Source organism: Lepisma saccharinum, unplaced genomic scaffold, assembly GCF_977018435.1.
Source record: "Lepisma saccharinum unplaced genomic scaffold, izLepSacc3.1 HAP1_SCAFFOLD_938, whole genome shotgun sequence".
NCBI lineage: Eukaryota > Metazoa > Arthropoda > Insecta > Zygentoma > Lepismatidae > Lepisma > Lepisma saccharinum.
The window spans coordinates 1-66,000 of NW_028143591.1; the positions used below are offsets into that span (position 1 = coordinate 1).

At 39.4% G+C, this 66,000-nt stretch overlaps 2 protein-coding genes across 2 annotated transcripts; one reads left to right on the forward strand and one right to left on the reverse strand.

The window, feature by feature from the left end:
• Positions 1–14,917: 14,917 nt before the first annotated feature.
• LOC145983433 (uncharacterized) lies at positions 14,918–45,310 on the forward strand. Its single transcript, XM_083116543.1, has 4 exons — positions 14,918–14,971; positions 23,258–23,943; positions 40,758–40,810; positions 44,773–45,310. Exons 2-4 carry the CDS (start codon positions 23,399–23,401, stop codon positions 44,898–44,900), a joined length of 726 nt encoding a protein of 241 aa, XP_082972669.1. The 5' UTR covers positions 14,918–14,971; positions 23,258–23,398; the 3' UTR covers positions 44,901–45,310.
• A 10,677-nt stretch (positions 45,311–55,987) lies between these two features.
• Positions 55,988–65,807, reverse strand: LOC145983434 (substance-K receptor-like; the record flags this gene model as incomplete). Its single annotated transcript, XM_083116544.1, has 3 exons — positions 55,988–56,325; positions 63,623–63,750; positions 65,611–65,807. Coding segments are annotated over 3 exons (591 nt in total), but the record flags the coding sequence as incomplete, so codon positions are not given.
• Positions 65,808–66,000: the final 193 nt, after the last annotated feature.

The following is a 66,000-nucleotide window of genomic DNA, read 5'->3' on the forward strand; positions in this document are numbered from 1 at the left end:
GAAAGGCACAATGGTCATCCCCGAACTGGTCTTCAACGGTAGGCAGCCTGAAAGCTGTTAAAATGTCAACGTAAGCTTGTGCCGTGACATTGCCATGTAAAGCAACAAGTAACAAGTACCACACTGTAACCTCGCCACCTCCGAATTTCACTGTCGGCACTATACAGGCTGGTAGATGTCGATCACCAGGCATTCGCCACACCCACACCCTAGCATCGGATCGCCACATTGTGTACTGTGATTCATCACTCCACACACCGGTTTTCCACTGTTCTATGGTCCAGTTTCTACGCTCCTTGCACCACACGAGGCGGCGTTTGGCATTTGTCTGTGTGATCTTTGACTTATGGGCAGCTGCTCGGCCATGGAAAACCAAGTTGCCACACCTTGCGCCAAACAGTAATGGTGCTTGGCGTAGATCCTGATGCAGTTCGGAATTCCTGTGTGATGGTGGCGATGGATAATTGACGATAATGCTGTACGACCCTCTTCAACACTCGATGGTCTCTGGAGGTCAACATGGGAGGTTGGCCTGCACGAATTTGGGTTGTACACATCCCTTTACTATAACATCGGAAACAGTGGACAGAGGAATGTTTAGGAGGGTGGAAATCTCACACACAGACTTCCTACACAAGTGGCACCCAACCAACTGACCACGTTGCAAGTCTGAGAGTCCCTCAGACAATCCCATACTGCTGTCTCACACTGTCTGCAGACTACTGAGTTCGCTGACTATGTGTTCCATGCGGTAGATGGCAGTACTGTGTCGCCCTCTATGATAAACACACGTTTCGCGGTGTGTCCGGATACTTTTGATCACTTAGAGAGTGTGTGTGTGTGTGTGTGTGTGTATATATATATATATATATATATATATATATATATATATATATAAAATGTTTATTATAAACTTATCATAAGAAAGTATGTTAGCACACTAGTCTTTAACCTTTATCACTTAAGTGCATTTACATTTACCCTACACGTGCATTCACCGCTTCTGGTCTCAAAGGGGGACAGGGACCATTCAATTTATTCTCTCGCAGTGAGGCGCCAGGGGGAGTATAGCGTACAAACACCCGATTGTTTGGATTAAGGGATCGTAGATAGGCAATGTGAAGCCTGATATTCGAAGTTAATTGACTGCGAGAGGTGTATCGTAAGAGGGGGTATTGACCTGAAGAGCTACGTCTACACTTAACCAAGCAAGGGGGCTAGCCCCGTGAAATAAGAACAACACTCACGATTAACTTTAAACACTACAATTGACTGGTCTGGCAGAGGTGTGAGAGAATGATAGACAAGGATAGAGGAACGTTCGTTACCTGTAGATCTCGAAGTGACGATCGACTCGCTGGTTCTTTGATGAAACTCTGATGAACTCTCCTGAAATAAAGCTCCTTTCCGATAGCGTACTACTCCTTGCTGTAACTCCTTCTGTAACGCTCGGTAATCCGACTTTAAGTCGAAGGCAACAACTGTTCACGCCATAACTTTCTTAGTTCAATTGTTTGTATAATTCCGAGGCACCGACTGTGCACGAGATAGATTTCAGATACCGACTGTGCGGAGAAATATTCTCCCGAGCTTTTTAAACGAAATTCGAACTTCGGCCGTTGAGAGACAGCGTCTCTCAATAACGGTGCTTTCAGTGTAAAGCTGTGTTTGCAATATTTTCCTGCGATCCCAGAAGAATTCGTATCAGCGGATTTTTACACCCGCTGAAGATCGCAGGTGGCATTTGCTTGAAAGAAGCTCTTTCCAGCTTCTTTCATACTCGGGGCCTTTTTTATGAAATGATTAGGCTATCGGACTATGGCGCCCGGGGTCCCGGATTCGAGTCATGCCTTCGGCATGATACGGCAGGGACCTAACTTTATTTAGGGAGCTGTTCGCGGCCGACGTCACGGGCTCCCCTGCAAGAGAAAGTAGTATTTGCGTGGTACCCCCAACCACAGCTGGGAACTGGCAGTAGCCAGCCGGCATCTCCAACAAGCGGACGCTGGGTAAAGGATTAAAGGATACCGCGACACCCCCGGCGCTAGCCGGTGTCTCCTGTACAAGGACGGCAGGTTAGGAAGGAGGTCCTGGTGCTTCCACACAAGCCGGGCAAGTAGAACCTGGCACCTATCAGCCGAAGAGATTAGACCAGGTAGTTAGGTTGCTGCTAGGCTCTTCTTCTTCCTTCCTCCCTTCTGGGATGGCCAGTTTTTCACAGGATGTTTGCCAGTTGACATCCGGGAGCCAACTGAGCTCCGGTCTATCTGCGCTGGGTTTTATACACGCGGTGGCGAATGGGCAGTGAAAATCCTAACTACAACAGGGTGGCGACAGACCTGGAAAACCGGGAAAAGTCAGGGAATTTGAGGTGTCAAAAAAAGTCAGGGAATTTCGTCTACATTTACTTTATTTATTTATTTATTTATTTAAAGATATCGTTATGGAACTCTGCACGGGAACAGGAAACAGGAAATCTCGTTCGTAACTTTCGGCCTCAACTTTTAGGCCCCTTTTATGCGCAACTCAACCACGGCGCCAGAAACCAGTGATGGCAGGAGGAGAGAGATAGAGAAATTTTCCTCGCCCGGTCTTCTCGGCGGGAATTTTAAATTCGAACACTCTTTGGAGGAAAATTGTTATAACTCGGGTACTATGAGAGCAATCTACTTCGGATAAGTTTTGTTTTGCAGCTAAAACATCAGCGCATGCAACCGTGTACAATTCAGAACACTGGACCGAGGACGGGCGGCTTGGGTGGGGGGCACGTCCCCCGAATTTCAATGGAAAAAACATAAAAATATGGAGTTTGCCCCTCTTCTCCCGCTATTTTGGGGAGAAGGCGCGAACTTTAGTATTCTTTTCAAAGAATGGACATTTCTCAAGAGAACGAAACATGTTTCATGTTCTTGGGTGGCATACAAGTTGTATAATAAGCCAAAATGTGAAATTTTATTTTTACGTTAAATAGGTAATTTGCATTTTTGGAGGAAAATCGTTATAACTTGGGCACTATGGGAGCAATCTACTTCGGATCAGTTTTGTTTTTCAGCTAAAACATCATAGCATGCAACCGTGTACAATTCAGAACGCCGAACCGATCAAAGGGGGTTTGGGGTCGCGACCACCGAATTTCAATGAAAAAACAAACATAAAAATCTGGAGTTTGCCCCCTCTTCTCCCGCTATCTTGGAGAGAAGGCGCAAACCTTAGTATTCTCTTCAAAGAATGGACGTTTCCAAAGAGATTGAAACATGTTTCATGTTCTTGGGTGCCATACAAGTTGAATAATGAGCCCAAATGTGAAACTCTGTTCGGAAATGTGGCATAGATATGTTGTGGAAAAGGGGGGGGAGGTTGGTCATCAATATGAATTTCCCAGGCTTGCTCCAGACCTGTGTCAGAGTTTCCACCCAAACATAAGAGTATGAAGGTGCAAAAAGCACATTCATTTCGTAATCAGCACCATGATACCATATGGTATCATCGGGCCAGTACGACCTTACTCTGATGATACCATTTGGTATCATCGGGGGAGTAAAGGTTAAGCCTCTAAATATTACCTGGAAAATGATTTGAATTATCATTTTTTCTTCTCCGTATGGGAGTAGTAAGGGGACTTGTCAACAGATGGAGGGGATAAGAGCGGGTGGCTCCGTCCGATAGTTGTCGGACGTCGTAGTAACGCATTTTGTTGGGCAAACTGAAGGAACATGGAAACAACTATGTTCCATTGATACATACGATTTTTGTCGAATATCGCCACCCGACAAAGTATCTCACTACAACATGCGACATAAATTGCATGGACTGCAACATCCAACAAAAATCGCATTCATAAACAAGAAGAGCCTTAGACTGCAAATATGCTGCTGGAATTTTATTACTCTTCTGGCTCACTTCACCTTATTTAATGTAGCAGTGCTTACGAAGGTTTTCTTTCATCATCCTGACGTATTACTATTTTCGCACAAGTTAACATACGTTTACAATGACATTGCACTATTCTTAGATATCAAGAAGAATCCAACCAAACGGGATATATATTGAATACTATCACGAAAAAGTGAAACTTAAATTGGCATTGATGAACGAGAGCATGCTCCCAACCTCAAATTTACTGCAACACTAGTATTGCAATGAAATTAACTCCACACTCTGTCCTGTCTGTTTAAACTCGTGAGAGATGGTCATGAATCTCTCACTGAGTAAGGTTAATGTCCAATATTATGAAATAAAATACTAATAATAAATACGTAAATATTTTAATATCATATTTACTCGAATCATTCAATCATAAGAGCAAATAACTTTCTTCAAGAATTGACTCTTCTCTGCCAGCCCTGCTAAATTTTCACTTTCCATCTACTGATTTATACGAGGGGTGGCCAATGCATTAGTAGGGACATTGATTTTTCGCAAACGCGAAAACCGTGAAAAATGGTAATTGCTGCGAAGTTATGTTTAGGAATGTGCAGTGATGTCTGGACACATTTTTAGCCCGTTCGAAATATCGAAATAATGCGAATTTGGCATAAAATGAAAATTGTTGGCATTTTTACCGATTTTTTTAAAAAGAAATGTCCTAAAACAACGAAAAATTCCATGAAATCCAACATTCTTGTCTTTTCTAGGCCATGTTTGTGTACATAGAACATGCAAGTTTTCCAACATTTTACTCAAGTTATACGTACATGGAATAATTCCGACAGCCACATTAAATCATATATTTCCCACGATTTTTTCAACTTCTATCAAAACCATTTGCATCACAGAGCATAGTGGCAGGGTTCTATTATAACAGGAGATCGAGTGCGTATCTACCGTCACACGTGAGCCACATCTTCGTATTTGTCGCATGAGATATGTTTTGAATTACCAAGCTAAGTGCGCACCATCGGCATTTGTCGAGCGAGTAATAATGGAGCTCAGTCGTTAGAGCGTCTGACTACTATGCAAGAGACCCAGTGTCGATCCCCTGCGGGGGAGAACCGGGATGTTTTCCACCTATTCAAACTGCTCCGGCACTCACCCAGCATCATATGAAGCTGGTACCTTGAGGAAACTTTTGAGGGATAAAGGTAGTCAGGAGTGTGGCGCTGATCATATCACACCCACCTTCAGCCGTGATCAAGAAAGTGTGGGGCCCTAACTCACACCCCTACACACCTTCATGGAAAAGTGCAGGGGAGCGCTTTACTTTTACTTCCTCAAAAATCTGTTCCAACATATCAAACTGTCACGAAAATACGTATACCATGTGACCTACAATTTAAGATAATAGTTTAAAAGCACAATGGAGTATTAAGTTTCGGTATATTTGGCAGATAAATGTTCTAAAACAAAAACGCGAATTTTGGGAAACGTAACACTAACAAGTCAAAAAAAGATAATTCCAATTTTTGGTGCCATAATATATCGGTATCTGTCACGTGAGATTGATTGATTTTAATTGTTTGGGTGCGTCGCCACTTATGGTCATTATGCACCCTTCAGTATACCGGCTGGTCCATTTATAATGATAGTATGGAATATCGCATGCAGAATGCATCCAATCGAAAAATTGCACAAAAAAAGTTGATACTGTTGAGGGGGTAAGTCAATGCCGCAATGTGAAATTTCAAATGGAACACCCCCATTCGTTTTACATATTTGGATTCCATGTTGAAAAAGAAGTATTTTTTGTTCGTAAAAGTTTGTAAAAAAATTGCAACCTTCGAACATTTATAAACATTTGGTGGTTTCAGTTTCATTTTGTTCCCTTTATGTAATAACAGTTTTGGTTTCCGTTGAGAACATTGCAAAAACGAATTTTATTCATATTCATATTCTTTATTTTGTTCGATTCAATTGTTTCACTTATACGCAAGAGTTAAGTTGTTTGTTTTACAGAGAAGAGAGAAGTAGCTTTATGCATTGAAAAATGAGTCCGCACTCATGGTTCTTGCAAGCAGAGGGTTCCAAACCTCAGTGGAAATATCAACATATAATATCGAGAATGTATAAGTAGACTGATAAATTACAAATTGTATTTCTTAATCAATCACTCTTCACTCTTATCTCATTTAGTCGTAACTTTAAAAATATTCAAGTATTTTATTTTAAATTTACTGCGTATGACAAAATTCCGTAATCCTTCCCTAGCTTGTGAATTGTAATAATTTTCCAAATTCACTATTTTTCCGTTTGAATTCAAATCATAGAGAATAGAGAAATTAAGTCAATTTCATAGAAGATAATATTTGTACTTAAGAAAACCATACGTGGATCTGTATGAATTTATTGTTTCCATTTGCAAATACATCAATTTACTTTATTTTGCAATTGTCAGGGAAAAATGTAAATTTTGTCCTGGAAAACCTGGAAAAGTCAGGGAATTTCATTTCTGCTTGTTTGTAGCCACCCTGTACAAGTACGCGTTGCCAACTCATTTTTTTACATATTGCAAACTCCATACTGAGAATTATCGTGATTTGACATTGAGAAAACACTAGTGGAAAGATCACTAGATGCAAGTGCTACCATAACTAAAACTGTGTGTGCATCCAGACAATACAATTAATAATCAGTCACGCAGGACTCTGCAATACTAAACAGTTTAAATGACAATAATTGATAACATCTGTATTTACAGAATACAGCGACCACGCATGGTCTAATAATAAGTGAAGCTAATAAACTTAGAGGTGGATCCGTTAACGTTTACAGAATACATTTAAACTAAAAGCGTACGCCTCGCAGGGACATTCCGCTTAACTCCTTCATCCGATATTAAAAATAATATAGCGACCACGCAGGGTCTGATAATAATTGAATGGCGACCACGCAGGGTCGTTACATATTCACATTTTTAAAAGCCGATAACTATTGAACCGAGAGGGAAAAAGTTTCCTACGGTTTTGGGTGCAAATCAATAGCACTTCTTAATACATAATTTATAGCTCAAACAGTACACGTAGCTGTTTGAATTGTAAACAACGGGCCCTGGCTAATGGACAGAAATGTATTAATATATAGGTGCGGTTGGTGTTTACTTAATGTTACGCAACAAATGTGTAGTGTGTCGGCATGTTTACACGACATCTCATTAATTAAATAACAAATTTCTCTTTTAAATTACATCTCTTCCTCTTTAAGTTTATTAGTTATTAAATGATAACCCTATAACTCCTGTTATCTAATGTCTTCTGCACGATTCGCATCGCAATCGCATATTCTAACCGGGAGGTTTCATGGAATGTTTCCGTTTAAAGTATTGTCTGCTATAAAATGAAACTATAAGCATTTACATAGTATTTATGCTAGCAAAAATGTTAAAGAAAATATATTTCGTCAAAAGCAGGCGTTAATGTTAATGTAAGAAGTACTGGGCAGGTCTACATTCGGACCAGGTGCGCACGCAGCAGTGAAGTACATCACCCGTTAAGATTTCCGTTGAATTCTTGTGTGTTCTCCAGTGTGTACAATTGCCTGTTCTGTGTATTTTTTGTACCAAGTAGATGCTTAAATTCTCATGAGTGTTCCTCTTTCATATAATCATCTTTTCTCATAGTGGTGACTAGCCTTAAGGGGTATAAGAGGACCAGTTTTATGTTCAAAGTAGGTGATAGTAAGAAATTGACCGGGAAATCTCGAAGACACCGTGGATTGTTTTTTTGCGCTGCAATTTTCTCAGTCTCTGAACACTGCCCATTCCCAGGATTCTCTCAGTCAACTTCTTTTCTTTCTCGATAGTCTTGTAGGGTTCACTCTACTTTTTGTTTCATATCATTTAATTTGAGTTCTCAAATCGATAATTTTTTGTTTTGTAATTATCCACTTTTTTTCATTTGGTATTTACGTATTTATAACAACGTAATTCTTATGATTTTCTCGAGATGATTGTCATGAGTATTTACACATAAATTGTGTAAATCTAAATCTAACGCGCGGATTCATATTGTTAAGTATTTTAACTTAACTTTACATGCGTAGAATCAACAAGAAGTTATCATGACAACACAATTATAAGATATGAAATTATGGCCGATTCAGCCCATAACTGTACACTTGAACATTGTAATATGTAACAGTTTCGTAACTATACAGATAGGCTAATCTGGACTAGACCTACAGTTTAAAGTGGGATCCGAACCACTGTGCAAATGTGCCTCTCCCGAGTATCGAATCCGGAACCCCTTGATTACAAGACGACGAAGTTACCATTACGCCATCGGGAGTCCCACTTGTGGATCTTAGTTTCGTAAACACATAGAAATACTCATTTTACGTTTGTTTCAAGTACACCTGCCTGCTTTCATAGCGGAGTGCTGGCAAAGACTTACCACTGCTATAGGTAGCGACTATGGAAAATTAATCATTCCTTGCCAGGCAAGAATAACATAGTAATACTTTGAGAAAAACGCAGGCTTGATCAGGACTGGAATCCGGGTCTCTGGCGTACTGTGCCATTTTGATACCAATTGAGCTTTCTAGCCAGCCCTAGTTTCGACTGTTTCTAATTTTCTGTTTTACCTGTGTGAGTTACCGCAATAGGAACTGGTACCTGTTGTATTTATGGCTTAAATTTCTACGTAGTACAGTGGGATCCATGAGTATCAACGTGCAAATTGTCCATGACTATTTTCATTAATTTTTCTCTTATATCCTGTGTGTTTTTAGGCGATGGATTTTTATGTATGCTGGTGCAGAAGTTGTCAACAGCTTATTTTGAGTTTTCATTTAATTCTTGAAGCTCTTATTATGTCACATAAAGTGCACGAATGGTGATGGACAATTTGCACGGTAATACTCATGGATCCCACTATACATATACGTGTACCTAATTATGAGGTAATATACAGCCCACGCTGCGAGCGACAAGGCGCCGTCAACGTCAGCAGTGTATCAAAGGCAATAGATCCAGTTGCAGTTACGGCAGAAGCAATGCTCAAATAGTGACAGCGAAAAATCTGGCGAAACGATGTTCGGTAACCCTTTGTGTTAAACTTCCTCCACTTCCGCTACCATGTCTTAATTTTCCAAACTAGAATAAAACATGATTATGATTGTCTTAAACTTTTTTAAGGAATAGAAGAATGGATGATGTTTTTATTTATTTATAGTTATTAACAATAACAGGATAATGCTCAACGATGAACAGAGACTCGCTGAAGCACACAGACTCTCTCAGGTATAGCGATCAGTATTTTAGTGTTGTTTAAAAGATCTTTGAGCGACTTGCGTAATGTGCTATGAAACCAGAAGTCCTGGGTTAGAATCTTGGGTAGGCATGGACGTTTTATTGTACTTGTCCCGTCATTTCTCTCTGTCCATTTCAACCTCATTGTCGCGATTAACCTAGAGAGATAGAAAAGTGACGTTAAATAACCAATGCACTTTTAAAATATACTTCATATTGTAACGACCCTGCTTGGTCGCCATTTAATTATTATTAGACCTTGCGTGGTCGCTATATTCTTTTTAATCGGATGAAAGAGTTAAGCGGAATGTCCCTGCGAGGCGTACGCTTTTAGTTTAAATGTATTCTGAAAACGTTAACGGTTCCACCTCTGCGTTTACTAGCTTCACTCATTATTAGACCCTGCATGGTCGCTATATTCTTTTTAATGTTATCAATTATTGGCATTTACACTGTTCAACGTGTTGTTTAGAATAGCAGAGTCCTGCGAGGCTCATTATTAATTGTATTGTCTGAATGCACACAGTTTTAGTTTATATTGTCACGTGCATCTAGTGATTTTCCCACTAGTGATTTCTCAATGTCAAAACCTTGATATTTCTCAGTACGAAGTTTGCAATATGTAAAAAAATGAGTTAGCAACGCGTACTTGTAGTTAAAATTTTCACCACCCATGCGCCACCGCGACTATAAAACCCAGCGCAGAGAAACCGGAGCTCAGTTGGCTCCCGGATGTCAACTGGCAAACATCCTGGGAAAAACCAGCCAGAAGCCATCCCAGAAGGAAGGGAGGAAGAAGAAAAAAGAAGAAGAGCCTAGCAGCAACTTAACTACCCGGTCTAGGTGCCAGGTTCTACCTGCCCGGCTTGTCTGGGAGCACCAGGACTTCCTTCCTAACCTGCCGCCCTTGTACAGGAGACACCGGTCGGCGTGCCGATTCCTAGCTAACGCCGGGGTTGTCGCGGCATCCTTTAATCCTTTACCCAGCGCCCGCTTGTCGGAAGTGCCGGCTGGCTACGGCCAGTTCCCAGCTGTGGTTGGGGGTACCGCGCACATTCTACTTTTTCTTACAGGGGAGCCCTTGACGTCGGCCGCAAACAGCGCCCTAAATAAAATTAGGTTCCTATACTCCCCCTGGCGCGTCACTGCGAGGAATAAATTGAATGATCCCTGTCCCCCTTTGAGTCCAGAAGTGGTGAATGCACATGTAGAGTAAATGGAAATGCACGTAAGTGATAAAGGTTAAAGACTAGTGTGCTAACAGACATTCTTACGATAAGTTTATAATAAACATATACAGGGTGATTCTAAAGGTATAGTACAAACGAAAACCACAGATACCTCCCATGAAATAGAGACGAAAGTTCCCCTTCCACTTTGCCGAGAGATGCCTTCGTGAGGAGCTAGACAACGCCGAAAACGTGTGAAAATGAACTTCACACCTCTGTACAGCCAGTACCAGTGAAGATAGAAAGGCGGAACAAACGAAGTCAAAAGGAACACCAAAGTCGCCCATCCGAAAAACAATAGGCGGCAGCTGCGCAACGCATGCGCATGGGGTTCCACAAAGGAAATAGTGTCCCGCAAGACAAGTGAAGGGAAAGGGTAGCGATCGACAACGGTAGGGAGAAAAGAAGCTATGAAGCATGAAGTAACAATTGCACAGCGGGAAACAAACACCATGACTGAAGCAGTGCAGTCGAGAAAAGTAGTGCGGGGTTGCAGAACCACGGGAGGACGACGTAGGATGTAAAAACACACCGAGAATGCAAGCAAAGTGGTCCGTGACACTCGACAGGCAACAGACGCGTACATGGTTCGGGGCAGAAATGGCGGCGCTGGCGGTGCAGCGCAAGGGGAGTCCCCAAAACACAGTGGGGAGACACCGCAGCAAGAACAAAGCACGGTGCAACAAAAGAGAAAGAGGACCGGACGGGGAATGGTACCTGCCAAGGAGACAACAAATGCGGGACGAAGGATTCCCCTTAGCAGCACCGAGGGAATGTCACACAGAAGTCGTGCGCCAGCAGGACAAACACAGCAACTACGGACACAGGAGGTTATTGCTAATGAAAGGTGCACGTACAGATAGGACCACGTACCCCGTACTGACGTTGTAACAAACGTCGTGATGGGGCCCAATCAGCCTCTTAGAAATGAAGCCGGAGGCACATTGCTGGGTGGGAGCGGGCGAAAGGTTGCTGGAGTGTCGTACGGACCCCACCACTCCGTATGGTGGACGACACTAATGGACGAGGTCGGAATGTTTCCATCCCGATCACCAGGTCCACCGTTCCCAGACCTGACGCGGCTGCTTGCTTCCGAGCGCAACCCCAGCCGAACAACTCGAGTCCCTCCTCGGCCGCAGCCTTCAGCTCCGAAACCAAGCGTGGCCTCACACCACCGCAGCCGCACACTGCCGCGTGGGTGTGAGACCGGGCCGAGCAAGGCTGGACAAATAAACTGCGTGGGACAATCGTGTAATGAAGCTACGTGGGGGTATGCACGTCTATTCAACTGCTGGGTTACCCCACATTGGTGTACACAAACACCACACGATCGTACGTAGTGCTCCCCGTCGGCTCGAGCAAGACGGACGAAGTACGTGTTGTGGGTGAATGGGGCAAGAATGAAGGACGCTACATGTGTTCCACGATGACAAGCTCCAGAGTACATGGCCCCACCTGACGGCAGTGGTCAGGTAGTGAAGAGCACAGGCACGGGTGGCTCAGGAACGTCAGCTGATTGTACCACAGCGCCGTGCGGACGTGTGGGCTGATTGGATGTGCAGCGTCAGGGAGCGTGTCAGTGAAAGAGCCGGTGCGGTGGTGGTGTGCTTGACGTACGACAATTGAGTACGTTGTTTCGAAGCCGTTGTGACCAGTGTGTGTGTGTGCCACCTGTGCACTGCAGTACAGTATTCCATAATTGGCACTATCCTCACCGTACCATGGAACGCTACACATTTGTAGAACTGAGGGACATGCATTTTGTCTACGGTCTTGCAGATGGCAATGGCCGAGCAGCTGCACGCCTTTATCGCGGACGGTATCCGGAGAGGCGACAACCCGACAGCAGGTTGTTTTCGAACATGTACCGCACCCTTGGTGAATCGGGTGTGTTACGTGCAGGCCATCATGTCGGTCACCCAAGACATGTGCGCACCGCGGCGGTCGAGGAGGACGTACTTGCTCGCGTGGACGACACACCGTCCACTAGCACCCGTAGCATTGCACGTGCAGTGGGAGTATCACAGTCGACAGTGTGGCGTGTCCTTCATGATGATCTGCTGTATCCCTATCATCCACAGCGAGTCCACGCGTTGCAGGCTGGGGATTACCCACGACGTGTGGAATTCTGTCAACGACTGTTGCAGTTTTGTACCGACGATCCCCGTTTTTTTCGCCATGTGCTTTTCACGGACGAGGCAACATTCACCCGTGAGGGCATCTTGAATTGCCGAAACAGCCATGTGTGGGATTATGAAAATCCACATGCAGCAGTCGAGGTGCACCATCAGACAAAGTTTGCAGTGAATATCTGGGCAGGTATCATCGATGAACAGATTATCGGTCCATACCTGCTGCCACCACGTTTAAATGGCCGCCTTTATCGCACCTTTCTTGCATCAGTCCTTCCAGAGCTGCTAGAAGATGTACCCCTCAACGTGCGACATCGTATGTGGTTTCAATTGGATGGAGCGCCTGCACATTTTGATGGCACAGTGCGAACCCTTTTGCACCATACCTACCCACAGCGCTGGATCGGCAGAGAGGGCCCCGTCCCCTGGCCCGCCCGTTCGCCTGACCTCACACCAATGGATTTCTTCTTGTGGGGCCATGTGAAAACACTCGTCTACGAGACCCCGGTGCCTGACAAGGAAACATTGGTAGCGCGGATACTTGCAGCATCGGCCGAGGTGTGTACCATGCCAGGGATTTTTGATAGGGTTCGCCAGAATTTCCTGCGACGCTGCAATGCCTGCATTGAATGTGGTGGTCGTCAATTTGAGCAACTTTTGTAACAACGTCAGTCCGGGGTACGACTACGTACTACGTACTATTCCTATCTGTAAGTGCACCTCTGCGTGGCAATAAACCTCCTGTGCCCGTAGTGTGACATCCCCTCGGTGCTGCTACGGGGAATCCCACGTCCCGCATTTGTTGTCTCTTTGACAGGTACCATTCCCCGTCCGGTCCTCTTAGTATTTTGTTGAACCGTGCTTTGTTCTTGCTGCGGTGTCTCCCCACTGTGTTTGTGTACTCCCCACGCGCTGCATGTGTTTGTTTCCCGCTGTGCAATTGTTACTTCATGCTTCATTGCTTCTTTTGTCCCTACCGTTGTCGATCGCTACCCTTTCCCTTCACTTGTCTTGCGGGACACTCCTATTTCCTTTGTGGAACCCCATGCGCATGCGTTGCGCAGCTGCCGCCTAGTGTTTTTCGGATGGGCGACTTTGGTTTTCCTTTTGACTTCGTTTGTTCCGCCTTTCTATCTTCACTGGTACTGGCTGTACAGAGGTGTGAAGTTCATTTTCACACGTTTTCGGCGTTGTCTAGCTCCTCACGGAGGCATCTCTCGGCAAAGTGAAAGGGGAACTTTCGTCTCTATGGTTTTCGTTTGTACTATACCTTTAGAATCACCCTGTGTGTGTGTATGTATATATATATATATATATATATGTATATATATATAAATAAAGCTGTTCACGTTTTACCCAGCAAGCCCTGAGTTATCTAGAATCTGTGTCCGCCGATTGAATTAAGGAAGTTAGCACTTATGGGTAGACTTTTGCCGTCCTCCTAATTGAAGTGTTTAGAGTGTTGTAATTGTGTGTAGGTGGGACGTTGCAATATTGTCTTAGTCATTTGTCTAGATCAGTGTTTATCAACCGTTTTCAGTCCGGGACTTACCTTGAAGAAAATTACACTTCATGGGACCCGTAAGTATGGGCGCCGGCAGAATTACTTGTAGGGTGTGTGCATCCAGTTTATAATCATATTTTTGCTAAAATCGAGTAGTTTACGCTTGGTCAAACAAATTACACATACTTCATTCTAGAAAAGAAAATATGTAATTTAAACGACTAATTTACACTAGTCTAACATCTAACTACACACACATATGTTTATATTGAAAACATTTTTTTACTCACCGAACTAACAGAAATGTAGAGTTTAGACTACATACAACACGGGTTGAATTTAAATCGTTAAAACAATATATCTTAGTAATTTAAATGTAATAGGTCTTTAAGACACAGTAAATACATTTTCGAACCCGACTTTGCGACCCACCAAACGCCCCTACTGGCCCCAGCAGTCCGTCGCGCCCCATAGATTGAGAAACGATGGCTCTAGATATGTTGGCTTCCATGATGGTGGTAACGTAGTCGTGTTGTAATCTAGAGATCTGGGTTCGATTCCCGTTGGAGATACATAGCTGTTCGGACCCCTTTCTAATCTGTAGGTCCAGTCGCGTATTAGACTATCAGAGCATAACAGAAACTTTGAGGAACAAAACTCTAGATGTGCAGGTCCAAAGTCTAAGGCAAAATCCACCCGAAACCTTTTCGTAGGAACCTACAGGTACCAGCCACTTGTCATTCCGAATGGGTGTCGACCCCGACCTCGATTTCTATACACGCAAATCGATCGATGTGTTGAAGCCGTCATACATTATGTACAAGGAGTCGCGTAGCTTGTTAGTTTCCGTCGTGGCGAATGCAGTGTCGTCAAAGCTCTTCAGAGAAATCCCTGGTTCAGAAGGCAAGGGGGCGCCGTGCGAGGTGTAAGTGCTTCTGTATGGCTGACAGTGTTTTCGCTTCTCGTCAGTGTGTGCCGAGGATCAAGAGTGCTTGTTTAGAAAGCTGTTGACTTCCTGGTTGGATTTCAAGCAAGTGCACTTCAACTTTTCTCTCGAGCGATCTTGTGGCTTTGAGATCTTACTGTTAATGCGAAAATGACGTGAGGAAGATATATATATCATGCTTTGACCCTAAAACGGTTCTACGAGCCATGAAAATTTTTGAAAAAGCTCGAGTGAGCAGATACAAAAATTGTACTTTTTAAAATTTATTTTTAGTCTCTCTTGAATTTGTAGTTTTGTTATTTAGTTGTCCTTTTCTGCTACTTTTGGCTAATCGCGACCATGAGGATGAGTGATAATTGTTGAAATTGTTGAAGGGGAAACTTTTGAGTTCTGTGTGTACGAAGCTAGAATATCCTAGGTTTGAATCCTAGGTAAAATCGTGGGTGAGTTACTGTGCATGTCCACATTTTTTGTCATTCGGGCCTCCCTTAGTGGCATAGTTTTAGCGTAGTCTCCTAGTAATCAAGAGTTTCCGGGTTGGATCACCGGTGGAGGCTCACAGTGATTCGGATCCCACTTTAAACTGTAGGCTCAGTCCAACTAACCTATCTGTGCATAAAGTGGACGCAACTGAACTCAATTTCATCATTCTCGTTCGCCGTGATATCCCAGACTGGTAGAAAAGCAATCTATAGAAACTCAAATAATAATAATAAAAAAAGCATCAACGAACATATGAGACAGCTATGACTAATTTCTTCGTAGAGTGGACTCCTTTTAAACCATGAATAGAACTTCGGATCAATCGCTTCGATTTTTGCTCCCGTTGTTCATGTAAACTTTGTTTAACAAGCAGCCTTCCAGGAAGAGTGACCTTCTAAATTTTTGTCAAAGAGTTGAGGTTATTTTCGGTTTCTTTTTGAGGGCACAGAAAAGAAGTTGAGAGTTCCAATCCGCCCCGTTTTTTTGCTTCTGCATGAGGCCTCTGCGTCTCAAAGAGAATTACATTTGTTAAGGCTTTACTTTCTTCGCTCATGCTCGAATACAGAACATGCTTTAGTCTTCCTTTCTCCGATCAATTCCAGTGGGAAGACGGGAGAAAGGGGATGAGGTTCAGAAAATTAAACTTCTTCCTAAGGTCTCGGGTTCGATTTCCGGCATGACTGGAGCTCTCGGTCTCGAGAGTGAGAGAGGGTGGTGCTGATCACATCATATTCACCACTGACTAACATTATTTGCCACCATAGTTTCAAATAAACGAAAGAACTTACTATTGTCTCATCAACATAAAATTCTTAAATATGAATAGTAGCTTGACATACATCATGTATGTATACAATACCAATTATGACTTATTACGCACATTCAATTCACGGTTTAAATTCTTCTCTATTCAAGGTATTGTTTTATCATTATATGGTCTCTTTATTGTGCCATCATTCTGTAATTGTATTATAGTTATTGTATTGTTATGATCATTACTTTTAGTTCCTTCTGATTGATTCATTATATCCGTGACAAGGGTTTGTTGTAAGAACGGCTCCTATAGACCCATTCTATTCTATTCACTATGACCGGGAATATACGAAATCCTACTTCCACATCAATTATGCACATATAGTGCATACTAGAGTACTGCATGGGACTACTTTCGCTCTCTCGTATTCGTTCGAGTCTCCCACCCTCCAGAGTGCTACGCTCGAGTGTATACAGTGGAATATCATTTTAATGTGACAATGACCGTAGACACATGTACAATATCTACCTTGGTAGTTTCAGCCCACAATCATATCATTTTCATATATCACTTGTTGGTAAGAAAGTCTTAACTACATTTTAACACAGCGATGATGGATATGTTTACCCAGTGGCGGATCTACAAATCTTCCCCCTCCCCCAGCAAGATATTATCAAAGGTCCCCTCTACCTACCTTCATACACACACATTATATATATATATGTATGAGCCGCGGTAGCTCAGTCGTTAGGGCGTCTGACTACCATGCGAGAGACCCGGATTCGATCCCCGGCGGGGGAAAACCGGATTTTTTTTCCACCTGTTCAAGCGGCTCCGGCGCCCACCCAGCGTCGTATAAACTCCTGGGGGTAAACGTGGTGTACACTTCGCAACATCTTATTTGACCGCCCCGAAATAATTCTAAGTCCCGAAATCGTAAACTTAGCAACATTGCACTTCGGCTCCAGGTGAGAGTAGCCAACTTTGAGTAGGTCCTTCCACTAGACGAAAAACGCTGCTGTGATAGGTTTTCAATTTAACACTTTGCATGAACTTAGAAACTATAAACCGCTATTATAATACACAATCAAACAGAAATAATAAATTGGAAAAAGAACCTCGAAGGATATTTACGATTCTGCTTGTCGACTTGAAATTTGGGGGGTTTGAAACACTGAATAGAGTTTTTCTCCACCTGGAGAAAATCGCCATCAAGTTTGTGCAGAAAGAAGCAAATTTGTGAGGAGTTTATGCGACATTTTATTTACAATACCTTGCATAATATCGAATAGTTCTCAAAAACATATATTTTACACGACTTGTCCAGAAGATGTGCTTGAAACACAGAAAGGTGGGAGTCTTCATAAACGTCAACATGTTTTTAAGTGTATAACGTCACGAAGTTAACGTAGAGCAGTTGGTTAGGCTCTGCTTTCCTTATTTTTCATCAAGCGTGAAAGGTCGTGGGTTCAAATCCCACCCTCTCCTCTTTCTTTTCTTTTCTTTTTTTTTGTTTGCTGAACAGATTCCATTGATATTAGAATATTTAAAAAATGAATCCGATGCATACTTGAGGAACGTCCCTTCTGCGCGTATTTCCCCTTAGAAGTTGGAGATTTCCAGGACTTAAAGTTAAAACTTTCCTTTTTAGTTATTGTTCATATGTTGTGTTAACACACACATCATGATTAATTCACAAATCACATATATGTATTCAGGATGTAAAATGTAATGTTATTTAAGTTATGTATTGTTTGTTCTTCACTGACACCTAAAATATTGATTATTTGATTTCGATATACTAAAAAAAGATACACAGTTATGTTAAGTAGTGATGTAGTGCAGTACTGTAACGAAGGAGAGCGTTTAATGAGTTCAAATTGCTAAGATTGGTAATTTTATGTCCGTTCCTTCGTAATGACTGTTGTCAATCCCCTCACCACCATCTTACCATGCGTCTAAAACTAATAGTAAATCGCATATTAACATAAATAAATTGTTATTGCGACGAAGGCCGATTCGATAAGAAACTACTAATAAGTATTTATATAGTGAGTTACAAACAAAAAATTCAAAACCTCATAATGATCGTTAATTCATCACTGCTTTGTATCTAAAATGTTTGTCTTCTTTGAACAGAAAGTACGAGTATCAGATATAACAAACTTTCCGCACTAACTTTGCAATATTCGAAACCACCATTACAGACTTAGCTCTATGTAACTTGATTCTGCGCATTCCACGTGGCATGTGACTTTCTCCTATCATCGAAATAACTTTCTCTTACTATTTCCTTTCCTCTCGTGAAATACAGAGACCAATGTTAACTTCTTAGCACGGTGGATAAACTTTACACCCAACGATATACTCCCGAAAAAATCCTGCCTAGGTGGAGAATCGAACCAACGCCCTCCCTCGTAAGAATCAAGCACGCTACCTCTTCTCCAGGTATCTCATGTTAAAATTTGCTACCAGTTTGAAGAAACCAATTCACACATAATGTCATATCGATAATTTCCTCATGGCAATTTTCATGAGGAAACTAATTCAGATAAAATCGAGAAACGCTGAAAGGGAAAAATGATGAACATGTCTATTGGCGTTTTGTCATATTGTGTAAATTGTGTAAAAATTCCGTGTTTTGAACAAGCAATCGTTTAGTTACGAAGTATTTTGTTGTTTGTTTAAAGTAGGAACAGGAGAGCGAAAAGGAGTCATTTGAACCAGACCCCGTTTGACAAGAAACTTCAGCTTTTTTTCCAAAGACTGTATGAAAAGAGAGAGAGGAACGTATGAAATATAAAACATGTGTGAAATTAAAACAATGGAAACCTTGAAAGATAATACTAACGAACTTCAAACTATGAAAAACATATTTTCGTCGTGGAAAACTCCAAGTCATTTTCGAAATATGAACTTGATTTTTTTCTTTATTATGAAGTGGAGATATGGGACGATACGATCCCTCAGCAAGAAAATTTTAAGTAAGCTACCTTCAACTAATTAGGGTCCGGAAGTTGATGAAAAATCAACTTTTTTTCTGACCCTTAAAAACAAAGCTAAACCTGATATCATGTCCGTTTCCCTTCGGTTAGAGCCGAAAAACACTTTCTTTTTTACATTTTTTTTTGCATTTTTCGGCCTTTTTTGGCTTTTAGTTTATTTGTCAGTATTTTTAACAGTCGTTTTTACTTATTTTTGAGGTTTATTTTTCTCCTCCCCTGTTGTTTCGTGCATTTTAAATGCATTTACTAGTAAAATTTACATATTTTAGATTTCTTGACATGGTCCTTTTAGCAAATTCACCATGAATCGAAAATGCGGTCAATCGAAAACCATAATATTATTCTTAACTGAAATGTTTGGCAATCGATTAAAATACTTTGTGTGAATATCTACTTTGAGGTTCTTTTTCTGGACACTATTATCGCTTTAATCTGTAGTTTTAAAGTAAAATTAGTCACAATATTAAATGCAATTACACTCTGGTATACACGAAGCAGAACTGTATTTTCGGATGCTGGCCGAACGCCACTCTGAAAGGAGATGAATTGGTTGATTTGGTGTTTTAAGTCAACTTTATGCATAGTAAGGCTAATCGGGACTGGACCTACAGTTTAAAGTGGGATCCGAACCGAGTGCATAAAATAACGTGAACCGTGTGGTGTAGGGGCATCGTTTGTTTATGGAATGGAAGGTCATGGGTTCAAACCTACTTCTTTGCAAAATCTTTTTCGGGAAGTAAACGGCTTTGGACGAGAATGCTTATCTACGTTTCTTGGATATTTCCGTTGATATTTATGCTATTTATGTCCAGCATTTCCGGACGCAGAAAGTTGACATGTAAGTTCTTAATATGTGTTAACTTATAACAGCTGAATGAAAGGGAAAGTATTTCTTAAAATCCTGCCAATCACTGAAAGATTAAAAACATTAGTAGAAGCATTACTTGAGGCATGCACAGTGGCGACGATTATGAAGTGTGGAGGGGCAGATGACCCAGCACTATGCTAAACATTATCTACCAAGGGAAAGAAACTGTCCTTGCCCTCCACCCTCCCCCCACCTTGCCCCATCAGTTTTGAAATCCAATCGCCGCCACTGAGCATGCATCGCATAAATATTTACAGTAATATCATATAATATTATATTAAGTTATTAGAACACTTCGTACTCGGTAAATAATAAGGAAAGGGTGGGATTTGAACCTACGATGTTTCGATCTGGACGAAAACAGTAAAAAAACGGAAGTGCTGTCATCTAACCAACTACTCCAGGAGATTGCTAACAAAAACCTCAGTAAAACACGTTAATCTCAGTTGAAGCAACATTGTGCCGGAGTTTCGAACCATTTTTCGCCAAGAACCAAGGAAAAGACACACTTTGCAGAATCGTTTGGTGTTGTGCAAGGTATCTTTACTAAACATTTCGCATAAAATCATCATAAATTTGCCTTCTTGCATTCAAATGTGACCGCAATTCTTTCCAGGTGGATGAGAACCTGTTCAGTGTTTCACAATGCACATACATTTTCCTATTTTCAAATTCAGAATGAAGAATCTTGAAATATTTTCAACATTCGTATTTCTACTTAACATTTTTTTGTCTACTCATATATTTTATTACTGCTTTAGGGTATCTTTACTTTATAGAATGTGAAAGAATGAAAAAAATATCACGAGCGTTTTCATTCAGGAACAAGGAATGTTGCAAAGTTGGCTACTCTTAGTTGGCTCTGAAGCTGCCAAATTTACGAATTCCGGACTTTGAAATTTTTCAGGGTGGTCAAATAAGATGTTGCGAAGTGTACATGTTGTAACGTCTTGTAAACCCCCTCCCCCATTTGCCTTCAGTTAACATTGTACATGTAACTACATGCCTCCTTCACCATTTGACTCGAGTTTCGATTGTGCATGTCGGTCCGTGTCCTCCTGGTAGCAATCTCACGGGGCGCGATGATATTCGATTTTGTATACGGACGCTTGCCATCTCTTGGGGGGGGGGGGGTCTACGTATTTGTAGACACTGCTAGGATATCTGCGAAGCATGCTACAGTGTAAGAACATTTTTCCACCTCCCTCCCACTGTTGTCTAGGATTACTACTGTAGGAGTTGGAGTCCTGTGCAAGGCTCGTCATGTTCCACATTTGATTTCACGCCATTGTCAATTGGAGCTACGTAGACCCCCAGGATTTGCTGTATTATTGTTGTTATGATAATACCTTTCAAGCGACATATTCTTCGACCCCCCCCCCCTGCTATTTGAAAAAACTCCAGCTTACTCCCTTGTGGGGGTCCCGGGTAGGGAATGGTTGGCCTCAAAACGTTTCCCCCAGAACATCATGGAATACGTGTTTCGCCATTTCTTCCTATTTACAGCCGTTCTCACAATACCCAGGGTGGGGTAAGACTTTATGGACATCCTATATATATATATATATATATATATATATATATATATATATATATATATATATATATATATATATATATACTGTAGGAGTATATATATAAGTAATGAATGTGTGTGTAATTCTTGATTTCATGTCGACGAAGTCAAGGGCCTACAGGGTGATTCAAAAGTCCTTTAACACCCCCTATAAAAAGTAAAGGAGTTATGATGGGTGCAATTTGTCATGATAGAAACAGGTTAGGCTTAGGGGGAACCAAGTTGGTGTGTTCGAAGCTGAACACATATTGGTGGCCGCTATATTGAATTCAACTCGAAATTTTTAAATGGGAAGGGCGTGGACGTGATGACACTGTTTTCTCACACCTGGAAAATGATGAATTTGTTACAATCGTGCAGTTAACTTTTATCTGATTAAAGACTGGTTGAAGAAACCTTCACCACTGTATTTCTCGTGAAATTGGAGCCTGATGTGATTCTAGTCTGACTGCCACGCGGGTGGATGATCTAAGGTCGGAATTTTCCCGGCTTTGTACCCGCATAAAGTGACTCCAGGGACCACCCAGCCTCAAATCAAATGGTACCGGGGGGGGGGGGTAAAAGCTGCTAGAACGTGGTGCTGCTGACATCATCTCCAAGATGGCCGACATAAAATAATATGTGGGGCCCTACCACCACATACCATAATGTGCCTACATAGCATGGTGCCATAACTATATGCACAGGGAACTTTAACTTTACCTGTATATATTGTATTCGTTTCTATACCCCTGAGTAACTACGTTTATTTTTTACATACGCGAACCCTCTACTATGTCAATGGCGCCCTAAAAGCTTACTTGTCTCCGGGCCTCCCTGCACTGCAGGGTTTTGCAGCTTGTAGATCCGGCACTTTACCTAAGTTTCAATTTCACTGCGTCTTTTACTTCGATCCATATTTGCGGGCCCACTACCACAGACAACTTACGGTTATACGTGTACAGTGGGATGCACAAGTAATTCTAGACAAATTGCCCATGACTATTTTCATGTTTTTTTTTCTCTTGTGTCCTATGTGTTTTTAAGGAAAGGATTTTATGTATACTGGTGAGGAAGTTGTCAGTAGCTTGTTTGAGTTTGTTTCAATTCTTGAAGCTATCATTGCGTGAAACAAGGAGAATAAACACGGTGATGGACAATTTGTTTGGTAATACTTGTGGATCTCACTCTACTACTTCGAGCATATATCGCTTGTTCTGATTGTTTGAACGTTATTCGCTCGAAGAATCTCTTCTTTCCGTACGCTATCTAGCATCATCCGTACGAACTATTTGGCGTTAGAGCGAAATTCTATCAGCACTCTATAGTGCATACCTTCCCTTGTTCGTTTCCCTTGTTTCAAAATGAGTTTCTTATCGCTAGAAACTTCTTGAATAAGGTTTCATCCAGAGATCCTTATGATTGAGACTGTTGTCACTCCGGCTTGGCTAGGGTTTAGTTCTGGTGTTGCTAAGGCGCTTCTGTCCTCGTATAAAGTGCAAATAACCTCAGAGCTGACGCATCCACAATACTTTTTAATATACAACCATCAGTAGCATGGAAGAGACTATTAATGATCCATTTTCTGTTTGTTTTTCAGGCATACTTTCCCGGACACCAGCGCAGGAGAACACGGTCGAAGCAAGATGCCCAACCAGTGCGCGACGGCGGGAACCGGAAGCAGGAAAAGGCCCAGCGGCAACTTCCGGCGGCAAAAAATGTAGAAAAGGAAGATCCGGAAATGAACGAAGCGGCCGCCTCAGCTCCTCCGTCGGTCGCCAAGTTCGTGGAACATGTCTTGGAGGAAGCCCAGAAGAACATCGCCTCTCCATGGAACAGCCGAACCACAACGGCCGCCGCCAGCGACCCTGGCTCCCTCTACTCCAGAGGGTTGTCCAGCGGTTTGCCATCCTCCAGTCCGGCCACTCCTCGTAGCCTGTCCGGAGGGCGCATATCCCGGTTGAAGAAGAAGACCCACAGACATCTGGACATCCCGCAGAATCTCCTGGAGGAAGAGGACAGGCTCCAGGCTGAGGTCAGGAAGGAAGACGAGGGAAGGCGGGAAAAGACCCCAAAGTATGAGTGGGAGAGGGATTCCCAAGAGCGGCCGGCGACGCCGAAGTTCGAGTGGGAGCTGCAGGGGCCAGCCTACGGGTCGTCGGATCGGCGCGGGGACACTACCAGGTTCCAGTGGGAGATGGACGGTCCTGATGTGTTCAGTCAGGGCAACAAAAGGACCAGCATCCTCTTCGATGTCGTCAATGATGACGAAGAGCCTTCTTCTGGGTGAGTAGATGATATCATATATGTCCTTATGGTAAATAGTTGCAATAGTTCTGCATTTTATTGCTTTATAGGCACGACCACAGGAGTATCTGCTCCTAGGATCTTTTGATATGCATTCATCTCGAAGTAAAATGCAGAATATATTGTCATGGGAAGGCGTACTAGAAATAAAGCGAAAGTAAAAACACGGCTCTGTACAAGAAACATTGACCCTGTCAAGGCAACGGCAATAACGACGACGACGCGGACACGGCAAGTCACCCAGAACAGCGAGTGACGGCTGCAACAGTTACTCTCGTGTAGTGAATAGTTGCGCGTAGTAGCTCCACGCCTACCGAATGTTGACAGCCTGTTGTTATTTTCAAAAATCGGGGTTACTTATCGAACTCGCCATGTACAGTTTTCTGTTCGATCAGGAAGATCGACCCCGAAATTGCTGATATCTGCTATGTTATTGTCGTCTCCTTGATTCGGTCCATGTGCTTGTATCGAGACTTGTTTTTAATGCTCGTTCATGTATACACAACACATTCACACACACCTTTCGAATGTACTGTTTGCAAACCGACGCTAGATTACATTTTTGAGCTTAAGGACATGCAGAAGAGTTTCCACGGGACTCTTCCACCCCGTGGCAGTGTTGCCAACTTAGCTCACTTGGAGCCAGATCTGGCTCTTTCGTGCACTCGTTTGGCTGTGAACTGGGGCGCCTGCCCCCGTGATGCACGTGAAGTGATATTGTTATATTGGCTGCGTCGCCCCACCCCTCTTATATCCCCAGCCGTGTTGACGTGAAATAGGCATAATATTGTTATCACGGAATTCTTTATTTTCGATTTCAAGCGACCATGAGATGGGTGATGCCGCCGGATCTAGATGGTGAAAACTAAGAATAAATTTTCATCAACTTAGAGTTAACGGTTATAGCAGCGCCCCACTCCTTTAACAACTAACATTACTCTAGGAAGCACTTCGTAAATCTAGCTCCTTGAAAGTCAGTTTTAACTCTATTTAAGGTGACATTTAGCTCTTTTATGCTCATCAGGTTTCGCAACACTGCCAGGATGGGCGTAGGAGACAAGAAAAAAATCATTGGTATTATGGGAGTATCATTTGATTTGTTCTCTTGGGGATATCAAACTTCCGATGAAATAGAAAATTATATCAACGGGAAGAGGGTTGTTTGAGGATGCATATCACCAGCGGAAAAGTCGAAACTTCCATTTCATTAGCCGTAACTTGATGTTGAAGTTCATTCCCCATAAGGAATACATGCGATTCCGAAAATTCTTATTCATCATATTTTCGAACATCGTGTCCAGCTTAATAATACAAAAACGCTTCCACTTGAAACATGAAGAGAAATTCATACTCTTGATACACCCATTTTTTTTGGTTTTTTTAGTAGCAGTGCCCATTCGGGCGATATTGAAAAAAAGCACAATTGGTGCGTAACTGTATCTCCTTCCCTTAAGGAATGGAACTTCCAGAAATTACACGGATGCCATTTTCTAAACGAACATTGCCAGTCGGTAGGGCGTCTTGAGTGCCACGCGGGAGAGCCGGGTTCGATACCTGCCGTGGGCGATTTCAAGTGGAATTTTTCTAGTAATGTGCCTGCATTGAGGGGTTCTGGGGTTCACTCAGTCTCTAATAAATCGGTATCTGGGGAGGGGGTAAAGGAGTTCCGGAACGTGGCGGTGAGCACATCACCTCCATGAATGGCCGAAATTGCAATGCGTGGACCTACCCTCAATCCTCCTCCGCCCCCATACGTCTTGACGGAATGTTGTACTATGCAGCGAGTAGCTTGAATCATTTTACTTTAGAAGGAGGTAGAATCGAAATTGCAATACCGTTACCACGGCAACTGCCGAAAGTTAGATATTTTAGAGTTCATTCAGCCCTCTTCCTCAATTTGTTTCCGCTTTGTTGCATTCGTAGTGCTTTTATATATGTACAATTGAAATTTATTATTATTTACGGTTGTAAATTATGAAGTTTTGAGAGTTTTTTGGTACTTTCAAGTCTGACATGGAAACCGTAAGATTTTACGAAATGATCGTAAGATTGAAATTTAATCAAGAAGGGTAAAAAGGTAAAGTGCTCCCCTGTGCTTAGCACTACGCCGTGAAGCCGTATAGGGGGTCTTGATCCGGTCATGAGTGGGGGGATGTGATCAGCATCACGCCCCTGACCGCCTTTAACCCCCAGGTACCCATGTCATTCGACGCTGGGTGGGCGCCGGGGCCTATTCCAACGTTAGAAAATTTCCCGGATTTGAACCGGCCAGGGATCGAACCCGGGACCTTGAGGATGGTAGTCAGACGCGTTACCGACTGAGCCACCGCGGCCAACTTCCCCAATCAAGAAGGAAAAATAGTTAAATGCCCTGCTCATACCAATACAAATAACAGCACGATGCCAACGAACCTTTTCAGTTTTAAGAAGAATATAATTCTTCGAATAGTTCCGAATTGATTTGCCGGGTTGTAATGAATACATTTACTTTCAGTGGAATAGTTACAACCCAGCAGTGTCCGTGACTGTACAAGCCCCAGTACACAACTTTTTACAATTTATCTAAGCTCCATAACTGTGAAGTGCTCGAAATCGCAAGCAGCAGGAGTCAAGGTCGCGAGTCTAGTAGTACTGAACGTGTTTCTGCGAGCGAAGCCTCGTGCTTGCCATTGTGGCAGTTCTATAGTTGGTGCTGTTTTAAGTGGCGGCGCTCGGACGTGCTCGCGAGTTTGTCTGTTCTTCCTGTACGGTCGAATAGATTGTGGTGGGTGCCCACGTATGTTCGATTGGACTGAGGTAGGATATGAAAACAAAATATCGGAATATATGGAAACTAACCAGAACTTGTCGAGACGATAGTATTCATACGATATGAGTACACACGGAAGCAAGGAGTGCAGTTGCCCCTCCTAACATTTTTACTGAGAAAATCAGTGAGGGAGGGATGTTATCGCCTTTATTAAAATAATACTATTTAAGCATATTTAAGCCAATGAAAGTTCCAAATAAGGATCGGGCATTATTTTTTTTACGCAATTAGATTATCCCACTTGATTCTCTAGCGAACTCCTTATTAACTCGATCACTTACTTTAATTAGTGTACTACCATTATTTGGCCGCAGGGAAAAATAATCATATATTAGAAATGAATAAATTGGAAGTTATAGCGAATTTTCTGGGTGAAAACATATATTCAGTTCGCAAGCGTGAAAGTTTTATTTTCAGAAGTAGGCAAAGGATGTAGGAATCATAGGCGTGCGCATTCCCTCTGATTGGGGCGGAGGGGGTTGATAACAGTTCAGTCGACGAAAGAAAAAGTTCATTTCATCTCACAGTTTTACTGGGTGGGTCTGAACGTCCTGAAAATCCCATTCCTGTATAAAAGTGTAATTTTGGGCGCAATTATAAAAATGTCACCCCTCTGATGAGGAAATAGTTTGATTTGATTTTTTGTTACTTAGCGTCACTATTCTGCCACTTTTGACTAATCGCAACGATAATGATGTGTGTTCCCAGTGGCGTAGTGGTAACGTCGTCTCCTTGTAATCAAGGGGTCCCAGTTTCGATACCCAGTTGAGGCACATTGCACAGTGGTTCGGGTCCTACTGTAAGTCCAGTCTCGATTAGCCTATATGTCCATAAAGTTGACTTAAAACACCAATTCAAAGAAACGAACAAGGATGAGTGGTGATAACGATGAAATTCATGAGAACAGACCCATTCTTCCCAGGGTGGGATTCGAACCTGGCACAGAACCCATATTTACTCCGAGTAAAGGTGAATCTAAACAAATCACGGCTCTTCTTAATTAAACTAATTGGATATTGACACAGCTTCCTTCCTTACTGCTATGTTTCACATTTGCCCATGACGACCCGCAGGTGGATAGAATATTTTTATGGCGATTAGTTGCACACGAACACATTTTGCATCTCATATTCGGGCCGTTTTGACGAATTTTTATTTTATCGTGCACTATTTTTCACTTTCGTAAGTATCTGACAGATTTCGACTTTCGATTGCTACCACGTACAGTCACGGACACTTCTGGGTTGTAACGACCCTATTGAAGAAGCACTCAAGCAAGCCATCCATGTCTGACCACCAAGCGCCTTGTGACTAGACAACCCAAACAACATTGTAATTCTGCGACTTGTATACCAGTCACGGGTATACATTTCTGTAAATTGAGCAGTGATGCCAAAGAGAAATACGAAATGAAGATTGTGTCTCGTGTTCTCGAGATGCAATAATACTCGGTCCAAGTTACGTTCCCTTATTTAACATTGTTTGGTAACGAACCTGACGGACTGAGTTTATATTTTCACTCCTTGCATTACACTAAGTTCTATATTTTACAGTTATATTAATGCTTTGAACGAATATAATACCTAGAACAACATCCAACACACGTTCACACCACTCTTGTCACACACATGCACGTGAAAACGCACACACAAAGCTAAGTTTTAACTTCCAAGTGAATGTCCAAATGACAGTAAACGGAGAAGCATGATGTGCGAAACATGTGATATTTCACAGAAAGAATGCATCTATTTTTGACATACGTGGTTTCTATTAATAGAGAATGAGACAGTTATCAGAAATTAAGATGCATTTGCTTTTTCATGTGCTGAGGAAGGAAACAGACTGACCGGAAAAAAGAAAATGTAGTGCTATTGGTAGTGTGTTGGTTAGCGTGCAGAGCTTTCATCAGCGAGGCCTGGGTTCGATCCCCACCATAATGGGCAATCTTTGTTTATTATTTTCTTGCAGTGAACAAGTTTATTATATTGTTTTCTAGGCATTTTAACGAAAGGATACACATCAAATTTAATATTTTAATCTGTCCTTTCATTCTTCTAATAGGTTCTCTTTCACAAGGGATATAGAGATTCTCTATCTTGGCGAAGGATATTTTCTCAATAGTTTCGTAGCTACGATTCTCCAGTCCCTTCCACCCACTTATTTTTTCACTTTCTTCATATCTACTCACGAAATACCATGAATCTAACGAAAACACACAGATATAGTTAGAATAAGAAACACACCTCGCATCGAAGGTTCCAGATTTGAGTTCTTGATTTATTGCGAGGGTGGATTATTCCTGTGTGTCTATTTATCATCTTCGTCTAAAAAACATTCCTCACTATTCCCGTGATTAACTTAGGGAGAGACCAAAGCTACACAAAATAACAAAAGTACAGAAAACGCCAAGACACACCTGGCTACGCATGTTATACCTTGGGAATTAGTAATCTGAAAATAAACTTTCGTTTTCGTGGACTACTTGCAAAATCGTTTCGTGTTGTCTCGTTTGTAGTGTTGGTTAGCGTGTTAGACTAACATGCGGTCAAGTTGAGTTCGAGCCCAGCGGAAGGTAACTTTTATTTTTGTCAAATTTCATCCAACCTTATTTATAAAACTCAGGTTTCTTTAAAACCTGTTGAATTACATGCCACTTCGTATGTTGGCAATCTGAAAGCAGCAAAGATGAAAAGTAATACGATTTTTATATTATTCCCAGAAAATGACAATGAAACCATTAATAACGGTTTTTGCAATGTGATATTGATATCATATATTGAAATACTAAAAATGGAGAATTTCGCTTAAACCAACTTATAAATGATCATATCCTGATGTAAGGTGCACGATCAGAAAGCCTGAATGTTGCATTCAAAACTGCAGAGAACTAGCTAACTAACTCTCTAGTCTTCTTAAACCCGAAGGTTCATGGCTGCAGCAACACAGGCCTTCCATCTTTCCCTATCCTGAGCAAGATCTATATACTCTTTTCCATCATTACAGATTTCCTTCAGGTCCTACTCAACGTAGTCCCTCCATCTTCGTCTTGGCCTTCCTACAGGTCTCTTACCATCAGGTGTCCCAACAAGAATCCTGTAAACTCCTCTTTCCTCTCCCATTCGTGCCACATGGCCTGCCCACCTAAGTCGTCTTCATTTAATTATTCTAATAATATCTGGACATGAATACAAATTATGTAACCTTCTCCGGTCACCTGTCTTCTCATCCCTTTTAGGTCCAAATATTTTCCTAAGGATCTTATTTTCAAATACTCTCAATTTGTGTTCCTCTTTCAATGTAAGAGACAAAGTTTCACACCCATATAATGCTACAGGCAACATTACTGTTTTGTATATTTTAACTTTTAGTTTCTTAGATATTAAACGAGAAGACAAAAGTTTATGAAGAGAAAAGTAACATGCATTTCCTGAATTAAGCCTACTTTTTATTTCCTCTTTAATATAATTTTCATTTGTTAATATTACTCCTAAGTATTTGAATTTGGAAAGTGGTTCAAACGAGTTGTTATCAATAATTAAATTTTGATTATTACCTAACACTTGGTTTCGGCCTGTAAGCATATATTTAGTTTTCTCTTTGTAAACTTCCAAACCTATCTCTTTAGCAGTTTTGAAAAATATTTTAGCATTATTCTTAATTGTATTTATATCATCCCCTAATAAGTCTACATCATCTGCATATGCTAACAACTGACTCACACCATTTAATTTAGTTCTTCGTTAGTTTCTTTTACCTTTCTAACAGCATATTTTAAGGCAAAATTAAAGAGCAATGCAGATAATGCATATCCTTGTTTTAATCCATCATGAATTGCAAATTTGTCAGACACATTAATACCCACACGAATTTTACTTTCTGTTTCACTGGTGCATACCTTTATCCTACTAACAAGCTTCTTAGGTATTCCAAACTCGACTAATATATTATATAATTTATCTCTTTTGACCGAATCATATGCTTTTTTGAAGTAAATGAATAGCTCATGGACATTTTGATTATATTCCCACTTTTTCTCAAGTGTCTATCTGATGTGAAAAATTTGATCTGCAGTTGATCCGTCATGTTTAATGTAATTACATAAACTGCACTTACTATACAAAACTGCAGAGAACAATGCATTATTTTTTAACAGTTTACAATGCATGACTTATGAATAGTGAAATTTATTTTCGTACTATAATAGTTGTTAATATAAATAAGTCCTCCTCCGTGGCCGAGCGGAGATCGTTCGCTGCGGGACGGCGTAGGTTCGAATCCGGCTCTGGTCGGAATTTATTCGGCCTACGTATAGGGCCGGTGGCAACCCACCATCGTGAGGAAATTGGGGAGCTTCGAATGAGTAAGCGTAATCCGGTCCCGGAAACCTACTATAACGGCTGGGGATACGTCGGGTTGACCCCCCGACTATTCCAATACTGGTTGCAGATCTCCACGCTTAGAGGTGACGAAGGAAAGCGTGGGAGGGAGACCGGCAGTCGGTAGGTAAGCCAAGGCCCTTCAGGGCTGTTGCGCAAAGGATTATCATTATATTTATTATAATATAAATAAACAAGAGAGAAGAACTAATGATGAACTAAAATTGTAAACTAAAATAAAATATCTAAGTTTCTTAGGAAAAAGCACACAAGTCACAAACTGCGAATATCTGTTGATTTCATCTAAGAATGTCAATGTCACACGGCTACAGTTTGGAACGAACTTTCTATAGTGGTACGGTACCCTGCAGTTTTATTTATTATTGAATTAAAGGAATACACCTACTTGTCAGTATCCCCAGTTTTTCACATTTTTCTCAGTTGTCATACATGTCAATTTTCTCTATGTTCTCTTTATTCTCATTGGGACAAACACAAACATCCATGCCCGAAAAGAGTATTGATAATATCGCACGTTAGCCAGCAATTTCCGAGGAAACGTTTGATATCCGGTTTATACGCGAGTGGTTGGGATCGCACTTTAAACTGTAAGTCCACTCCGGTATTAGCTTTCTTACTGTGCATAAAGTGGACTTAAAAGAAGAAAATATCCGAGGAAAAGCGCTTGAAGGTTTCGATGCGCTCCAAGTGACTTGATGAGGAGATGCTTTTGTATGATTTGAAAAGGCCAGGTAGCCCCATAGTAGCGAATAAGTATCACGTCCCGAAGGTTATGGGTTCGATTCTCGTTCCACTGCCCAATTTTATTTTAATAACTCGAGCAACAAATGTTCGCATTTTATTTAATAATTTATTAAAATAAAGGTGAAATATATTTTTACTTTATTTTTGGGTGGAAATCTCTATTTTACCGTTTTCAATTTTATTTATGGAAATATTTTTTTAAGGTAGTTTTCCACTTTTCTCATAATTTTACAAACATTTACATATTAAATTGTCCACGTGTTTTATTCAAAACATGTTATACCTGGTGAAAAGTATACATTTCTTTCGAGAAAATGAACCAGGAATAAATATAATTCTATTCGCAAGTAATTGTAAAAGTTTGGAAAACAAAATTCAATTCGAAATTCAACAATTCGCACAGCAAATGAAATAAGAATGTGTGCAATAAATAAAATGAAATAATTAGTTGCTTGAGTTAAGAGAAAAATTGGAGGCAATCAAATTGAATCGAACCAAGTACCTTCTACGTGTTAAACTAACACGCTACCACCACACCACCGGACCTTCTGACAGACGGACAATATATTCGTCTCGTGAGTAACGCTTGCCAAGTTCCTAAACATTGAAGCGCTTTTTTCTCGGGAGTGACTGACTAATGTAATTGTTGTTGTGTGTCGCGGAGATATGTTTACTGCAACATTTGAGCACTCAATCGAAACATACAGAAAAAAATGTTTTTTCTGCGCATCATTATTTTTCTCCGAGTTCAAAAAATATCCAGAGTCCAAACTCACTGCTACTTACCCAGTTATGCAAAATGTGCCAGGACTACACGCATGCGCTTTATCAGGGATGCGAAGGAACCTCGCAAAGTTACAGAAGGTTGTCTGGGGGTCCTGTCGGTTGGCCGCTGAGTCACGTGCCTGCTTATCAGTCGAACATGACCTTGTGCAGCACACTGAAGCTAGCGAAGGTATTCCATGTGATTTGTAAGCTGGAACAGACTTTACACGCGTTACAATCGACAGAGGTTTGTCTTCAGCTTATTCTTTAGGGACAGGCAAACCACACTAGGCATACAGAGTATAATGTAATATGGGAGGCAGTTATTTCTGTCTCCTCACACTGACAATTTTATTACCCTTTTTGGAGTTAGTTGGCCATAGAAACGGATCTTATTATTGAAGTCGTATCTCATGTGATGGCTTGGTTCAGTATGCTGATCAGGTTTTCTGACAAAAGCAGGGCAGGTTACCCAAGAACAATCTGCTTCCTTCCTCATCCTATATAAAGCATACGAGCACATAGCACAAATATGTAAGAGAAATATTTGTTAATTTGGTAACTTGTATACGCCTTCATGGCGTGGTGCTATGCACAGGGGAACACTTTACCTTTTTTTTTTTTTGCAACTGAATTTCTATCATTAACAGCTGCAAAGAAACAAAGGCTTTCCTTTTTAAAGATTACAATAAATAATTTTTATTTGATTAGGAATCTAAGAATGACTTCAGTATTCTCATGCAGTACACAAGAGATTATAAACACTCTCTAAAACATACTACTGCTCGTTGCAACACATTATTTCCACAATCAAGAAACAAAATTAAGGGCATGCTCAAGTAAAATTACGTATATTTCTGTAATTATCAAGTGCTTTACGGGCTCAACGTCAAGTTTGGATTTGTCGGTTATCCAAATATTATTAATTTTGAAAATACTCTTTCAGTTGGTGGAATGTGCATGAAATTGAATGACATATTAAATCGTGAACGTATTTTGTTTCTTTAATTAAAACTTTTAGTTTACAAATTAATTCATCAAACCAACCTGTGTTCTTCTCCCTTGTTTATTTATAGTAATATCTAAAAGCCCATTGAAGCATAGAAAAACTTTTCGCTGTTCATAAGTCAGTCATTGTTCTCTGCAGTTTTGAATGCAACATTCAGGCTTTCTGATCGTGCACCTTACATCAGGATATGATCATTTATAAGTTGGTTTAAGCGAAATTCTCCATTTTTAGTATTTCAATATATGATATCAATATCACATTGCAAAAACCGTTATTAATGGTTTCATTGTCATTTTCTGGGAATAATATAAAAATCGTATTACTTTTCATCTTTGCTGCTTTCAGATTGCCAACATACGAAGTGGCATGTAATTCAACAGGTTTTAAAGAAACCTGAGTTTTATAAATAAGGTTGGATGAAATTTGACAAAAATAAAAGTTACCTTCCGCTGGGCTCGAACTCAACTTGACCGCATGTTAGTCCAACACGCTAACCAACACTCCAAACGAGACAACACGAAATGGTGCACAGAATAGTTATAATAGACGTCGAAAATTTTTCAAATCATTGTATTTCTGCTTGTGTTTCGTCGCTTTTCTACCTCCTGAAATTAATCGCAACAATGAGAATGATTAGTTGAAATTGATGACTGCACAAACGCAAATTAACATCATCCCCAGCCAGGGTCTCGAACCCAAAAGCTTCGTTGGAACGATCATAATTATATACGTGTATATAAAAAAAGCACTTAAGAGTTTATCATATTACATAACTACCCAACTAGCCTGAGGTCATTCACGTGCCATACAGTACAAACAAAAGGGGGCAAATAGATTGGATAAGAATGACAGGGAATATGCATACACCAAACATGTTTGTAAATTGCCATGTATTAACCGGTGGCAACCGTTTCGCTGCAAAGGCAATAAGCAGTGAGTCTTTTGTCATTCCAATCGCCCAGTATTTACTTTGTAAACATGTATAAACGGCACATTCCTCTCTTGATATTTTTGATGTCTTTTCCCAGCTTCTCATTGGTCAGTACGATGACTACCATTAACAAACCAATTTATTTCCCCGTGACGTGTTCTGTTTGCTTATCGACTGCACAGTTAGTCTGTATACTAGATTTTATGCTTTACCAGGGGCCTCACTTCGACCTAATCGACACAAGTTTATTTTCCATACGAAATATTAGTGCTCTGTATTATGATTCTAATAGATTCGCTGCGACGCTAAGGGTCCCGGGTTCGAATCCCGCTCGGGATTGGTTGTTTGTGAATGTCCATTTATCAATTTCATCATTTCATCACTCATCCCCATCTTCGCAAATTAGCCAAGAGGCACAAAACGCGAAGTAAATTAAACTAAATCAATAAATCAATCTAATAGTAGATTAGGATTCGTGGTGTTGGTATCTAGTTTTTGCCACGAAAAAGGCATGATAGTATTTAAGGGGGGTTGGGGTTCAACCAGCCCCCCAGATACTTCTAACATGTTGTATTATTGCAAGTTCAGAAACCAAAATCGGCAACTCATTTTCAAATACTTCTTGAAAGGTTTACAAAAATACAATGGGGAGAGAATGCTGCGAGAACTCTTTCCTGGGACAATCGAGCCAGAATTTTCAAAGAATTTTGGAAGTTCTTAAACTTGTTTGAAACCGGGGTTATTCTTGAATCACAGGCCAACAGTGACACCTCCAACTTGACTTCTGACTGTCCTCTTTCCAGTGTTGTTCCCGTTTCAAATGGGGCTGGTCAGGCAAAGCTAATTGTAGGTGGCAGCACGATAGTTGGGTCCTTGATGGCAATTGATCTCCCATTTAAATACATACGGAACTCCTTACTGGACGTGCTGTTATTAAATGTGTTCGCTGAACTTGATTTTAACCTGAGAAATTATATCGGAACACAATATATGAGCAATTAATGCTTTAAAACGCATTTTTGACGGCAGAAAAATATCTGAGTTAAGGAAAAATGTTAAAATTTGCATTGCAGTTGTTTACATAATTTGTAAATTTTACAATTTAATTGCCTTATCCTTGCGAGTTGGTATTGAGGAATAATACATAAAAATGTATTATCCCTCCCTCCCCAACAGTCGTCGAGCAGCTCTATTCAGTCCCATGAAGCACATATAGGACAGTGACTGTATCTATGCGGGTAAGTATAAATCAAGTATGGCTACCTCCACCCCCCCCCCCCCCCCATGTTTTTCAGTATACGGTCATGGAAGGACATGGTTTTAGCTCTAGGAATGTCTCGAGGCCCCAGACACAGCATGACATGATTTTTTTCAGGCATTACTCGCAGAACTGTATACTTGATTACCTGTAGAACTCGGAGGGGGGAGAGGGCGTGTAGAATCCATACTTACAGGCAGTTTCAAAGCATTGAATGAATTACTTATATTATGGATTGCAAGAGTTTGACCTTCGTATCCTTAGGAACAAATTATTTGCTTTCTCGCTTCGTTTTTTTTTTGGTTCGTTTCGCAAGCGTTGTCTTTACACAGACAGACATGTATCGTTCGATAAACATTCAGGAATGCTAACCTTGGTATTATAGTCAGGGCTCGAAATGGAACGCTTTACTTTAATAACATGTTTTTTTTCTGATTACTGCAGCAATGATATTCGCCACTAATGGCAACGCGTTGTATTAAAATTAATAATAGTTAATGCAAAAATATTTGCATCAGATATATAAAGAGTATGCGACACGAACGGTTTAATATGAGTTTGATTTAAGACGCCCAGCCCACTTTACACAGTTAAGTAAATCAGGGAGAATATGAAAGACTGAACTATTAAAGAAAAAGAATGACCATATGAAAACCTGAATTTGTGTAAAGATCTTGTGCAGGAGGATACTTCTTTCAGAACAATAGAGTTCATAAGATACGACAAAATATAATGATTAACAAATATAGAGTAAAAACAAGAACTACAAGGCACAACTACAAGCATTCTCGCGGCAACAACATATCTGTTACGTTTAGGCCGTTCGCCGGCTTAAACTGCTTGGCTGCGAGAGGATATGTATATGAAGAACGGTTTATCACCTTTACCAATATTTAATAAAGACTAAACAAGTGAGTGGGGGGATGACCACGCACGAGCCAGTAAGATGTCTAAACAAATGATAAACCCAAAGTTCTACCACTGTATCTGGTTTCTTTCGTGGTTCCTTGGCTGAGTCACGACGTGGCGCTGCGTCGGCCCATGTCCTCAGTGGGTTCGCCCAAAGCATTTAAGCGGACCGACTTGACACTGTTACTCGCAACACCTTCGCGCTTCGTCCCCTCGATCAAGACCCCTCCGGCGACCTCTCGCCACCCGGGAACTGCTGGCGTTTTTGACTATACAGCATTTTATTCCGGCTCGTGACACATCTACACGTAGAAGGGAAGCTTATATGAATTCCATCATATGCACTGTCACGGACACTTCTGGCTTGTAAAGATGTCATTGACTCTTAATGGGATAGTTAGAACGCAAATTAAAGAGTATTGACAAATTACTTCACACAGACAGAAAATTTAAAACATAATAATAATAACTTAAAACTGTCTGTTTCCATTTCTGACGAGACGGAACTAGAAACTTCCAGATATTCACGAACCGGAACGTCGCTCCGGTCCATTTTGAGCTCCGAGTACAGTATTTAGAATGCTGCACAACCACAACGTAAAAATGAGCCATGCGTTCGAAACTCAAATCGGAAACTATCCTAGCAAAAAGAGGAAAGTATTTGTGCCCACGAAGGAAGCATTCTGTTAGGAGGGGGATGCAGACCCATACAGTTTGTCAATACGGATATTTTGGTAAGTAAAGGAAGATAGATGGAGCAAAAATCGCAGGTTCGATTTCCTGGTCAGGTATGGACCTTCCGTTTTGTTTTTCCTTATATTTATTCATTTAACCCTTCCTATTAGCCACCATTGTGGACGAGTGCGTTGAATCGTCAACCAAACGATCTGCCACAGAGAGTTCCAGCCTGGCCACTTCATCAATTTTTATTTAAAAATAATTCATCCTGGTAGTCGCGATTAGCCTAAAGGGGCAGAAAAGTGACGTAAAAATTAAAAATATACCATGTTTATAGCCCTGGTTAACCACCTCTGGTGTTACTAAACCCGAAGGTTTATTGCTGCAGCAACATTATCCCTTTCATCTGTCCTGAGCAGAAATTCTTGACCATCCTTCGTGGTTAACTTAGAAACCTAGAGAATCTAGAAAGCAGAATCGGTTTAAAATAACCACAAATACAAAAGGAATGTGCTTTGTGGTTGAAAACAAGATTTGCTACACTCATCACCCTTAAAACACAAAAGGTGAAAGACGATCTGATTCTGTTGTGCTGCTGTACAAGGTTCTAATAAATTCAATTTTCTCGCTGCCACGAGAAGCATTGTAAATGGAAGCAATCGGGAGTGCATAGAAATTTAATACAATTTGTCTCTCAAATCAATATAAGGCACTAATAAATTGCAGGTGCTCTAAACCATTGCAAATTTACTACTTTATATCCACATTGGCGAAAGAGAATCGTCAGGAACATAGAAAATGTGCAATAATTTCAAATCAGCCTGTCGTCTACTGCTGCGTCTTGTCGCCGCGTACATCCTGTTGTTTCGCATTCGCCAGACGAAACGACAGCTCGGAGCTGATTGGCCGCATAAACTGATTGCGGCAAATGGCTGAAAGCTCTCAGGAATGACTTGTCGACTCCGTTTTGCCCATTTTGACTTACCGTGTTCGATCAAATTTCCTCAAGGAGTTTCTCCATCAAGGTCCTTAGGCTTAAGCTGAAGAAATCCTTGGGATTTTCTGCCGCGTGAGAGGCAGCGATAAAGAGAAATCTCTCCTTTTGACTTTGGAAAACAACTTTTCATCCTCTCAACGGGTCGAGGCGAGCAAAGAAACTGGCCACTTTGTTGTCCAGAGCTTTCACAAAAAGCATGCTTTCCAAAGAGGTCCTTCGAGGATAGTTGCCATTCGATACCTCTTGATTCTCACAAAAAACAAGACCTGAACACATGAAATCTCGTGGTGAAAGAAGTGATACTTCCTTCTGCACGGAATTTTTGTTTCTGTGTAATGCGATATTTAATATCATGAACGATCTGTCTGTCTTACAGTGGGAGTGAATAAGAAATAAACATAGGAGTATTATCGGTATATTTTGAAGATCGATAAGCAAATAAAGTTTTAATTGTTTAAGACATTAATTATCTCGACTTAGCTATTGATAAAACTACGAGAAAGGCAAATATACAATTGTTAAGGGGATCTGATGAAGTTACTATGCTAAGTTCAATTTCGAAACAGGAAAAATGCATTCTACATTCATGAAAAATATCATTTTTAAAAGGTTATTTCTTCATTGTATCCATTCAACGCATTTCCAAGTTTGTGTCCTTGAAGTTTCTGTGTTAGTTCTTAATCTGAACTACATTCACGAAGTATCTGAAATAAAGGTATATCATTAACCTGTTGATGATAACTTAATTGACAACTGGATCTCGTAGTTCTGGAGGAGAAATTCGGGAGTTTCCGTGTGACGTAGTTTGGGTGTTCTCGCAGACAAAATGAAATTCTAGAGCTTTTTTTATTTTAATTCATCGTGTATTTAAGTATATTTTAGTAATTAATGACATAATCGAAATTATAATGGTCATCTTTCCTTTCCTTGTCCTAAAATCTGCGCAACTTCCACTGACCCGTAAACATGACGGTACTTTCTCAATATATACACAGAACACTTTCTTCTACATCTTCTTAGAAAATATTGTACAAATGGATGGAGATATGGATTCATTTCTATCGCTGATAATAGCGTGAACCAAAATATATAGTCTGTATATGTATTCTTAAAGTAGATGTTAAAAAATGTAAATTACATTATATTGAAATGGCACATTAAGAACAATTTTAAGGAAATTAGATACACCAAGAGAAGTCTGACACAAGTGTAAAACCAAAATTAAACAAAACCAGTTCTTAAAACCATCTCAAGTATTCTAAAATTTGTTTGGATTATGAACCAATTAGTAAAGAAACCCATTTTCAGGTCCTTTCAAGGTGAAATATATATTATTTCTATAATTGCACATAAGTACCTCCATAAATACACTGTTATTTATGAAAGATGCACTCGCATATTAATACTGTATGAGGTGTCTGTGTAATCTAATACCACAAATATTCTACATTTTAGTCCAACTAACCAACTTAGTTGTTTTGTGAAAAAAGTCTTACAAAATTCAGAATGTTGTTTTTATTTAATTTGCAATGTAAGAGTTACTTAGTCCCATATTTGTGCTATTTCCTCAGCAGTACAATAGGTAAAAATAATTCCACAAATGCACATAGATGCACAAATGAATTGATTTCCTTTGGTAACTGATGTCCTCTTAGATACCTTGGTTTCTGCTTTTTTAAAGTACTCTATATTAGGAGATATTTTATAAAAAATGTTTTTATAAATTTTATTAGATTTTTAAATGTTTGATATTTCTTCGAATATATCTGGGAGTGTAAGAGGTGACCCTTTCTAAAGAAACACAAATGTCAACCTTCTTCCACGTAGTACACTATGAACTGCATTTTGCAGACTAGCGAGGCTTTGGCGTCTGGACCCATGACCAGTATAATCGTCTGTGGGACTTATGTGGCGTCCTGTCAGTATGTGTTTGTGATTGTATCTTCATCTTTCATCTTATCACCATTCATCTTCGCAATTAGTCAAAAGTGGCAGAAACGCGAAGTAAATTAAAACAAATCACGAAGTAAAATAAAACAAATCACAAATCGTATATATATCTGGGTTCGATTATAGTTTCGGGGGGAACATTTCAGTATGATTCCATTTATAATTCTTTGTTCTTGTCATATTAACGCATCTTTGCATGAAGTGGTCTTTTCAATAAATTCATTTTTCTTAATAGACAAGAGTTTCAGGAAATGCAAATGAACAAGAGTAAATTTGCATTGTTTGAAATTGCTAATATTTCATACATTACTAAAAGAAATAATTAATTTTACCACCTTTCTTCCAGAGATTCCAGTGCGCAGAGAAATTCTGGATCCAGTTCAACTGGTTCCTTGCGAGGTGAGTGGAACTGAACTTTAACATATATAAACTAACTAGGATGCTTGTGTGAATGCTACTGCATCTCCATCAAATAGTTCCAAGATATATGTATTACGAGGTCATTAACCCGCGAAATGTAATTTGGCGACAAGCGGGGGAACACTACCAATAGATATGAGCATGATATAACTTGCTGAGAGAATTATCACTTAGCAGATTCGATTCTTTACTATATATATATATATATATATATATATATATATATATATATATATATATATATATAAATATGTATATTTTACAGACTGATTTCCTATGCAGTGAAATTGATTATTATTTTGAAACCTTTTTCTGGATATATGCAAAACGGCCATAGCCTCACATTCTAGTATATTCGATTGTCATTATAATGTTTGATGTTGATGCACTACATGCTATATTAGTAGGTTTTGATTCAAAGTTTAAAGAAGTTGCCGTACGACTAAATTAGATCTTCAAATTTCTTCCGCAATTTCTGACTAGTTTAAAAAGGGTTAGATAATGACAGAGGAAGAATGTCCAATACATCTCCGTTGTAGATAGATGATGGTGTAGAAACCAGGGAAAAATATTTTTCATTGTTCGTACATAACCTACATCTCACAGACCTGACCTTTCCAACGTTTATTTGCGACGTCTCGTAAATTAACTTTCGTAATACTAACCATAGAACTAGGTGTGGTGTTAGTTGCCATGTTAGAAAAATTACATTTTTCAATTTAAATTTATCTAGCATGCGTCGAGTACAACGAATCGAATGAATCTTTTCTTTAGAAACAGTAGTGCACTTGTCAGTTTCGCTAATATAGCTAGTAACAATGGCAAACTAAAAGTATAAATTATGTACATGATTTTAAAGAATTAACAAAATCCTTATTAAGTAGTGAATTTTTAAATGTTCACTTCAACATTTCCCTTAGGGGACAGTTCCTTACCCGGGTACATACGCTCTTGAACAAAGGCACGTTCGAGTTCGCACACGGTTGTGAAATTCAAACCACTTTTGTTCTTGACTATACGAAGACGGACAACCAAACAATGATACCTTACACTAGCAAAAAGCTGATTAAAACTTTAACTTTAGTGTCTTGCCTATATTGTTGTTACGGAAAGTGAGTAGGAAAGAACGGATTTGATCACATTCGTCGACAGTCATGAAGCAACCTGCATCACGAGGCTGTGTATGGGTTCTTCAAATTGTGTGTTAAAAAGTCAGAAATTTAACCGAATGCAAAGGGTGAGAATGGGAGAACGTCTGGTTTCAATGATTCAATAAATCAGACTATGCATTTATCTACTTCTGAGTGACGAATGATTGCTCCATGCACTCCCGTCACTAGTTCCGACAAGACGACACGCCATTTCGTCATCAGTATGCGAAGTAATGGGACTGGTCGAGATCAAATTACAATAATTGACAAACTGCGATTTACAATAGGAGATATCATGAACTTTTCAATTCACATCCACGTGCTTAGAGCATGTCTTAATATTTGTCCATAAAATATGGGAGGCACCTAGACCCTTAAGTACCAGTTTCCCTGCATGACGATGTGTGTGTTGCCTAAATATACGGATTGTAGAAATTGCAGTTGAAAATTTACTATTAAAACCCACTCATCGCCCTTGTTAGGCAACATACGTAGCGCCATGCAGAGAAGTGGGCATTTTAGAATCTAGGTGTTCCAGTGTTATTGCCGATGGCTGTATACATATTAAGCAATACTTTATTTCCGTTCAACTTACGGACATTTGTGCCACCTTGTGAGTATGCTTAACTTCCAAATTCTATTGTAACTTGTACAGTCACGGACACTGGCGGGTTGTAACGATTCCGTTAGAAGTCAATGTATTCATTACAACCCGGCAGCATCCGTGACTGTACATCAGTCCCTGCGGCTTATTTGCTGTGATTCAGAACGTAGAAGTTTTTTGTAAACATCCTTTATGATATGTTTACTGATAACTTTTCATTTTTCTGTATTGTGGAAGTAGACGAGACATTTTTTCTCATGACTTAATTTTCCGTTTGATTAATTTTCTCGTACAATGCCAGAGGTGGTGGATTTTATTTTTTAAACTTTTTATTTAAAGAGAAATCTTTACGTTTTATGCATTCCCTTGTTCTTTTTTTTCTTTTACCCAGCATCTATACGACATTATTTATACTGTACATTCTGAATAATACATATCGGATATCAATGCATGTGGAAACTTAACGAGATCCTTTGTTGCTTGCATTGCATAACCATTATTCACTCAAATGAAACTGGACATCAGCCTTTCAGTATTTCCAATTTTATGAGCAATCAACGTACACCTTCGTTTTTTCTAAAATTATAAAAAAAACATGTATTCCATCAGGATGAAGATAACTTCATTAATTTCCAATTCTTTAGCGGTGATGAATGAATTTTGTTTTGATTATCTTGTCTCTTTATGAAATTGAGACTTATAATTGGAAAATATGAACACTTCACACCAGTAACAAATTTTCCTTCTGAATTCACTAATCAAGATAACAGCATTTCGAAGCGGCACATCCAATACGATTGAACCTATTCGTGTGCATTTCTGTTTTGTTTGTATTTATTTTCATGTTGCGAGGTGGTTTAATATGCATGGAAATTCTTTTGAGATAATACACACAGTTGTGAGCTGGTGCGTGCGTAATGTAGCGTGTGTATGGGAACAATATATCGACTGTTATTGTTGGTGGAGGATGTAATTACTTTTTGTAGCTTATTTACCTTTGAAAATACTGTTTTGTCCAGAAGTTCATTTGAATTGAAAGAATTATTTTGTTTGGAAATGTTTCCTTGTTTCTGTAGTCACTTAAGGTCAATTTTTTCTACTTGTCGTGGTTTTGTTTCCTTTCACTCATTATAGTTTTTGTACCGTATCATGTGTCAAAGTACTTATACTCTATTAACAAGAAAAACTTGTACTTTGAGATTACAATATTTGCAGTGTGTAAGTTTTATTTATCTGGAGACTTGAAATGAAATAAAATATTGCTGTTCGGCGCCCACCCAGCGTCGAATAACATGGGGTACCTGGGGGAAACCCTGCGGGGTGAAGGCGGTCAGGGGCGTGATGCTGATCACATCACCCCCACTCACGACCGGATCAAGAAAGTGTGGGACGTTACCCCCACACCCCCTATACGCCTTCATTGCGTGGTGCTATGCACAGGGGAGCACTTTACCTTTTTTTTTTGTTCTTCTGGAATCTCTTTTCTTGGTTATGACTTGTCTTTAGTTAGTTTCAAATTGTCTAATTTTAAATCTGCAGAATAGTACATGCATACATTTTTTAAACGGGCCTCTCCGATTGCTAGTAGTTACGCTGTCACCTTGTAATCAATGGATCCCGGGTTCGATCCCCGGGAAACATAGTGACACGGGTCCCATTTTTAACTGTAGATCGAGTCCTGATTAGCATTTCTGTGCATAAAGTAGACTTAAAACAAGAATTCAATCAAACAGCTGGTTAGACCTGCCATCTCACTTTTCAACAGGATAAACCTATGATTTACCCCCTTAATCATCCCTTGAGATGAAAAATAAATAAAAATATTTAAATAATTGAATAGTTCTGAAAACATATTGCAGACACATTAAAACTTTAAACCCTTATTCATTAAAGAAATTCACAACTTATTCTTTTGACAGTTTACAGTGTACTTAACAATATACTTTTCTGTACATAAAGTTAGGTAGAATTTAATAAGTGTTGAAATTTGCACGATGAAGTTTTCACTTGATGTATATAATATGGATATAGAAATAACCAGCTTGCTTAATTTACGAACGCAAATATTTGACCCTGCTAAACCCTCTCCCGACATTTTCCCGAACACACCCACACCAAAACTGCACGCTTCAAATAAGATAATCGTACACGAAACACTTGTATTAACAATCAACTCTTTCTTGCAGAGGTCCCCCTGTCGTCTGTGTCCCCATCTAACGGAGAGGACCCCAATCGCCGGCAGGATGGTCCCCTCTACTCCTACAACCTCCAAGGCGTTCACCGCCCCACCACAAGGGCTATGCTCAGACAATGATGGACACACAGACACTAGTTAGTGCAGTGAATAGGTTCGTTCAGTGACATTTATATAACTAACAGTTATACATTCGGCTTCTAGCACACGGTACTGTACGACGAAAATATTCATGTCATTGTTTTGTTTTCTGCAGATGATTCGTTGTGTTTCACATGTGACAGGTACTGCATGAAATTGACATATTGTGGGGTGTTGGTGTAAAAATATGGATTCTGTTTGATAATGGTTCGAATTCTATTCTCGTATGTGTCGCATGTACACGAACTTTCAACATGTGAATGTGATAAACTATTTATAGTAATGCTGGACATTTACTTAGGAAGAAGTTATATGAAATGTTTTCGATAATAGTTCATGTTGTTTCTAAATTGTGTATATAGTGAATAAAACTATAATTTTCGTAAGTAGTTGCTGGATGTGAATTTTTAGTACTAAAATACTTGGTTTAGCTTCTTAATTCAGAATGCTAGTGGCTGATGTGAGCTACTTCTCTTAGTTTGGTTTTATTAACTTTTCTTCACTTTAGTTAAATGTGGGTGTCAGTTTTTTTTTTTACTTTCCAACACAGTGTAAGTAACATGAGGTGTGGTCCAAGGTACTCAACGGCGTGTATGACTGTTAGGTATATTTTGACTGTTTCAACGCTTAAATGTTCTTCGTTTGAAACAGATTTCTCTTCTTGATTGGTGATTTTAGGCTTGGAGAGGAGCTTGGGATGTAATAAAGGGTGTCTAGAAAATATGGGATTTTTTGAAGTCGTAACTTGGCAATACTGCGAGAAATGTGGCGCCACGTAACGTACAAAACATGAAGTAGGTGCCACGCTATTCAGTTATCGTGGAGGAGTGGAGTGGTGCACAGCCTGTTATAAGAATAACGACCTTTAAAAAAATAAAGGCTGGTGATGTCAGACGATGACACTGCAATGTGGGTTTTCAAGGGCCCAATATCTGAAATTTTGCTTATTGACGAAGCAATTGAGATGAAAATGGGCCTCGTTTGACATCCACAAACAATTAATTGCGGCATTAAGACAGTTGTTTGGCCTTACGGTAGCCAGTTTCCTGACATCATCTTCAAAACGTGAAGGCCATCTTGTGAATGAATAACATATTTAAAATTAATTGCATACCTTGTACTAAGAGGTCCCTGGTTCGGATCCCACTTTAAACTGTAGGCCCAGTCACGATTAACCTATCTGTGCATAAAGTGGACTTAAAACACCAACTCATACCCTGTACTATTCATCTCCATGAATACACTTGCTTCCAAGTAGTTCTTCTTTTATTTTCCATTTCAAAATGTCCCATATTTTTTTAGACTTCCTTTATTTCTACACATGGTACAGAGAAGAGAACGGGTCCATATCCTTCTAGAGAGTCGATGTAAGAGATCGGGAACGAAGCAGTTGTTTGTAAAATCCAGACTAGAATTACTATCATAGGATTAATTTTGGTTAGGGGCTTGCAGTAATGATCGTATGATAAATCAGATTTGTTTTGCTTTGCGAACTATTCAGGCATGCGTTGTTTCATTCTACAAAAAGCTATGTTTGAATTTTGTCGAAACATTTTTCCACATTATTGCATAAACTGTTTCCAGACACGTTAACGAGGCAATATCGAGACTTCCCTTGTAGTTAAAACAAGAAAACTTTGTCCATTGGACAACGTGATCTCACGGTGACCTCCGCAGCAGAATAGTTAGCATAGCGCGCTGCGACGCCGGAGGTTTCTGTTTCGGATCCCGGCCTGGGCAGTCCCCCAGGAGTATAAAATCTCGTCAGCCTCATTTAAAATTTGACTCTATTATTAATTATAATTATTCAGTACTTATTCTTTCAACCGATACTGACTACTTAAAATATATTTTTTCACATAGGTATTTCATTAAAATGTTGAAATTTACACTAATTTATAGATTTTTACAGTTTTATATACAGGGTGATTGGTAATTCGACCTATTCCTAGAAAGGGGTAATACTAGAGCACATTTGCAACAAATTTGACCCTATGCACCGGGGGTCGAAAATCAATGGGTTTCGAGTTATTGCAGTTTGTAGATTTTCGTGAAATATTCCGACTTGCGACCAAAAAACTAATAATTGTGAAAAAAAACTACTACACCCTGGACACTTAATCGACACGTTGCTAACAGCTGACGAATGAGTGACTACTGGGGGAAAAATTCATGCCCAAAATTTCCATACCCACAGAAAGAAACGGTCATTGGAGAACACGTCATGAAGAAATTTGGAAATTATCATTTAAATCGAAGAGGATTACTCAAAAAATTGGTAACACACTTCGCGTAAAAATTACGGAAAAAACTTCCTTGTTTCATAAGCTCTCCAAAAATATGCAAATATTGTCAACTGGCACACGGGTTGGGGGAAAAATCTAAATTAAAAGCGGAGAAGGCGCGTTGTAGACCTCTTTGTAGAGTGAAAAGAAGTTGTCGGTTGTGAGAGTTACGTATGCAAGCACGCAAGAAGAGTTGAGAGAGAGAGAGTTGAGACATAAGAGACAGTGTGTCAACGCAAGTGACTGTGTCTGAAGTATGCCGCAGGCTGCGTGCTTGCATACGTAACCGGGGGAGGCAATTTTAACAGGATTTGTAGTTTTTGTAACAGTTAATTCTGACAACCTGGAATCATGAGAATGGTAAATAACATTATTATTTCACTCATTTTCGTCCCTTTATTTCTCACAACCGACAACTTCTTTTCACTCTACAAAGAGGTCTACAACGCGCCTTCTCCGCTTTTAATTCAGATTTTTTCCCCCAACCCGTGTGCAAGTTGACAATATTTGTATATTTTTGGAGAGCTTATGAAACGAGGAAGTTTTTTCCGTAATTTTTACGCGAAGTGTGTTACCAATTTTTTGAGTAATCCTCTTCGATTTAAAAGATAATTTCCAAATTTCTTCATGACGTGTGCACCAATGAATGTTTCTTTCTGTGAGTATGGGAATTATGGGCATGAATTTTTTTCCCAGCAGTCACTCATTCGTCAGCTGTTAGCAACATGTCGATTAAGTGTCCAGGGTGTAGTAGTTTTTTCACAATTATTAGTTTTTTGGTCCAAATCGGAATATTTCACGAAAATCTACAAACTGCAATAACTCGAAACCCATTGATTTTCGACCCCCGGTGCATAGGGTCAAATTTGTTGCAAATGTGCTCTAGTATTACCCCTTTCCAAGAATAGGTCGAATTACCAATCACCCTGTATATTGATATAAAGCAGTTCGCTTGGAATTTATGATGCAAATTCTTCACCCTGCTAAACCCATTTTCCAATTTTGTCGTCGCCTTGTAATCAAGTAGTCCCGGGTTCGATACCCGTTGGAAGAACGCTAGTGGTTCGGATTCCACTTTAAACTAGGTACAGTCCCAATTAGCCTTCATGTGCATAAAGTGGACTTAAAACAACAATTCAATTCAATCAAACTTCTTCCGTTTTTTTTTCTGGGACACCGTTGCTGGCATCTTCATCCACGATAGGAGACTGTGTCACGTCTTGTATCTTCTTCATTCCTAAACGGTAAAACTGCAGAGGTGAACAGAATATCAAGCCATATAGGTTTCTCCTAGATTCTCTCTCAGCCGTCCAGCCATAATCGACACACATTTGATCAGTATTCCCCGCACCCTACCAACTTTTAATACTTTTTACGCAAAAACCAAAGTAAAGACAACATTTTTTGCATTTCAATATCTGCTACACGCTATTTTTAAAACAATTTTTTTTTACTGCCTTACATAATTTTGTACTATAATAAAAATATTGTTTTATTCTCAATACAAAAATGTGTGATGGCTGGCTGTGGGGATGGTGGAGGCCAGAAAATAATTTAGAACAAATTAAATCCCACAATAACTTTTAGGATGATGATTTATGTATATGGTTTAAATAAATTTGTCAGTATTGGTCAGTTTAGTCAATTAAGTCGGTAATGCTGACTACTTGACTAGTTTCCACTCCTGAAACTATTTTAGAGGTCTTTAAATAATTTTCTTAATTTCGATATTATTAGCCTGTTACAAATTGGCTCTGGATTTCATCCTTAAAAGCTTCCTTGGTCTTCTGATCCTTCTGACAGGTCCTCGCAGCGGTGCTCGGTTCTCTCACTCTCAGCAATCTCGCACGCGATATTTCTAATTGCGGCTCATCTTCTCACCCGATAAACTTTCAATTAATTTACAACCCCAACGGCGTTGAAACAAGAAATCGGCTTAAAACGAAAAATGAAGGTGTCGCCATCATCAAAGGAATCGATCGTCGCATCAGTGATTGGATGGTGGCTACAAATTAACTCTCTCGCCCGACTACCTAGCTAAATATTCTGTTCGGGAGGAAGTAATTTAACGTTTTAACGCTCATATAATAGAACCCGTGCGAGAGAGAATGATGGGCTGATAATTAACAGGTTGTGAATGCACGCTGGACTCAAACGAACCAAAAAATTTGAAGAATCAGTCCTGTGATAAACTGTGGAAAATATGAACAAAGCGATAGTCGATGATATTTGATAATATACTGCTTCTAATCACAGAATAGGGTACTGTTAACACATGCCATTTGGAAACTGTCCACACCAAAATACTACATAGGGTCCTATTATATTGTTACATGTACCTTTCAAAACTGACAACTATGATTTTGTGATGAAAATTTCAACATCCTTTTAACAATTGTACATTCTCTCACCCAAGTTCAGATTTGAAATTTGTGTCCACTTTTCCAAAATTGAACTCGAGAATTTCTTCTCCATTTCGATAAATTTGTGTTGATACAATAGAAGTTGGTATTGTTTTTTGAAAATTATTATATTTATAAACACCAGTATTTTATTTAAACTTGTTGTTTCAGCATTACCAAAATGCTAAAAAAAAAAACACATTCCAGTAGTATAATTTTAGTTTTCTACTTCAAATTTTGACGACTATATTCTCATAGGGAACTACTTTCTTGCGTGTTCGTGAACAAATTTGGAAATGCAAATCCTGATAAACAAAATCGAAAAAATGGGGAAAATCCATCCGTTTCGCACTTTTTTCGATATCATTCTGTAATTACTTATTAATGTATCAGATATTGTAAAAAACAATGCACAATATACTAATACGGGTGCATATAATTATAAAATTAAATTTATCGGCAAATTACATTAATTTTAGTTTGTCTATGGCATAGTTAATGCACTCCAACATCCTATCATACTCGACACAAAACTTCGTAGCCCTATGGTTTCGGATTTGCATTGTAATAATAATCTAATTTACATACAGCTATGGAATTCCATAACGTTGTAAATTCTGATCTGGTTACTATTGATTCTATGCTACGTCAGTTTGCTCGTAATTAATTCAATTGCCTCCAATTTTCTTTCAACTCTTTTATTCAGGATATTCCCAAATTGACATAATTCACCATTGTCCATTCCTTTTGTTCACGTGGCCGTGTTTTGAAACGAAAGACATGCGAAAATTCTTCACTTCAAACGAAACGGTGGCCAAAACCAAAGTCATTGTTGTTGCTGGATGTACTAAACCTCTCATTAGGCCTTTTCCCTCAGGGTCAATCAGGAATGGGAGGGTTGAGAGGAATTAGTTATCAGCTTGTTCCGTGTTGAGTTTCAGAAATTCTGTCGATATCCAGAATCACTCACTGAAGTTTTCATTGACGTGGTTTTGTTTGTATTGCTCGAAGAGATGGCAGGATGAAATTTTCATGAAGTCCTTCTAGCGTAACCGTTGTGTATGACGTAATGCAGGAATGAGTTGATTACTAATTTGTTTGTCTTGGTCCAGTCGTCATGAGAAATCTGCATGAAGTAAAGCTAGAAGTGATTATAAACTGAAATTTAAGTGTAGAAGAGACACTTCCGATAAACTATTCGAAAACTACTTCACATCCCAATTGCAACAAAATGACAGATATATTTTAGTGCTAATTTAGCTATATCTCGATCCCAAAGAAACGAAATTGAAGCAATACTGAAGCATATTATTGTTTTTACTGGTACTTGTATTATTTGACTAAATTGTTTAGTTAAGTGTAGTTTATAACAAAGTTATTAGAGATATAGAGGTTGAGTTGCTGGAGTGTTTTCTTGTAGTGACGTAATTACGGTAGAAAATGAATTTATGAATGTGTACATTTTTGGCATCTCCTTTATATCTCCATCTCCATATATATATATATATATATATATATATATATATATATATATATATATATATATATATATATATATATATATATATATATATATATATATATATATATATATATATTGCTTTAAAATCATAACAAGCTATTTTATCAACACCCACACACACACACGAAAGAGAGACTGAGAAAATACTTTCAGGTGATTGTAAAAGGTTTCTCGTAAAATCTGAAACCTAATAAAAATCTACTTAGTGAAAGAAAAATGGAAAGAGATCGAGAAGGGGTATAATAAGAACTTTGGAAAAGTTAGAAAGGTTTCGTTAGGAATTTCCCGTCGAGGATTTGAATCCACTTTACTCTAAAAATAGTAAGTATAATCACAAGTTCGAGACACATGAATGTTCATACTGAAACTGCAATAAATGTCGAGCTCTGAATTAAAATTAAACTTGGATTCCTCTGGCGCTTAAAAGCCAATTCCGACAATCTTTTCTAGCTGCCTCATCTAAACGATTGATTGATTAGCTTTATTTTACTTCCCTTTTTGTGCCACTTTTGGCTAATTTGCGAAGATGCGGATGAGTGATGATATGATGACATTTATGAATGAACACTCGCAAACATACATGCTCAGGCCGAGATTCGAACCCGGGACCCCTGGCGTCGTAGCGCGCTAACCACTCCTCGACGGGGGCCGGCTGCGCATTTTTTCCAGTCAACTTGTGAATGCGGGTTAATTTCTTGCTCTCTGATTGGTTGTTGGAAAGTTACGGTGCTCTGATTGTGAGAATATCTTACTTGCGCTGTACGTTAGGTTGGATTAGGTTAGAAAACACACATTTTCGCTGAAAAAATAGGAAATAAGATATTCTCATAATCAGAGCACCGTAACTTTCCAACAGCCAATCAGAGAGCAAGAAATGAACCCTCATTCACAAGTTGACTGGAAAAAAAAAATCGCGGTCGGCTCATCTAAACGAGTATGTCTGATAATGTAATTTGATTGGAGAGATTTCTCTGAGCTCCTCTGATTCTCATAATTAGCCACGTTCATGTGCTTAAATATATATATATATATATGTGTGTGTGTGTGTAAGTACATGTAGTTGAGAAGGTACTGGTTTGGCGTACTCATTCGCTAAGTAGCGTCATGTTCTGAGATTTACTGGATTCTTAGCTCATATAATAGTTTTGAGAAGTTAATTTTAGTCGTTTTCATTATTTGATTTATTTTACGTCGACTGCTCTGGTGTCTGGACACTCAGCCAGTGTAGTCCTCTGTGGGCTCGTGTCGTGTCCTGTTCATGTGTCTTTGTAATGGACCTTTCACCAATTTCATCTTATCACCTTTCATCTTTAACTTCACGATTGGCCTAAAGTGACAGACAAGCGAAGTGAAATAAAATCAATCAATCAAACCACAAACCATTGGACTATTGGACTGCATGTTGGTTCTGGCGCAACCGCATCGTTAACGTGCATGAATGCTGTTTACAGGATATATTAAGTCTTTCACCAAACTTTCCTACTAGAAAATATCATACATGTAGAAAGTCTGATTGAGTAACTTCCTCATTTGATTTAGGGTGGAAATTGATATTTACCGCAACAAATTCACACATTTCTTTATTTACTTAAATTTACAGCATTTTTTGACTAAATCTTTTCAAAGATCATGAACAAACAACAAATGTTCCTCAGTGTGTTTCCATGATCATACAAAAAACATTTGGCGCATTAAAGAAATGGTACTAAAACATCCTGATAAGGTCAGATTTCTTTGTCCAATCCGTAGTGGGGTATCTCACTTTTGAGAATGTCTGGAAATAATAAAATAATAAGCTCTTCATCTTATTCGACACTGTCACAGAATATGAAAATTCAATTAACCAAGCACAAGTAGGTCTGTATAGCTCTCTTACACTCGGAACAGCCCGTAGTTTTCTGTTGAATCTTGAAGGCAGATTGCGCCGGTGTTGGATGAATGACGTCAGGAGAAAGATGTGCAAATTGATTTTCATCTTTCTGCGCAAGCACTGTGGGAAGAAATACAGGGGAGGAGCCATCGCTGCTACGTGTATGGTATGATCGGGTATGTTACAGAAGTAAACCACCTATACACCATCCACATAAATTTTAAGCAAAATATATCTTCTGTTCTTCAAACTGCTTTAACTGTGGGACGGACATCTTAACATTATCAACAAACATCAATGTATTCCTGACTTAATGTTGTGCTTTATGGCTCAATTGTTTTTAATCTCATGTACACACACATTCATTAAACAGTCCTATTTCTCTTTTGCTTACGTAATAACGCTAACTACATTGTACCATATTTTTTAAATAAATTTGTGTCTCCGCTGTAAACCTAATTCAGAATTGACGTATTGACGTTGAAATTACATACGAAATTCCAATATTTGTACCTTACAAAATACTAAGATTATTAATTTAAAGTATTGAAATTACATAACTCTCTTTATAATACCTAATGAAGAGTGATATTATTTGCTTAACAAGGAAGTAAGTATAGTGCACAAAAGAAGGGAGGATCCAGTAATACTTGTTACTTCTCTTAATACATCAGACTAAAAAATCATGATCTACTGGTAATGTGTTTTATAATCATGTAAATATTATACATTTTATGCCCAATACACAGTATGAACACGCTACTACCATATCTTCTTTCAACAGTTACTTAATGAATGTTACAAGACTACACTCCCAAAACAAGGGTTTGGAACTACACTTCTAAACTAAATCAAACAATTTGTTACGGAACTATTTTATATGAGAAAAATGTGAAATTACAGAGGCTGTTACCAAATATTACAGAAGTTTTAGAAAATTTAAATTTTTTTGCTATTGTCAACCTTTTTTTTTCTCTTTGTTTTTCTTTTTTTATACCCCTAATGTGAGATAAATTACACAGAACATTGCAACTTCATTTGACACAAAATATCGGGTAACATTAGAAACACATTTCTTATTGATATGGAACTAAAATGTTGAATTTAAATTTAAATAAAGTTGTACAATACTTCGGCACTATATTAAAATACAAATGGAATAAGTTACAGACGATATCTATTGTTATGTGACAGAAGATTAACATATTGCATGAGAATGTCCTGCAACATTTGATATAAAATATTTTAATTCTCCTTAGGCTTGGAAAAACAGATTAATAAAGCGAGTTTGTTTCAGAGATTATTTTCCCGCAAAACTTTATCAGGTACAAAACAATATTAATTTTATCCGATATTACCAATATTAAAGCAAGTTACAAACTTTTAATTGTAAGATAATCTTTGTAATTTAGCATAATAACTTTTGTCAATGTAATTCTCTTTCAGAAGTAGAGTGACATAGTAAGGCATTTAAATTTCGATTGAGGTACCCCCAAAACTCGAAATGCATCACTTAAGGATTGATGAACTTTTTGTGCATCAATTGATAGTTAAAAGTGTAATTGTGGTTTCTTTGAAGTGATCGTGTCTCATATGTTCAGTTGGTGCATTTTAGCACATCTTTGTGTATTTTTTTTATGTATGTTGATGGCAACAAAATTGTGTCATGAAATATTTTTGATTCTGTGGACTGGACTTTTAACAACTTTATTTGTCTATTTCCATAGTTTTCTAGAGCTATTGCTTGAATTTATAGGGCTTGTCCACGTAGGAGTTTTACCATACCCATGAGAGTAATATCTGCAATTTCTAGAAGGGAAATAAGCATTTCTAAGCGATTTCTACCACACTTGTAGCTGTAAAGTATAAATGGTAAGCTCGAGTTCGGTGGCCCCCTAGCATACATCATATGAACTACATTAGCATTCAGATGTAGCCGACACTTCACTCTCTAAATGGAAGTCTTATTGTCGGTTTCACAAGCTTTGAAATGGTTTTCCTCTCTGCCCTCTCCGTCAGTGAAGCCAATGATTTATCCAAAATTTTCACCCTGCCCCCAAATTTTTAAATTGATAATGATCCGCGAATTTGCCAATCTCGCAAGATGCCATTTCTCAAACAATCCGATAGCAGACCCATTATCGGCACTAGCAAGTCTCGATTTTTATAGCCTTCGAGATATTTGCTTCAATTTTACCTGAGGACTGTTGTTTTTTTTATCAGGGATAATTGAAGTCAGTTTTTTAAAATTGGCATTATTTTTTTTGTTTGATAATTTCTTTTGTGTTCCAGTATATTTAGTACGCGTAGAAGCCATTGCCATGCATGTTCTTTCTTCCTCTTTTCGCTTTTGGTCTGTTTTCTTTGTCTTTTCTCCCCTTCAAGCGAGTTATTGTGCTCCATTTAGGACAAATGAACTCAAACTTTCTAAACACTTTGTGTTTTAAACTTAGAAATATACATTTAGACAACCACTAGCCAATGTCAAGAAAATCAGTGGTGGTTACAAATACATTTTCCTGTACATAGCGTATTGTTTATCGCTATCGTCTCGGGTTATATTCCAATGAGAGAGCATTTGTCATTATCATATCTGTGCATGAAGATGATGAAGAGTGTCGTTTCTAAAGCTCTCTACAACTGTACAATACAGCTTCAACCCTACTTGTGAGCTCAGTGCCGTCTTACAATGCCGGTTCACAGATTCTTTGTTTGTACGCAACGTCATCACGGGTAGGCCATGACCGCAACGCGATATCAGAACCAAAGTCTCAAATGTGTGATGAATAGGCGGAAAATCGACATATTTAAACGTAGTGTTCCCAGAGGGTGCGAATGGAGTGATGTTGACTGCAATCCTTGACCTACGAATGATGACGTCGCATGTACACTGTGTCTACACAGGCTTTGCTTTACGAGATGGCTTTGTCCGTAGCAAAAGGAACGACTTGGTCGTATTCAGAACCTTGAGAGGGAAGACAGCCCATGCCACGAAGGAGACTGTGCTCCCCTGGAGCTGGAAGATACATGAACTAAGAGGAAGAGACACTGAACCATCACTACACTTTGGATATCATGTGTTTGCTGTCATTACAAGCGTCCTCGGCATGGAACACGTAGTGGTTCCTGTGCCAGTGCATGTAGTTGTCGCACGTCCTCCTCGCCATGCAGCAGGGGTTGCTCCTGGAGGGGTGGAACTTCGGGGAGGGCCCACCGTTCATGTGGGCCGCGCCTCCCCGGGCGGAGTACAGAACCTGGCGGTGCCCAAGGCCACAGTCGCACGTCGCCCCCGCCCTCGCTCCGGGAGGGTAGTCATCGTGAGTCCCTGTGGAAGAGAAGAGAGTATCGGACATAACTGGGTCCACATTGTTACAAGAAAGAGTTTAAAAGTTCAGACATTGGCTTGTCTTACCATAAGACCACAAGGACTTTCCTCAACCATAGATTCTCTCCTAGATAATAAGGATTGAAATGAGTTCAGTAAAATATTAAATTATCTCCAGCGAGCTGGGATTGATGGAAGATGTTACCAATGTGTCGAGAACAATATTGAAATAGTATCATGCCCCCTCTTCCAATACGTAACCTTCCAGGTGGCAAACGACTAGGTTTAAGTCTCGTAGATAGTAAATATTATAGTGATTTCTATAGGAGCACATAAACTTGTGTTAGTCCATAGTCGATGGCAGTATCCAGTATTACCGGTATTTATATTCTTTATCCACCTGTTTTCTTATTTTCCTATTTTATTTCTTCCTACCTTGTAATCAAGGGTTACCTGGTTCGATACCCGGTGAAGGCATATTGCCCAGTGGTTCGGATTCAATGTTTAACTGTAGATCCAGTCCCGATTTGCCTCTCGGAGCATTAGATGGGCTTAAAGTAAACTATGACAAACAAACTTTTCCTCTGTTTCCCCTTTTCTTCTACCTTCATTTGTTTACGTTTCCATCACGTTGTCTCTTTATTTCCGACTCATTCTTTCTCTTTCTCTCCCTCCCTCTCTCTTTGTGTTGTTCGCAAGTGCCAAACAACTTGGGTTATGTTTCATAGATAGTAAAAATCAAAGTAATTAAAATGTACTGTATTTATTTCCCAGATGGGACACGTGGGTTTGCATTAGTCCATCATAGTCAGTACAATAATATTATTAACTTTTATTTATATTATTTGTTCCTCTGTTTATTTGTTCTTTTCTTTCTTAGTTCCTTCCTCCCTCTGTTTCTCGCTGTCACCTTCGATCTCAGATGGAGACGCATTACACATTGAATTAAAATGATTTCGACTTTTTAACTGTAGGTCCAGTCACGATTAGCCTATCTGCACATTTTCCTCTGCTACTCTATCTCTTTCTTTGTTCCTATCGTTTTGTTTCCAGCACTTATTTTCTCTATTTTTGACTACTAGTGTATCTGTGTAATATTTGCTCTAGTAAATGATTCTCAAATTTTCTCGTAAGGCTATTTAGTTAGGTTAAGAGTATTTTACAATGGATCACAGCCAACCCTTGTCCACCAAGCAACAATGCTCCTGACAATGAACTTAAAAAACCTGTGAAATTAATTGTTTTTGTGTGTATCACCATAAAACATAACGTCTGCACTCCTATCTAGCCACAGTGGTTTGGCACCGTTGACCAAAGAAACAGGAAATCTAATTTATGGTTAACGACGCCAATATATTTCAAAATGTTAACATTGTCCCCTCTCCTCCCCAATGGACGACCAGCTGTGTCACAACAGAACTGATTACTATTTTGCCGATAAACCAATACGCCATTATACTCTGATTTATCGGCTAAAACTTTGTCCCCTGCAAAACTGACCTCATGTGTAGCGAGGGCACAGGGCGTAACATGCAAGAGTTAACAGATAAGGGCTTCTGTGTTATAGAGCTTTACATTAATTATCTGGCTTTAAATTGGTATTAGGAACTCCATATTCCACGTAACTTACGGTTAGCACATTCCAACTACGTCAGACGTTTGGAGAATATTGCGTGCAGCAACTCGAAGTGTTTCTAAATTAACTTCCCTGATGGCTTTAATCTCATTGCACACTCATTGTGACGTCGATCGCTGATAGGGTCCTTCTTGTCAAATCCGAATCTTTTCTCGTTGAAACTTTTAAATCGCAGTTCGAAATAACACATTTAAATTTATGTTCTGATGTTACTTTTTCTTCAGCTTATTTCTCTAAATGTTACTCATATTCGGATCTATAAAGACTATGGAAATATGCAATTGCAATAAGAGAACACAGCAATAATAAAGGCGTAGTATTTCGTTGGAAGTACAACCCCAATTTAAAAGACGCGCTTTGAGGCTATGGCTTTGAGAGTAGTTCATTAAACTGCCACTATAAGCGCCACTGCTTCTTCGGTGGTCTTTGCTGCTACTTTGTAGTATTCATATTTCTTAACGTTGCTCATATTGAGAATTTGTTAATCGTGGTAAGAAAAATTCAAAGTGTAAATGCAGATAATGTCTACATTGTTCAAACTATACAAATCAATGATCAATTCTGTTTTCTTCCCCTGACTCGCTGAGCCCGCTAAGGAGGAGTGCCAAGTGAACTCTTGAATCCTGTTGTTCTTGGATGTCGTATATATTACTATAGAAATAGTGGATAAATATTATTACCAACTTTATTCGATTTTCTATACTCCATATATTAATAAAATAATCTTGCATTACCAATTAAATGCACATTTAATTGATGGAAATTTATGCAGTGTATAGATATCCTACTTGACATCTGTTTCAAGTTTCACTTTTTAAAAAGTGTTGTGATAGTAATATTGATAAATGCTCTCCTAGCTATCCGACGCCCGTGATCTTCAAGCCTTGTAATTAAGGCATTCGTATTTATTTCGTCCTATTTATCCTCTGTGCATAAAGTAGATTTAACAAGTAATCATCTTTACACGCCGGAAAATTATAGAAATAAAAATAATTTCATTAATAATTTGTTTCTAACCTTGACCTAGTGAAGAAAGTTTGCCAACTTGTGACGTCTCAGGATCAACATTTCGCGTAAGAGGCACCATTGTGCATTCATTCCCTGTATCTCGCTACCGCCTTTTCTTGATCGATTTTGTCCGTTTACTGCATGCAATTCGCTTGTAGCACGGTAGATGACGCTTCGAGCATTAACATCGTTCCGTTCAAACGTTACTACTGCCATCTATTGATAAATGTATACAACTACCATGGCTAGCATAAAGCCAATGTATGAACTCTAATCCTAAGCAAATTATAATTACTGGTATGAGGAAAGGGGAGAGCCCCAAAAGAAATAAATAAGAAGTTCCACCCTACACAAGTAGTGTTTCATAACTTTAATCTGTAGTTTCCCGAACCTAAGATTTTGAACGTGGACAAGTTAATATATAACCAGAATTTAACAATTAGAGACACACCGTTAAGAGCATTACAAGAACAATGGATAGTGATTATCAGTGGCGGCGATTACGCCGATTAGATATAGCCGTCTGTGCTATACACGTAAACACCAATAAATTTGAAACATATCCTTAATATGAACAAAATGAAAGATGAATACAAAATGATACTAGGCTACCGGTAATGTAGTAACCAATAACATTAGGCTAGGTTTGGTCATATTAGTCAATAGTTAGTCAATATTCTTAGTCATATTAAGTGTGTGCGCGTGAGGTGTACGTAAACAAATCTAATAACTGCCTCCTTTAACTATAACCTAGACACTTGTTGGGTTACTGACTTGTAATGAACAAAACAAATTTGATTTACGTTCTTAATAAATGAATTATGACTATACGTAGGGAACATAGTAAACGCACAGAAAATTTCCTCAGTTTCAATATTTTCCTTTCAACTTGATTACTTGATTAACCGAAACGAGAATTTCTGTTTCGCCTAAAATGACCGACAGGTGTCAGATTAGATAATCTTGTGTGATGATGAGCCATTAGATGAAACTGGATGTACTCAAACTAAGTAATATCCGATTTTTAAAAATACTTTTTTTTTTAGTTTGTCTACCACTTCTGGTTCATTTTACTGGGTGATTGATTTCTTTTTGTATTACAGAATAAACGCCCGATTCTCCGTGAAAACACTGGTGCTATATGAAATTATCTTTATTCTCAGTTACCAGAGAAATGTGCAAAAATATTTGTGATCGTCCCGTTCAAGTTTAATAAGTTTGCATTAATTAATATATTGACTGTAAAATTTAGTTTTGTAATAGGGTAAGAGAGAGCTAAGGCCTTACATTATGTTAATATATATATATAATGTGTGTGTGTAAATATGTGCTACCTTCACGGGGGATGGGCAAACCTGATGTTACATCCCGTTTTATTCCATGTGCCATTTTTTTTCGGAATCTCCAGACTTGTTTGGTCCGGTTTTTCGTCCAAGTAACAGGATAAAGTCGGTAAGTGGTGGAAGACTAGACTAAACTAAACTAAACTAGACTAAACTTCACAGAGAAAGGTCCCGTCCAAGTTCACGTAACTATTTTCGATTCGTCCATTGTTGTGAACGTTATCTTGTCACGAGGACAGAGCTTAACACTTTTTAAAAAGAGAGAAAAGTCCAATTCAGTTGTCACCTCAGATCTCGAGTTGTTGGAAATCGTTACGAAATCTTATTTAAAAAATTCCAAGAAGTGCGTCTTCGAGGTGGGAAAAGAAAGAGAAAAATCAAATCACGGTTGTCGAAAGTTTCACACTCCAAATGTGGAGAAAATTATTATCTAAAGATTATATTGTGAAACACGTCGCTCGCACATACGATAGATCTGGATTCACCGAGATGAAAGTCGCCAAGTTAGGGAGCGAGATTTGCTACGGAAGTTAAGCTTATAGCAGTAGAGTTATGCATCACACATGACGCATTATAGTGAAGCAAATACTATTTCAGGAGGGCAGCATGCATTTTTGACCCCCCCTTAAGTTCTATCTATGTTATGAGTTTTTATTTTGAATGAATAGAGAAGTATAGTATGTATAAAAAAATATTGGCAAGCTATCTTCCTTCAAATGATGACGTCAGTGAGGTTACTCCTAATAAAAGGTAGCTCCGTGGCGGGGGCCTCCCCCATGATGCAGTGGTAGCGTCGTCGCCTTGTAATCAAGGGGTCCCGCGTTCGATACCCGGTGGAGGCACAGTTGGTTCGGATCCCACTTTAAACTTTAGGTCCAGTCCCGATTTACCTTACTATGCATAAAGCGGACTTAAGACACCAACTCAAATAAAAAAATTAAACCTCCGTGGCGGAGTGGGTAGCACAGCGCGCTACGACGCCAGAGGTCTCGTGTTTGAATCTTAGCCTGGACATGGGTGTTTCTTTGTGATTCTTCTTTCATCATTTCATTGTAGTATGAAAGGTCCATCAAGTTACTAAAACATGATACGTATTTTTCACTACGGCCTTCCTGATGGTATAGTGGTGACGTCATCGCTTTGAAATCTAGTGGTTTCAGGTTCGATACCCGGTGAAGGCACAGTGGTTCAGATTTCTCTTTAAACAATACGTTAACCGATTAACCAATTTGAGCATTGACTGATTGATTGAGATGGTGTTGCAAGTCCACTTTGTGGACAGTAAGGCTAATCGGGACTGAACCTACAGTTTTTAAACTGGGATCCGAACCACTATGTGCCTCCACCGGGTATCGAACCCGGGACCCCTTGATTACAAGGCGATGATGGTACCACTGCGCCATCGGGGAGACCTCAACCAATTTGAGCATACAGTGGAGTTAAAAAAACTTTGAATTTTTTCGAAACTTTGAATATTTTTTACTAACATTATCATATCTTAGATAAGGTTAATCACGATTGTTTTGGTTTGGTAAATATAAACACAGAACTGCGTGAAATGATAAGTGACTGCTAGATTTACGATATTGACACCAGAAATACCAAGTTCGACTCCTGGCTTCAGCACTGGTGTTCCTTTGCAAGTCTCCTTTTATCAATTTCATTTATTATAATTCTTCTTCATATTCACGACTAGCCAAAATCGGCAGAAAAAAGCGATGCAAAAAAAGATAAATACAAATACGAAAATTTTGAAGCTAACTTCAATATGAGCATTGTCCTCGTAACAAAACAGTTTCCTAGTATTGGCCTTCCCTTTGAAGTGATTGTTACTCTAGTTCTCACCTTTGGTGTTGCCTTTCCATTCTCTCAGTTTCAGATTTCTGATTCAGTGTCTTCAGGCGACGAAACTCAACTTTCAGCAAGGTCTTCAAAGTTTCAACAGACTCTGCATGAAGGAAAACGACACTTTGTTCTCTCACAGAGCGCCGACGGAAATTTGCAGTTTCGAGCGTTCGTGTTGACATTCAACTCACGGTTCATGAGCGGGAATATTATTAAATTATCGTTTACAATATTTAACTCTCAGAACTTATATTTGGAATGTAAACATCAGAAGTGTAACGAACTTCAACAGATAAGAGAATATCAAACTACATCCTGTTGAATCCAACTGTGACCTTCGAGAATTTTGATTATTACTCCATTCAGAGGATAGAGAATCTGTAACACAGAGGAAGTATTTACATTGAGTTCCAGAAATTCATAACCCACTGGTGAAAGAATGATTACTTTGTTAACCTCAGGAAGAGGAATCATTCTCTATTGCTACATAAGCACCGCGCACCTAGAAACTTTTCAGGTGAGCGAGAGAAAAGTTATCAATGAGCTAAGAGCGCCCAGTCTACCTTGCGCACTGTACCAAGGTGTAAAGAATAGTACACAATCCTGATTGGAAATTATATATGGCCTACTTTATTATTTACCTGTTGTAATAGGACCTCCCAGATGTCGTGGGGGTTTACCTGTCGCCTTGTAATCAAAGGGTTCCGGGTTCGATACCAAGTGAAGACAAATTGCACACTGATTAGAATCTCACCTTAAACTGTAGGTCCAGTCCTGATTGGCCTATCTGAGCTGAAAGTGGACTTCAAACAACATTTCACTTATTGTAATAATATGTTTCGAGAAGCACAGCTTCTTTCGTCTTCAAGTAATCTTTCGTAGCTTTCCTTTTTTAACAATGGTGGGGAATGAGCATCCAATGGATCTGAGAAATATTAATTATTCAGTGCCCTAACCACTACTGTCAATCTGTTAAAGGATGTAGAAGACATCAAACAACTTTTCTAAAAAAAAACAACATTTTGTTCGTAGAGACATTGAACCGTAGAAAAACTATGTTGTCTGTATGTATGCAACCACGACATACAGCTTTTCTTTTGTAATTGTTGATAACCTAACAGCGAGGTGATTCCTACTTCTTGAGTCATGTATTAATCACTATTGCGTATAAAGGATGGGGGATACATACAGAAATATTCACACCCCAAAGGCCTCCGTTGTCTACACAGTCTATATATAGACAGCAAAAAATAAAGTGCATGGCAACCATCAGTCTGTGGGGCGTTGTTTCATTCACACACAACATAAAATATTTTTCTTTAGGTTTCTTGGGAACAAAAACATCGATAGAAGAAGTTTTAAGCCTTGATGCTCCCTCTACTCACTGAAAATTTCATCGGTGTTGTACTTGTGCTTGTAAGGAGTGGAGACTTGAGTGCTTTTCCAGCTCCTGCCAAGAACTTACCAGAGCGAGATTTGGAGTAGGATTGGCTGTATCGGCGAAACATGGGGGGTGTTTCCCCTCCCTCTGGGTTGGATCGTTTTCTATCACAGTGCCATTCGCACACTACGTTGCGGAAGTACTGGCGAAACCTGCGAAAGATAAGAGAAAATTCAATTTTATGCAACAGTGCCTACGAATTACCTGAAAATATTAGGTAGAGAATTAACCAACAGTAATCAATTATACGTATATATCTAAATCATTGAACGAGAAGTTTCTCTTTTAGTACAGGACGTGGAGAGGGGAGAAGGAAATTCATGTACGTTATATCTATATGCCACTCCCATACGTTCGCGTTATATATTCGATCCCAGGACCACTACACCACGTGGATTGGCTAAGAGGGAATATCAAAGCACAATTCTTCACACAAATACACTAAACGACATTTGTTAATATTCGGAAACAGAACAGTTGTTGTAATTCATTGCTAAGCCAGTAGCTCTATGATTTCTGGTTACTGTAGTCTTTCCTTCCTTCCTTCTTTCTTTTCATTCTAAATTATCTTAGCGTGATCTAAGGGTTGAATAAGGATAATAAAAGGGACAGCGAGGGAGATCGGCTCAGACACACGATAAATATACATTTTATGCATGCAATGTTAATTGGACATTATTCATTGTCTAGTGCTAGTTTTTACTAAGACCAAAATAATAATATGTAGTACAAAACTGAGTGTGTAACGGACCTGTTACGGGTCCCAGAATAGACCAGGAACAAAATTAACTTTGTAGCATATTGCATTCACTTACATATAAGCCCAAATAAAGCTTATGAATAGATAAACGGAGGTACCGCAATTCAGAGAAAACTGACGCCATCCTTTTTAATGAAAGGCACCAGGTCAAAAAGCGCATACCCCTGAATGTATGCGGGTGGAGGCCGGCTCGTCAAGGGGTTCCCGCCTTTATTTTAACAGTTTTTTTGTTTCGAGGGAGCACCTCTTCTCCCGTCTTCTTCGAGCCTTCGACAGACCTATCGTTTTTACTGCAAATCCAGTGCGGTAACAAACCACTCCACGATTACTTCTGAATTTTAGAATTTGAAAATTTTGAACATGAAACTTGGAATTTTGTACTAAATTTGCTCCACTATGCTATCATTTCTATTCGCTGAAGAGAGGGGACCATAGTTGCTTGAATACTACTGGGATGACTTAGAGGTTGTTTTTTTACCATTGCCATGAAAGCCGATTCTTTGATTTTCCTTTGTGTCCAATTCGGTTCTTTGTGTAGTATTGTTATTTTTGTTCCATTAAATTCTATGGGATTCACTCCATGCATCCGCTGATGTTCAGAGAATTGTTAGATACACACGTTTCTTGCCGTAGACGAGATGTGACTGGACTCAGCTTCAAACGGTAGCTGATCTACAATATTTATTTCGATTTTCTCAAATCGGTTTGGATGCTTAAATATACATACAGGTATCCCAGTAAAGTCCACGCGTTTACTTGGTTAACGTCCAAGAACTGAAGAAATCCGCCGCCAAAAAACGTGGGTGTGGATAAATAGCGGGTGACATGTTTTCCTCCAATCACACTCAACCTTCAGCGAATGGGCGCAGCTGTCATTCTGCTCGTCTACTCCACATGACAGCGGATACGCTGTTGCCGTACTTTGCAACTTCAATGTGGAGACCGTGGAAAGGTGCTTGTGCGCGGAGGGACAAGGTGACGTAGAGTAGATGTGTGGCAACACTGTGGGTTGAATGTGATTGTTGCAGCTGGTGGGCGCGCTCCGTGGACTTCAAAGCCATCCGGTCGTTAACGTAGCCAGCGTGTCGACTACACCTGTCATTCAGATTCGGCTACCCACGCTGGTACCTTTCCACCGGATGAGGTAAGTAATGGAATCCGTAAGATATGTACTCCAAAACGACAAGAACATCTTGCCTCTAGAATATACCCATCTTACATTCCTAAATCATTCAACACTAGAGATCCTCACCTGGCGTTCATCCAGTAGTAGATGAGCGGATTCACCATGGAGTTGGACATGGCCAGCCAGTAGAAGAAGAGATACAAGTGCTGGATGTACTTGGTGTAGGCCACCGAGTTGTCGTAGTGGCTGTAGATGAAATACCCGTGATATGGAAGCCAGCAGATGGCGAAAATGGACACCACGACGATAAACATTCTCACCACCTAAAAAATACAAAGGAAGAGGATTTCATCATCCACAGTGTTTGAGTTTATACTCTTCAGCAAAGAAGTGCATTATTTCTTCGGGAACTTACTGTATGTACTTTTTATGAGCAATTGTGACAAAAGTACAGTTTGCAGGAATTAGTTACAATGCATTTGCTACAATATATTACAGATACTGTATCTTTTTTGC

Coding starts and splice junctions, on each gene's coding strand:
- LOC145983433 (XM_083116543.1), top strand. CDS start 23,399: ATGAACGAAGCGGCCGCCTCAGCTCCTCCGTCGGTCGCCAAGTTCGTG. Junction 23,944..40,757: donor GACGAAGAGCCTTCTTCTGG/GTGAGTAGATGA, acceptor CCTTTCTTCCAG/AGATTCCAGTGCGCAGAGAA. Junction 40,811..44,772: donor TTCAACTGGTTCCTTGCGAG/GTGAGTGGAACT, acceptor TCTTTCTTGCAG/AGGTCCCCCTGTCGTCTGTG.